Here is a 72089-nt window from a genome sequence, read left to right on the forward strand (position 1 = left end):
TTGCTGCCTTTTACGCAAATATAATACGGTGAAATAAGGAAAATAACGAAGCCTAAATCATAGAAAACCGATTAAAATGGGCTCTGATTTGCAACAAAAATCAAGGTTTCACGGGACGGACATCCTGTATGCACTCCCCTTGGTCCAAGCCATTTCGCTCACTCGTTCGCACCTGCATCACGCGTCCCAATAGAGCGGCAGTGAGAAGACCGGAATCACGGTGAAATGGACCCTTCATTGCCTCGCGCAACTTCGTGGACAGCACTCTATGGGAAGATTTTTAGCTTTATTCTCGTTAAATTTTTATCTCGCGAGCGGAATTTTATTCTCATAGAATCTCTTGGAGCCCGTTGGCGTCGCAGCCGTTCCGCAGTTGTCACCGAGTCACGCGTGCGATGTCAACCTGAGGACAACGAAGAGCTCGTCGTAAAGGTTCGCTCGGATACAAGTCAGCTTCAGCCGAGAATATATTCCACGCCCTAAACTAAAATATTAATAAGAAGCAAAAGACGATGTTTTTTGTGCTTTATTCCTAGGATTAAACAATTTGGAAACAAATTGAAATATTATTTCATTAAACACTGGTGCCTGCTGACAAACTGTAAAAAGCAAATTAGCAGGAACAAAAAAGGATCTATATTTTGCCTGTTACTGTTCTGTAATGTATTCAGCCTTTTAACATAATATACACAGGTATTTTTCATGAAATTTATAATAGGTATGACATATTCAAATGGTTTCATTTATAAAGGGTTTGTTATGATTGCTATAAAAATTTCTAATTTATATCAATATATCAATAATTTAAACCGTAATAATTTCAAAATATCTACTTAAAAATTGTATTTATGATATGTGACAATAAAAAATTTTCTCATTAGCTCACTGAGAAAAGAGGTTGCCCCAAAGCGTATCAAAGAAAACGAAATTTCTGGGAGAGGAGGCTAACGTGGAGGCTGCAGGAGAGAAGAGAATAGAAAAGGGGAATTATGCCTCACTACACACGCGCCGAAGATATTTACAAAATTCATTCGGACGAGAAAAAAAGCAGAGGATTCATCGGCAAATAAATCCGGCAGAGTTAATTAAAAATTAATGAGAAAAGGCTTTGAAGAAGAATAACCTCTAATAATCCATCTGAGAAATACACTCATCAGGATATATACCACGTGACTTGGAGATAAATACCATTATTTCTTTTCCCAAAGTGAAGAGAGAAGGAAAATGTGAAGATTTTAGTAACATAAACCTGGTGACACGTGTATCGGAGATACAGAGAATAACCATGCAAGTGATAATATCCTGAAGAGCAGAAGATTTCCTGAAAGAGGATCAATTTAGGAGAAACAAGTTCACATGAGAAGCAATATTACGGCGCTAAGTGATTTTATTTCTACTACTTGACTCTATTGGAATAAAGGCAGGGATATTTAATTATCTTACCCATTAGGATACTCAAGGAGAAGAGAAGATTATAAAACCGAATTAAATCCTATTTTTGGACTTACAGAGGACATTTGATAATTTAAATAGAAATTTAATTAAAATAATTCGGAAAAAATCAATATTTCGCAAAAGCCGACGAATTATTAATCAGGATTCAGAAAACACCCAAATAGTTAAGATTTGATTTGAATCAGCAGCAGAAAAGTTAGGGTTTGCTTTATTTGCAATAATTCTCAACGTCTTCGTTGACAAAGACACCAATGAAATGAAAGAAGAAGCGCCAGCAGAGAATATCCACGGTGAAAACGTTTAAATTCTGCAATTTTCAAGTGCCAGCGATAAGAGCAGAGACAGAAACTGGAATACAACTCTGGTAAATATGGAAGGAAAAATAGGTATGTATAGGCTGAAAGTCAACGCGAATAAAATAAAATATTGGTGGACAACAGAAGAGAGGAAGCTAAGACCAATGCCAAAGCAGTAAACCAAAAACTAATCTGTTGCTAGGGTAGCCGCGATACCAGCTACGGACGAAGCAGGAAGGAAATATTCAGAATGGAAAAGGTGAGGAAGAACTTACAATGTTATTGTTAAAAAAAATATGCTGTCAGGTCAATTTAAAGTAAGCTGTGTCAAAAAAATTAAGGAATAATGAATTGAAGAATCCATCCGCACCTAATGTTTAGTATTCTTGAAATTATAAGCCAAAAAATATTTTGAACACAGTGATGGTCTTTCTAAATTTTTTCACAATAAGCAGCTCATTTCAAATACCTGAAGCCTGACAAGTTTCAACTAATTCATACTTGATTAAATAAATGCACGAATTAATTTCTCCTTTGAAGACACAGCAAGCATTAGCCATCGATGCTGAAAATGACTACCTCGAAAACTTGGAAATAGCGACAAAAAAACGGATTCGTATATTTATAGACCTATGACCCAGAAAAACTTCCACTTCTCCCTAAAAAACTTCAAAATTACCGTTCAAATTGATAAATACCTCACAATATCACCGATATTAATTTTTTATTCCACGCTGATGATTCCGTTACCAAGTCTACCCTTGAACCTGGTCTATTCCCGAGCCAATGATTCTTTAAAAGTCAGCCTTTAAATATGCCAGGTACCTGCCTTAAACATTTTTTAATTGAACTAAAAAAAATATTCTCTACGACCTACTTTCCACCTACTTCCCATATCATGGCCCCTATCTCCAATTTTCTCTTTTTCAGAATATTCAAAAGTTTCCCCAGTGCTTGCTCCACATTTTCCTTCTTGTATGCTATCAGTTAAGGGCGCACGGCAGGAGAAGCAGATATGGGTATCGGGCACTCAAAAAAATATAAAGGCGAGTCGTCGAAGATTTTCTGTCGGCGATGCAGCGTCTCCACCTAATGAGGGAACGAGTCTTGCAGTTGAGATTGCCGCGAATGTCATCATACTGATGTGATACTATTACTTCATTCATTTCATAATTTCTAATAACTTAATTACTGTATTCAATTCATGATTGCTCTAATTTCATATTATAAAAATTCCTACAGTCACTTTTATTGAATAAAACATTCAAAAGGGAAAAAAGCAATGAAATTCAAAAATTAACAGTATATCATGCGAACAAATATTTCACTTCTCTTAAGTCTTGCGATAAACGAGGCAAGTTGATTACCCTTTACAGAGTTTCTATGGAGAATAAAAATAGAAATTTGGATATATAAAGATGAAATAAGCATCGTTCCTAGAGCTTTCTTCAACTTAGATTGACTCAAAGTAATAATATCGCATCGGAGCATAACACAGACCATAAAAAATTTCCCTTTTTGGTTCTGAGCTACTGAATACCTCTAAAACACTCAACAAAACCACACCAACGACATCTTTTCCTAAAATTGCCCTTCATCACACATGTACTCAAACTAGCAGTTACGTTTCCAAGCACTTTTCTTATGCATGCCATCAATGCTTTCAAAAAACTCCCTAATTCTTGCCTTCTCCCATTGCTAACTTGATACCCGCTTCTATCTATTGGCCCAAGTGTAACCTTGAAACAGACCTCCTTTCTCAAATATTTAGGGTTTAAAGTTGGAATAAATCAATTACGAAGCTGGAGTACACAAAATTTTGAAAAATTTTAGAAAATTTGGAAACTATTGTAAAATTTGAGCGTGTCTTGATAAACAACTGTAATTCTATCAATATATCCGTGAAAAATCATTTAAACTTACATTTTCGAATCCAACTTAAGTTAACCTTAATATTAATATACTACTTGGTGTTTACGTTTGAAATTTGATATTAAAAATAGGTCATTTGATTTGACGTTTGACCATGAATACCTCAAAATACCTCTGTCGACTTTAAATGTATATTTTGCTAGTACCTATTTCTATGCACTCAGAAAAAAATCAGGAGTTTAAGTACGACACAAATGAAATGAAATCCGTTAATCTACAGATAGACCAGCTCCAGTTTCATGAAGTTTTCTGACTTGGGTGGTGTCCAATAACTTTCTCATTAAAGCTTATATTTTTATCCCAAACAATAAATTGCTATTTTGCACTAATGAAAATTCCCACAAAAGTAAAAACATGTAAATAAATGGAAGAAGTTCGGATTGGCTGGCATGTTGAATTCACGTAACATGATCATGCATTTGAAGTTCCGAGGCATATTTTTATGCTTAGATCACGGCACTGGGGAAATTTTATAATGAAAAATGTTTTGCTAATGAACAAGAATTGTTTATGGGACAAAAGAAAAATTTAAATGCTTAGTCATTAAGAAGACTAAAACCTAGTATTAAATAAAAACAAGCTCAGAATAGACTAAGTATCTTCAGAATTAAGAGAATCGATGCACAAGCGGTAGACATTATTTGAAGCTATTACCGTTGCATGCATCAATCAATCAATCAATTCTATTTAACTCTTCTCTACGAGATTTTTCAAAACTGAATTTGAAGATATCAGGGAAAAACTTTGCTAGAAAATGGCTTTCCCTAAAAACAGTACAAGAAAAAATATATCTGAATGATATAATGTTTTGTGTAAAAAGTTTTTTATCTCTGATATTACATTGAAGTTTCGCCATATTTTCATGATTACATTTATAAATAAAAGTTATATAGACCAAGTATAAACGTGTAAAATTAAACTCTTGAAAATTATAACTTAACCTACTTGCTTAAGTTTTACCACCAAGGCGTTCGATCCTATTACTGACGCTCTAACGAAATGCATTCGGATGCCGCAGTTTGATTGGAGGAGCGCGCAGAGCTGCAAGCCAAATGAACTGGCAGAGTTGATCGCTAATGACGGCCATAAAATTGAACCCTCGGGGGAAATTTGCATCCCCTAATTGAATACTACGGGCCAAAGATGAATCTGTGTGATCGAGGACGCGCTTCAATTGCGGCAATAAAACGGACCCAAACTAAAATTTTGATAGCAGACACGAGGAGAGGATGAGCCAAGTGCTGGAGAGACATAATCTGCAATCGCAGGACGAGGAGGAGGATAAATAAGAATAAGACTCTCAAAGGAATGAAAATTTTACGAAAGTAATGCGTTTTTCTCAGTCGTGAGCTCAGCGAAATTACGCCATTCCAACCATTCGTGCCATTCATTTCTTAAACCAAAGGGCTCGTCTACAATAGGGAAATTAGTAGGCTTCAGCCGTAAGACATGAGAGACATGCCGTAAGGGATTGCTTATCTCCAGCCGGAGACGTAAGCTCGTAGGAATTAAATAAAATTCAAGGCGCAAATGGAAACAGTTGAGTTCCGATATCAAATGTAAGGCACTCACGAAAACACCTCGCAAGATTCACGAAAAAAAATAGGCGAACTGTCGTTGATTTCTTATTTTTGGAAAATCATTTTAATTTAACGTTCATAACATTCTCCACATCCATAACATAAAGTCCTCCACATATTATTTCCCTAAAAATTTTTATGTGACCGTTACTTCAGGTCCTGGCAGCGAAGAGTTGCTATCAATAAGAATGATTAACTAGGTTAAACAGTGAAGCACTGTGAAAACGGCTATCCATTTAAATAATTCAAATAGCACAATTTTCTCATACAAATCCATATGCCATGGTTAGAGATACGTGAAAATCGCACTTACATTTTTATTTTATCGCACTTTCAATAACAGTTTATCGCATTTTGTAGCGTTTATTTTTTATTTTCATAATGAGGTAGATGACGGTAAAATGTTGTTAAACACATTGTATGACAAAATACAGAATATTTTAAATAATTATGTTGTAGAACAATAATAAATTAAGTAATAAGACATATAGTGACGGAGGTGTAGCTTGCCCGCGACCACGTTGTGTCCCAGCCAACTAGCAGCTGGCCAGTCGCTCACATGCTTTAAGAGGTGAGTGTCGGCGGAGCATTTAAACTGCGCTCGGCACAAAATGTACGAATTTTGCCGTCGAAAAGACAAATTTGGGTAAAAATATCATAAAAGTCCAGTCATCGTATCTATGTCGCATTTATTTGCGCACATCGCATCTATATCGCATTTATCGCATTTGCGATTTTCACGCATCTCTAACCATTGTATAATCGGGTCGACCCGGGAATCGAAATCCATCTCTTTCGATAAACCACCAAATGAGACCTAAATGACTCGCAAATTTTGACATTTTTTTCTTTCGGTAGGCTCTACCGTAAAGTACCGAGGGGGAAAGGTAAGGCGAGCCTAGTAAAAGGGTGAAGGAAGGAGGCACTACGCTTGCCGGCAGCAGGGACAGGCATAAGGATGGGGGGTTGGTGGATGCGTGCGTGCGAATTGTTGTCCATTCTCTCATCGGGACATTCCGCTCCCTCTCAGCGCGGCTGCCTCTCGTCTTATCGACGCCCTGAATAAGTGATGATAAGGACTGACGCGCCCTCTCTCGGCACTCCTCGAGGACTCCGCACAAATGTACGCTGCTCTCTTTAAATAATAGAGTGCATTTTGGAGGAGAAGGGGGGATAAGGGATGAGGGAAGGGAAAAACCACCCCCTGGCGCCCACCCCACAAATACGCACCCCTCTCAAACGTCCCGACAAACCGGCGCGATTGTGAACCCTTGCCGCAAAACAATGCTTGGCGGGAAGTGAAGCATGGTCATTTTAATATTTAAAATAAGAATGAAAAGCTAATAATAATAAATAAAATAAATAATGAAATGATAATAATTCATAAGCATATAAACAAATGCTTATAATTTATTACAACATAAAGTCTGTCAGCATTGAATCAGACTAACCCTGTCCACTTAAAAAAAAAATTCCAATTAAATTTTCAACACCGATTGGGTTTTAAACAGTCACCTAGTAAAAGCTCAGCCAACCCGTATTTAAAAATGGATAAAAATGCATTAAATAAAAATGATACCAAAATTTCTCACCCTTATTACAAGGCTATAATCATGATTGGTATTGATAAATTTTAGCCAATTTCCGTAAATTTAGGTGATGGTAACATTTTGAGACATTTCCTCTCATTTGCTCATTCGTTCGATACTTCGAAGTCATATTTAATGTAAGTACAGCAACATTGGAATTATTCATAAATGTGAGTCAAATAGCATGCGTAATTGATAAATATAAAGCCCGTTTCTGTTCTCAAAGCTATTTTCATGGACTAAATATGGTAAAGGTTCACACCATTTTGCGATTTTGAATTTGTTGCGATATTTATCTCATGATTTCAATTCAACATAGGACAATTGTCTTTAAAAAAAAAGTAGAGAAATATTTTACCAGTGATGCTGCTTCTTTCTTATTTCAAACTTATGGTAAAAAGAGCGATTACTAAATATTTATTTTCGTCGTATCATATCTATTCCCTCCATGTACAATTCTCTTAGCGAATGCAATTCGGGGTGGACGGAGTGACCCCAATGGAATACTTTGACCCAGAGAGTGCAACTGATTCCTTTCGATTACTTCAAACCACTTTTTTTTGGAGGAGAAGTTGAAGCGATGAAGACCGCTTCCATTCAGCAATAGAATCGAGTGACGAAGAGCCAATCAGCAAACGAATGAAGTGACCACAGCTGCGCTCAAAGCAGACGCAAAAAACAGACGGCAGCCGTGTTGGCGCCAATACCTCTCCCGCGCAACTCGGACGCTTGCCTTAGTGATGACGCGATGCCGGTCGAAGACGTTTCCAAGGGAGACAGTGAGCATTCGCATATTTTTGGGAAGAAACATGAAAAAAATCTGTGCATTCCAAAATTTCGGAAATTGAAATTTTTGAGAATTTCCGTAATTTTTTAATGAAAAATCTTACCAATTATACATACAAATATTATTTGGATAAACAATTGAAATATTCCACGATTATAAAATATAATGACAGTATACAACGGTTTTAAAATCGTGAAAAACTGATTAAGTGTATATTTCAATATTGGTAAATTCTACTCCACCACGCTTGTATCCTCGTCTTTCACTTCGGATTTTATCCCTACGATTAAAATCGTATGAATTGCAGTCGCGCTTAAAAACGGTTGACTGCCATATTCTGTAGCTCCGACGTCATTTACTATCATAGTAAGCGTCGCCCTATTCGCGTTTACCCCATTCTAAGCGTCGCGTCGTCTGCGTCCATACTTAGCTCGTTTTTTGGGGCTAATGTGTTTGGATTGCGTCAATTTTGAGCAGAAATTCTTGCAGCATGAAAGGTTGCATATGCACCCAGTTAAGCTAATGGACCTTTTTTGTTCCTCTTCGTAGGAATACGGTGGTGGTGGTTTATTTTTGCTGCTAGTAGGGATCTGGTGACGTAGCCTCTATCACCTCCATCAATATCATGCAGACGTTCCGATAATTTTCATTTAATGATGCGTAATATTCGCGAAGAAGTACTGTCGCTTCATACAATTAATTCATGTACCTTCAGGCGCGTTAGATCATGCCTCTGGGACGTCCATCGATTGTGATCCTGAAATCACCACAAGCATTATTAACCTTGAATTTCAAAGACGGGTCACTCGATAGTAATCGGGAATCATATGCCTCCAGTTTTGCTTGAACTAAATCCGGGTATGATTCGCAAAATATCGTAGACGTAATATAAGCACATTTCATCCAGGAATTTCGCCTCTCCTACACTTAGTATAATCCTGATTATATATAATCTCGATAATTAATAGATAGATAGATAATAATTGTCCGTTATCCTGTATGACCTCACAACTTTTCTTCTGCAAAACCAAACAGCGATATTATTGTCCTGGTGTTACTAACAATAACGACTTGCTAGTGGAAATTTAAAATAAGTATTTTCACCGACCATGGCGTAAGTTGTAGATCTCCATTTCTCTCAACGACAAGATCAATTGTGAATATATAGCAGAGAAATTTGATTACTAAATGGCTAACACGTAAACGGATCACTGAACTCTATGCGGTAGTATACTAAATATAATAGACAATATGTTTGTCATCACATTATCAGTGAGAGTAACGAATAAAAATTTCAATGACGGAAAATTATGCGGTGGCTCACCTATAAATATTACCTATTATATTATCTCTACATTATAAATATATTATCTCTTATATTATATATTACGCATAATATCCCAATATATTTCAGTTCCTATATTTCAGCATAATCTCTACTCGGCCATGTAAGCACGTCGATTAGTCGGAGCATTCACTAACGGATGAATATTAAAAGAGAAATGTTTGAAAGTTTATTTACTCTTTATGCCCAACGATGAGATCCTACGGTAGAGGGAAAAAAGTAGATTATTTTCTCGTTCGCAGCATTTTCACTGGGCACAGGCAGACGCAAGCAGAAGGTTAGAGTTAATGACGTCGCATACCCAGGAGCTAATGGGTCTGCGTTTTAGCCTTCATGATGTCGCTGCGATAACAATGCACGTTAAATTTCAATTATTGAATAACCAGAGCTGTACTTAGAGATGTAAACTGAGGTTTATATTTCTCGTGGCATAACCTACCAAACCCATAAGTTTTCGTAGCCATACCTCGCCAGGGCACATATGTACTCTATATCGGGCTTGTGTGGCGTTTTTCTTTTGTTTTTCTCATTTTCATTCTCTCTCTTCTACCCTATTTTCCCCCACCACCTAACATATATATATACCTATATATGTAGAGAAAGACGACTTCTTTATTTCCCCTATATTTCGGATCCTCCGCTGCAAGATGGAGGGCGCGCACACTCGGCCTTGTTGCAGTGACAGCCGAATAACGGCGAGCGCGCGAGAGAGAGAGAAAGAGGGGAGAGAGGGGTCGCAGCTGCGAATCCTCCGCCGTGCCGTATTTATTTGTTGCCTTGTGTCTCTGTATGTGGGGGGATAGGGGGAGTGGGATAGGTAGGGGGGGGGGAGGGAGAGAGGAAGATACGTGGAGGAGAGGAGGTGGGGGCGTCGCTATGACGACGACCCACTCTTCTGCAAAATTCTCTCCATTACGCGCACAAAAAGAAGTCATTACAGTGGAACTTGGATAATCAGAATTTTTATCATTCGGAATCATATTTACTTCGATTTTTTCCAGTTCCCTATCGTTTTCCAATCCAAGAACGGTGATATTTCAGAGATATCTTTTCTTATTTTTGATTAAGTAGTTAAATAAACCTAGCTAAGCTTGCATTCACCGAATAACTTTTATACTCGCTTATAAAAATCAAAGTAATTGTCAGATTGAATTTTCAATTTTCTAATTTAAAATTTTCTAAGTGGGGAGGTAAAAATAATTTTTTTCTGGTAAAATAGGGTGCCTGGTGTGGATTACATGTTAGAGAGAAGAGGGTTGAGGGGTTCGAAAGATACTTACAGGGAGATGCGGGCGTACCCATGACGACGCCCAACACTTCTACAAAACTATCCCCATCACGAGAGGAACTACGACAATCGGAATTATGATGACCCCATTTATATTTACTTCGACTTCTTTCTAATTTTGCATCATTATTCTATCTAAGAAATTTACAAAAAAATATATTTCATCGTAAGAGTTTCTCATTTTTGACAAATTTGTTCAAAAAAGTTATTATGTACACTTAAAATGAATGAAATCAAGCCTGATGGTAAATTTGATAAACAGACGAAGAATGATTCCCCATTACTAAAAATTTTCAGCAGTATGAGGCAATTTTCAGATGTAATTTGCATTTACGTATAAGCTCGAAATACCTATTTATGTTCCATTGAATGCACTAAATTAAAAAATAGAAATTCCCATGCTATTGACATATTAACATACTCTTTTCAAAAGCGTCGTAATCTTGGTACTTATTTCTTTGAGGAAAATCATCCAATACCATTTTTACTGCCGCAAGAATCTAAAAAAAGATCCATGAATGTGAAGTGGAATTGTATGGGAACATACAACGTATCAAGATGTGTTGCATGAAGAGTAATTAATTTCATTTCCCTATTTTTAGAGACCTCTATTTCTGTTATCATTGAAACTACTTTTTGCGACTATATTCATTCTTAAATACCGTTACTCAAGCTGTACTGTACCAATTTATTGCCCTAGACCCAACAAAAATATTACTTCGTTAAAAATTTAACTTCCAGAGACAAGCTTCCAGCTAACGTGTAGATACTAAACTTGCGAAAAAAGATGGTCAGAAGTTCTTGCTCATGAATTCTAATTCTCGATAGTTTATTACGGGAAAGAACAACTTTTTGGTATCCTTTTCTATCGTGTTATGATACGACATAAATTCAGAGTCATAAGGGTAACACAAACTTAAAAAAAAACCTCGCCATGTACGTACTGTGAATCCTTAAAAGCAGAACGAAATCACAGACTTGGGATCCCTTGCAGTGGGGAAACCGTAAAATGAACTGAAAATGTATCGTCCGGAGAGCCATGCTATGTGCTATTAATCAAGAAAAGCATTCGGTAACTGTTCACGCGGCCGCAAGCGGGAAATTTTTCGCGAATGGCTCGCTAAAACCCAGTAGTCGTGATCACGTAATAGCAATGTAGGATTCTTCAGTCGGCCATGAGATGCGTTGTCGCCAACCGTGCATTTAAACGGATTAATAAAAGTAGCGTCGCTGATGCTAGAGCGACCCGAATTCCATGGGAATATACGCTATGGTTATGGGTGCTAAAAGAAATTTATATTTGCGGTGATAATATTTATTTAATTCAAAACTAAATTTTCATTTCTATCCCTCAAGACTGAAAAAACTCAATTGCAAATACAGCACACTCCCGATTATCCGGGCTAATGATGGGGAGAGACGGCACGAATAATCGGAAAACACGGATAACCCAAACTTTCACTTAAATGTCTTGCAATGCTCGTAATTTACTTAAAACATACAATATATTATTATCTATGCATTTATTCTGTTATTTAAGAGTGCTTCCCGGACTCAATGAGAGCTTTCCTCGCCAGTTCGAGATCTTTTTAGCGGAGCGCGGTCGCGCACTGCGAGGCTTGGAATACAGGAACACGGTGCTCCCGTGAATGCAGCTACCGCGCGATCGCTTCCATTTTACGAAAGGGATTCTAACGGAAATAATAAGCCCGGTTCATCCTAACAGTAATGCAGTAATTCCGATGAATTTGCGTCCGACGTTATTTTTTTATAAAGATCGCGGAAATAATTGAGCGAGAGTAAAAAATCATGCATGGATAATCCGAAACCCGGATAAACCGCAGCCGGATAATCCGGAGCCTGCTGTATTGAGAATAAAGAGATTACTCTCTGAGATCATCGCCGTGGTGCAGAAAATTTTTAAGACTGATTATATGTGCGAATCAAGACATCATATATCCAGCCAGACATGGAGAGCCTATGATTGAAGGAAGGAATCACTCACAAGGATCTAAACTACAATAAACCAGGCGAGGGCCATGCACAGAACCGAGGAGTAAAGGAGAAGCGTTGTGTCGCACGGCAAGAGATAGTGACGCCATCAATTTATCTACGCAATGTTTAAGAATGATTTCAACTTTTTCCCGGAGAGATATTGCGTAATGGCATGTTAATTCATACTCGAAGATATAGCACTGTCGACTTAATTTTTATTTCTCTAAATCTACTACACGTGATTGGCTTGCAATCACCATCAGGTGCTAAGAGTACAGTGGTATCAGTACCTGATGATGAATACATGCCAATCGAAACAGGTGTAATATAGTTTGTGAAATTAAAATGAAGTGGACAGGACCATTTCTTTCTGTAAAAATCTCGCGGTAAAACACAAAAAGTGCGGGAATCAGACGGCCGCGGCGGATGGAAAAATGGAAACATATCGGTCTCTTTATTTTTTAAAAACTCAGTCGCATCCGACAATAACAAAAAAAATGTGAAAGAAACCATTTCATCACGGTTAACAGTAAACTTCCCACGACAGGCCGTATTTTACCATGAGTCAAAGTTGTGTTCCGCTCATAATATTGCGAGCGATCGATGCGAGGGTGTTTAAAAGACTCATATCAGAATGAAGCGGTTGGAAGCAATGCAGTGGCGAAGTGGTCGAATGCTTATTTTTATTTCACCCCACTCCGCGCGTGAGCTCTTTATGCTGCGGGCATTCGAGGGAAAATATTACGGAGATGGGGGGGGATGAGAGGGAGAGGTCGTCCATAATACCCGAAAGCCATTTCCATCGGTTATTGAGCGCGTAGCGTGTTGCCCGTCTGGATCACTGGAAACCCGCAATGGACCATTCTTCAACGCATTCCGCGCGGCCCTTGCGGATCGAGCAAGACTCTCTGTTGTGTGTGCATGCACATCGTTTCGACCCCAATTCCATCCGAGGGCGCTGATTCCCAGCAAGTGACTTAAAGGCTCGCTTGCATAATATACGTCCAAAACATAATTATAAATTAGTTGGGTTAAGGTAACTACAGAAAGTGTTCCTCATTGTCTTTTAAAAAAAAATTGGCCAAAAGGAACTTAATACCCATTCGTGCCAATTTTCTACATTACACTCAAAAATTGGCTTCAGCGATTAGTATTATTCATTCATGTGCTTAACCCTTTGAAACCCAATGTTGCTTCTATGCAATATCAAAAATGTTTCAACTTTCAGCTCTATTTAGGGTATATCTAAACTAAATATTATTTTGCAGTATAAATTTTAAAGACGATATATTTAGCTGCTAGTACAATTATCATTGAATGTAAAATTTTCAAGTTTTCAAAACGAAAAATCTTGAAATTTGATTTCTCCCAGAAACAGCTGTGGGTTAGAAAGGGCTAAGAAGATTCCCTGGCCGTTTCTTTTCACGTCTGAACGAGTGAGTTACTCGTTTTTACGATCGCAAAAGCTAGTGAAGTACCGTCATATGATTTACAGAGTGACGCTAATTTGATCATGTCAACACCTAAAAAAAGATGCAAATAACGATAAACTTGATAGTTAAAATTAAATTTCCATAGGAAGTTCACACAATTAGTTAGAAGTTTCACTCTTTTTAAGATACCAAACAGAATTCACTACAAGCGAAAATGAATCAGGGTAAATTGGGAGAACAGAAAAAATATCAATGGCCCATACTGTAGGTTGGATGGTTAATGTATGCTGGGAGAAAAATGTACTGGTGATTGGTGCTGCAGGTTGGAGAAATGGAGACAGGAGTGGAAAACACGACGCGTGTTGCCGAGTGTAACTCTGCGTGGTGCGGATACGTTGTTTACCTTTCTGAAAGAAAGAGGATGAGAGAATAGGGCAGTTTCCTTCATTAAAGAAAACGAAAGGCATTGATTGCTATTCGTTACCCACCATTAGGGTTTTCATGATATACAAATTCTTTTGGTTTTAGAAATCCCAGTTTAAGCGAATGGAAATGGTCAATTTTAACATCATTTGAAAAAAGCCAGATTGGCGCCCATGCGATGCCACCCCACGTGACGTCACAGGGACCTAGTTTCTATACGAGTAGATAGGAGTTTTACATCGCCTGTGATTACCAATGTATGTATGAGGCACAGAGCTCAGGGAAACATGTCTTGATAATCACCTATTAAAACTGCCTAAGGTCGGAAAAGTTCCTTCGTTTGATAAGGTAGCAATAATCCATATTTAAGCCAAGCGCTACCTGCTAGCAGTCTGCGTCGTATCAGCGCTCAAGCATCGCCTCAAGGTCACATCACAGGGCGGCAGCGGGAACCAGAAATACGTCACACGGACTTTTCCCATCATTCCTACTTAGCCGTCGCGTTTTCGCGCGCTTGTAAATTTTCGCTTTTCGTTTAATCGCGAAAAATAGATATCGTCATTCGAAAATCTAAGAGCGTGAAATGCGTATAATTATCTTTCGATTTAGGTTATAAAAAAATAATAGGAAACCACCCTATAGGAAACAGGTGGTCAATGCGTGAGGAGAGAACGGGGGATAGAGGCAGGAGGAAGTGATGGGGAGGGTTGAGCGGGACATTGCACGGAAGTCAGATGAGGCACGATGAGGATGGAGCACAGGTGAGATTATCAGAAGAGCAACTATTCTTCAATCTATAGGGTCATATTCGGTATACTACTTAAACCGACGCCACTGCGAACTGCGCCAGTTCATAACTGGCGCAGTACGCAGTGTCTCATATATCTTTGACAAGATTTCAAGGACAACGTCCTCATAAGCGCAGTTCTCTCTCGACTGGAAATGTTGAAATATAGATCACAGTTTTTGTAAAAGAGAGGGATCGTCTTTTGCCCAAAAAATCTTTTAAAAACACATTTTTAGGGCTACTTGTCTGGCGGTAAACCCTGTAATATCTCATATCACGTTCTCCCCAATGGTCTTGATATGGCGATTCCCACTTTACCGTTTCGGTACTTCATAATCAAATGGTCATCACTTAGATATAAGTCCAAACCTTCTTATGACCCCGAATGGGAATGTGGTATAGAGGTCAATACTTCCGCATTGAATGCCGGAATTGTTAAGTCGAGTGAATCCCATCTTTACAGTGCTTAAAGTCTGGACTCAAAATCAAGTATTTCATTTATTTATCATGAAGCAATCCACAGAGTAACACCAGAAACGGTGCCTTCTTTTAGTTTAATTTGCCATTTTTTTGGAGGAAAGGAAATTATTTTTAAAATTGCTTTCTTATTTATAAACGTGAGGAAAGAAAAGCAATACGACTCTCACATATATTGCTTGTGAAATTAAAAATAAATATTTCTATTAATTTTAACACCTGAAAATGAGAATATTTTTTTAATAAAATAAATGTAAAAATGTTAAATTTACTAAGTTATGGATTTTCAAAACTAACTTGAAAATAAGGAAAATAATTTTCCTGATAGAACGATAAAGAGGAGTTTAAGTCGTGGAGGGGCTTAGTCCCATAATCACTCTTCTAAATAGGGCAGGTATGCCTTCCACTAACACGGAGTTTGAAAGCAAACTATAAGTGAGAGAACGCGTCATCGAATGATATCCGAGCGTGAGAGAGGAAGTATGGGAGGGAAGGGTACTTGGAAATATCAGACCAAGTGTAATTATGTAAAGAAAGAATTGCTTTATTTTACACTCAATGAAACGAAATAACGCGATGCATTTCAGGACTTAATGTCCTGACAATAATAGATAATGAATAACCACCACATATAAAGGAACTTTGGGGACGTGTTGTGAAGGTGAAGTGGACGGAGAGGAGGAGGAACGACGAAGTGCTGGGCATGGTGAGTGGGGAGAGGAAGTTCCTAGGTGAGATACGGAGGAGGCAGAAGGCATGGATGGAGCAAGTACTGAGCGTAGATGGGATGTTGAAAACAGTGTTAGAGGGAAGAATGTTGTGTAAGCGACGGAAGGGGTGGGGGAAGAATAGGATTTTAAGATAGAATGAAAGGGAGTAGGCATTTTTGCGAATTGAAGAGGACGGTCCATGAAAAAAGGGGAGACTGCTAGAGTACTTCTTAAATTTTCCGTGGAAACCGAACTTAATCGATAGAATACTTAAACAATAATTGATCCTCACTATAATTACGGCAATTATTCTACAATAGCAGAAGCGGGGATATCCATCGGCTTAATACCATGCACAGAAATATGAATGAAAAGCAGCGACTGAGTAAATCCACATGAGTATACATATTTCAATCGATCCTAATTTCGTCATTGTAATACATCTTAGGGTACGGACCCAGCTGCTACGGGGGAATAGTAGCAATTTAAACAAGACGAATCGTTTTTTTTTTCTCTTCTTTTCATCTTACCATCTGCTGAAGACGTACACGCAGCTTGTCTGCCAGAGTGCAAGAGAGATTAGGTGAGAAGCACGCAGAAAAGAGAGGGGGATTTAGGAAATTTTTGGGTAATTTTTCGCAACAGAGTTTTAAAAAAGGGTTTCAAAGGCATTAACTAATGATTTAACAATAAGCGACCACTCATGCGACCATCGCAAATTGTGAACTTGATACAAGCAAGCTGCGAGTATTCCGTCTTCACATTGTGCGCTGAAAAGAGGAAAATGGTACGGCGTGTTTGAATTTCCCACAGCGGAATACGCAGGCTTTCGCAAATAAATAGTGAAGTCAGCATGGTGCCCTCTGCGAACCACACAAGAAACTCTGGGCAAGGCTTGATCCTAATATCATTCAAATTGACTTTCACATATCGATGGCTAAGTGCTAACAATACATCTCAAATTTAGCTACTTTTCATGGGACAAAAAAAAACGATTAATTATTTACAAATTTACGCTAAAATTTGAAACCAAAAATTCATAAAACCGAAAAAGAAGCACATATTTGCCAGCAAAGAGTTGTTTTTTGCTTGAATTTTATTTTTTTGATGTTATTACATTTTGTTTAAGATACTTGTGTCAAACCAGCCAAATTTTGAGATAAGTGTTGTGAGAACTTAGCCATCGATGTATTCCTTACGTAATTTACTCCCTTAATTACTCAGGTATTGTAATGCTCCCCCTCTTCCACGCTTGCCACCCGACCAAACGATACCATATCGTTCGCCTTTTCCCAATTGACGGTCATCGGCGGTAACGAAACCCTGCCGGCCCTGCGGGGGAAGTGGCAATCGCCGCCCACCCCTGGCTGCTCTTTTATTCAAAGCGGCCCGCGGGGCGAGGAAGCAATCGGAAAGGGGGGGTGAAGGGGGGGACGGGGGAAACGGATATGAGGGTGGAACGGAGTGCATGGGAGTGGTAAATGGAATGGCGAAAAAGGCCTTAGGTTGCCCCACAGCAGCAAACAAAGCAAAACACGAGGAGCGGAAAGCGAAAGTGGGACTGAATGCATATGTGCAGAAGCGCGCAGTAACCAAAAGCGGAGGTCAAACTCCAGAGCTGCAATGTTTCCAGGGGTAATCGAATAAAGTAAGTTTTGTCATATAATTACATGTCTTAAGCTTAGGTTACCATTTCGACTGTAGAGAGTGCGTTTAAAAGAACCTCGTCAGAATTCCTTAATTTTTTATTTGATCCTAAACATGAAAACAAAGCATACGATGGGAAAGGTTGGTGTACTACACCCTTCCATCTATCCCAACCTACTTCTTTTACCTTTCCGAAGCTAATCTTCCTCGTATCCTTCTTGATCCGTCCTAGCCTTCTATCCCTTGGTCATCCACTGGAGTTTTCCACCAATTTTTCTTCCATCATGTTTCCCACGAACTATTTCCCACGTCATTGCGTGGCCAAACCACCATGTTCTTCTTTAGCGTTCATAGATCTATAGCATCCTATCTTCTCCTATTTATCTATTCACTCCCTCGTTTTCCAACCATTCCGGTTGTGTTATCTTTAGCACCCTCCTCCATCCCCAGGTCTTGAAGGCTTATAACATTTTCTCATCACTTTTTCCCAGCTTCTGAACTACATTAAATCTCTGCCTACACGTTTTTTTTACGTTTCATGAAGAATTTTCGTCTGAAGACTTTCACAGCTTCTTTTATCTATGTTGCTGGTGGTTTTCGGGTATTGCTGTGTAGAAAACATTTTAACTCGACGTTTCACTCCTCCTACTGGGAGCGTTATCAAGAGAATGGAAGGAATTTATACTCGTCCCGAGCTTATTTATGTTTTTTTCGCTACTCATTGTTGTGCCGGATTTGAATTTTAGCCGATAGCCGTTGGCCATTATATTGTGCTAGGAACCCTCTCCATATACGGCTGAGGTTATACCCATCCTCCCTATTAAAGTTATTAGGTCTTTTCGCAATCTCGATGGATTCACGTATAAGACGCGGATGGTATTCTTCCGTCTTCGCTAACACCCGTGTAGCGTGGGACAGAGCAAGCGTTCAATCTCCCAAAGGCTTAAGGAGCACGAAAGGGCGTTAAAATTACATCAGTGGGACGCATCAGCTGTTGCTGAACATTTTGCCTCCAGCCCTGGACATAGAATAATGTTTGACGCTACACGGGTGTTAGCGAAGACGGAAGAATACCATCCGCGTCTTATACGTGAATCCATCGAGATTGCGAAAAGACCTAATAACTTTAATAGGGAGGATGGGTATAACCTCAGCCGTATATGGAGAGGGTTCCTAGCACAATATAATGGCCAACGGCTATCGGCTAAAATTCAAATCCGGCACAACAATGGGTAGCGAAAAAAACATAAATAAGCTCGGGACGAGTATAAATTCCTTCCATTCTCTTGATAACGCTCCCAGTAGGAGGAGTGAAACGTCGAGTTAAAATGTTTTCTTTCATGAAGAATATCACAAAATATTTTTTCCGAGGCAAAGTATCAATTTACAAAATATACACGCTAATATTCACATAGGTGATTGTAATGATACCTGAAAACTTGCAAGTTTGAAACTTGTAGGTAATATATCAGAACTGTCTTATCAAACTCCGTGGCCAGAAGAAAAGGCATAATACGAACGCCTTGCAGCAGAACAGAGGACACCCACACAAATATCAAACTAGCTAAACAAAAGCTTGAAGAGGAGAAAATGCTTTGCTTTTTAGGAGACCGAGTAGCCCGGAATGGAAAAAGTAAGATAGAAATAGCCAATAGAATAGCACAAACGATGAGGGCGTTTGACACGAAGAAAAATCTACCCATAGCTGAGATTATTAGCATGAGAATAAGGAGGAAATTCATCACATGCTACATATGAGAAATATTCTTTGTAGCAGCGAGGCATGAAAATTCACGGCAATAGAAAAGACAAAGAGTGGAAGATTTCTAAATGCGGTGCAATGAAAGAATAATGAGGGTAAAAGCCGAGTGAATCATCGGGAAGTTCTTGCAATAGTGCGGGAAAAGAGAAGCCTTCCAAAAACCCTCGCATGAAGGCAAGATATCTTAATCGTCTACAACATGAATATATATGATGGAGAATAAATACGCATCCATGAAAACGTTAACAGATAGGAAAGCGGAGTTGAGAGCTATGTCATATCAACCTCAGTTTTGTAAACGTGTGACGCTGATTCTTACGGTGTTTTGAATAAGTGGATTGCAGAACCCAAGAGATGAGTTCTCCGATACGAGCAGCTTGGGTAAGGGATTTAATTATTGCTAATAATGTATGAAGTAAGGATAGTAAAACTTTAGGTGAATAAAATCTTAACTTCATGAGAGCGTAGACAGCAAAATAATTAAATACCTACACTTCAAAATTGTCACGTAAATGTTCCTACAAAATAATTTAGGCAGTATAAATCTATCGTACTTTGAAGGAACAAGTGATTGGCCATCGCGTTACAATGCTCTTATACGTAAGGTACATAATTAATACGTCGAAAGACTAATGAATGTGTAGAAATGCGAAGGAATGCCCTAAATGAGTTATGTGCTTCAGGTTATTAAGAAATATCGTGGGAAAAAATCATGAAACGGATATTAAATATGAGAGCAGAGTAGATAGATATATCAAGCCATTCTTTGAATTGCTGACCTGTTATCAGAGCCTATATAATTGGCGTTGTCAAGGAGTTGAACATGTACATGGAGTTGAATGTCACGCAGCATAGCGGAAGGGGGTGCATGGAGCGGGGGGGAGGGGGTGAGCGGACGTGGTTGGAAGTGTGGTGAACCACGGAGATAGAAGCGGATGAGGTCGAATGCCCCGAGGTGCAAAAAGAGTGATCGGAAAGAACACACCGCATAGAGTTGTACCAACGAGGACTGCATTATTCCCAATAAATAAAAAAAAGATCCCTCGAAAAATGAATGAAGAGTCTTTTTTCATTTGTTTTCCCCTTCAGAACGCAACGCGGGCGTGATGGAATCGTGGATGCTGAGGACGGAGAACGAGAAATAAGAATGGAGGTGTTCGCAATTTTGGTGTGAAGGGGAACGGAGAAGATTTCTTGAACAGATGGGAAGAGGAACTGCAAAGTACTTGACAAGATGGGAGAAGGAAACTTATGGAGGAGACACGGAGGAGAATATTAGTGGATCAGAATGAATCGCGCTGCTTTCCTTTGTATTTTATTGAGTTTACGGATTAAGAATTTCTCCGCTGAATCCCATATGATCGCTGCATATTCAAGGTGTGACCGGACGAAAGCGAAATATCACCACTGTTTTACCTTTTCGGCCGTAAATCTTCCCTCAACACATTCGATGAATCTTAGTTTCTTCAGGGCTATACCACAGATATTCCTTGTATTTTTTTCCCATGACAAGTTCGATTTAATCGTGACTCCCACATACTTCATTGCACTTCGACTTTATTCAGAACTTTTATTCGACCACTCTGGGAACTTTAATTTTCTCTCCGGTTTCGCATTACCCTCTAAGTAGTGGTGGAAAGATCTGAAGGAACGCACGGCAGGACGCTTCTTGAGCAGTTCTGACGTCCTGCTATCCCCATGCATATGTTGTGGATATTATTAGCATTAAGGCGTCAGAAGAAGTGCAATATCGGGTAGTTACAATACATAAAACACATTTAAACTATTTTTGGAAGAGCCCTGAAGAAGCTATGATTCATCAAGAGTATTGTGGGAAGGTGTTTGGATGAACAAATGAACTAGAAAAGCTCCTTCGCAAGTCTCCTATGCCTTGAATACACGACTAGGAAATGGATTAGCAAAGAATGGGTTCATACAATATTTCTAAACATTTTAAAATTTAGTGCCCACCTATACAAAGAACCTGTTTTAGTGTACCAACAAGTTTTAGATGCATTGATGATATCGTTAAGGATGCTTTATTATACATAATATGCTTTCTTTAACATGAAACTTGACTCTGGAAACAGAATATATAAAAAAAGTCTCCATGAAAATAACCATAGTACAGCTACGTTCAAAAGTTTTACAAAATATCTCCTCTTTCATTTCGTTAGGTAGTTTATTATAAAGTTTAGAACCCATGAGAAAAAAGGATCTTTTAAAAACGTGTGGCACACTTAAGACATCCGGATATAATAGCCTCTGGGATGATTATACATAGCATGTTTATCTATTCCTTTTAGGCACATTGCCGCTTCTTAAATTAAATATTTTTAGCACCTTATAGCAGTACATATTTCTAAGAGGAATGTCTCTCAGTGTACTGAAAACTTTCAAAAAATTTTCAGACTACGGTACCTTATCTTTTCTTTTAGTTTCCTAATTTCGGGGGTGGGGGGACCTGCCCCCCCACACTACTGTAGTCGCAAGAGAGTACGTATCCAGACCCAACGAAGGAGAGCAGAGGCGCATTTCGTGAGGAATATTGGGGGGGGGGGTGGAGAGAGGTAGATACAGTGTTACGGTTCCCACGGGAACGGATGGGAAAGGCCGGAGTTGGGGGCGCTGCTACCTTACTCACTTCGCTGAACCGAAAGTAGGAGAGACTCCGACGGCTCTGTTTGTTACGTCATTTCCTTCCCCTATTTATCTAGATATAGAGGCCATTTTCTTCGGCGGAAGACATTACTCTTCTTCCGAAAATCTTCCCATCCGGTAAGAAACTCGCGGAATTGAGGTTCCTCGCATTTGCTCAGGTGGAAGATTGAATCGGAAGGTAAAATGAAAACAATCGACAAACGGAGAGGCTATTAATCATTTCCTCCGCTTCGACTTTATTCAGAACTCTTACTCGGCTACTCTGAGAACCTTAATTTTCTCTCCGGTTTCGTATTATCCTTCTCAGTTGTGGTGTAAAGAAACAAATGCCAGCCATCACAAAGCACGGAACAAGGAATTACGAACTTGTAATCACCCATATCAATAACGCGACAGCGATGAATTTCGACCCATTAAGGTTTTTTTTACAAAGCTACAAACATACGTTCTAAGCTGGGTGAAGCAATCAATACCCTGAAAAAGAAAAAAAATAGTGTTTGATATGTCGCGACGGGTTTCTGCCTTTCATCGCTTTAATCCGGTGAAAACGAAGGGGTTACATACAGCAGGGTCGAGTACGTCCATTAGAAGCTTCATTCATTCTGCCACAATGCACGCTTTTTAATTGGGTTAAAAAAAGATATCCACGGCGCGGCGATGACCTCAGTGCGATCCCAATTATTTTCGCAATATATCACTTTTAGCGATGAGAGATACTTTTTAAAGTTATAAATTCGCTAGATTATATTATTACGAATATAAATTTATCCAACTAACTCATATTTCTCTCAAAAGTTCAAATCACTTTGCCGTTGGTGACTCGAGTACAGATATTTTTAAAGCAGCTTTATGCGCGGTGAGTTTTAGCACATCTAATGGGTGAAACAAAATCTAATATATAAATGATGAATCACAACAACAATACCTAATTATAAAATGTCGTGTAAATTTTCTTAATTTTTTTATATTTTAAATGCTTTGGAAACAATATTATATTTTTAATTTTTTTACCAACTTTTTTATATTTATTGTACATCCCATTTTTTCAAATAATAAGCCTTGAGAATGGAAAATATATTTCCGAAACATCGGTGTATATGTTTTTGATAATTGACCTAAACCTCAAAAATTCATATCTAAATATCAACAGGAGGTAGGGAACAAAATAGAAACAGCAAATAATGTGATATTCATGGGTGGGAAACTATAAATCTTCCCCTACGTTCCTCCAAGCACTTCTACCAGCAGCGTTACTCAAGATTTCTTTTCGTAATTTCTCATGCAGATAAAACCATGTGAACTATGGATAATGGCTACTGTACGCCATCCAAATGAAGAGCTGACCGACATACAAGCAGTCATGATTGCGAAAGGTTAAAGCGTAGCCAAAACCAAGGCGAGTAAAGGCCGGCTGAAAGAAGCATATAGAATTACAATATTGATTGGAAGCACATAGCATTCCAGCATCTGGTCTGTCAACGGCGAAATTTCATAGAAAATAATAACGCGGACCCGATGAAAACAGCTTGTGTATCAGCGTGAAGTTTGGTTGTCTTCTAATCAACAAAAAATTAAGCTTGAAATTTCACGAACACGTAGTGCCGTAGTCATTTGTTTAAGAGTTTCAATCGCTTTCTACCCCATTAATTAATATTAACTTTGATTGCCAACCAGAAATCATGGAATAAAACACCTGGGGTTGAAAAATAACATGGATGCAACACACAATGGAGATTTAGTATCTGAAAAAGAAAATCATTTGGCTTAGCCGGGGCCAAATGATTTTTTCAAGTTGATTTTCATCCTAGGTGTAAATAACTCTGAGCCCTCGAGCGTGACCACGTACAATGTTACTTATTCAAAGCAATGCTTCCGAAAAAAACGCCGAGGTAGCTAAGAAACCACCATGTGCTCTCATTTTCAATACAATGGTTTGATTAATTATTCAGGATAAAGATAGATAGCGCCCAGTCCGCGCCAATTCATGTATTCTATGAGCGCTATGAATACTGGAGCTATGAAACTATTTTTTTTGGCTAATCCTTATTTACATCCATCGCTAATTTCTTTTCTGTTAACCGACATTTAAAGGCGAAGAACGGAAGGGATTTTCATCCCTCGCCGCATTGCTGTGGTTAGCATCGAAGCGGACTCCGCACCTGCGCTCCCATTCAATTGGCCGGCCGGCCCTTGCAAATTCCGCCGCTGGCCACAGGCCGGCCCTTCGCTCGGACACAACTCTTCCACACCCACACCACCCAACTTCCCCGGGCGCGGCGGCGCCGCCCAATCACTGCCTCCATTTCCCCGGAGCAGCGGCGGCCAAATTGGCTGCGGCCGCCGGACGCGCATGGCTTCGACGCACCTGCTCCCTGGCGGAGGCCGCGCGAAACGTGTGAGGGCGCTGCAGTCGAAAGCCAAAAGCATTGCGAGTGAATAGAGTGGCCTTGCCACGATTGAAGCGGGAGTTCATGAGGTTGGGCCAAAAAGCTGTTGCATCGCTTAACAACGGCTGTGCCTGGACGCCGTGCCGACGTCATCACCACCGGACAAGCGAGAGCAAATTTCGAGAGGCGTGCGCAACTAGTCTCCTGTTTCCTATCATCCCTAGTCCACGTCTTCGAAGGGTGCTTTCCATTCACCGACTCAAGTCGACTCGTGTTGTCGATGATGTCGAGCCAGTGTTCGAGTTTTTTTCTGTCTAGCATTGCATCTGTGTCGCAAAAGGGTAGGATACAAGTCGACAACGCGGAGACATACAGGAGTACCTACTAGCTCTCTAGCTGCCTTACAGGCGGGTGGCGTGTTAGGACCTCAGCCGGTCACAAGATAAGGTGGGTTTCAGAGTGTCGCGGTGAATTTTTCCAACCTATGAGTAATGGATTGTTAATTATCCCGCTTACGTATGACACGCGACGCCACCATCTTTCCATCTCCGACGTTATGCCATGCTTAAACTTTGGAATGTAACACCTTTTAAAATACGAAATGCTAAAAAAATAGAGAGATTGATTTCTGACGACATTCTTAGATGCTAAGGATGTTGCTCAAAACGAATGCCTCCCTGAAGACTTCAAATTGAAGCAGGCTTACAAGATTCATCCGTGTGCTACCTCGCAAGTCGTTTCTATGGGAGAATAGTAGCAGTTGTCGGGATGGTAACCGCTTACGAGAAAGAAAAAGGTGTACTTTGGAGTGTACGAGTTCCAACTGGCATGGATTTTCACTAATATTCCTATATGCTCAGAGGGAAATAAATTCCAAAATATACGTAGAGCGAACAAAGACCTTCCCAGGATATAATCCGAAATCCTTTCAATAAGTAGACAATCGCCCTGCAGCCGCTACTGCCTACCTCGACCGAAGCTTAACCGGTGGTTAACTTCAGCATAAATTTAAGTACCCTCTTTTTTCACTGTGGCTAATTACTATGTATGAAATCGTTGGAAGGGATGATTAAATAAGAAAAGAGATGATGATACAATCGCCACTACTACTTTCTAAAAGATGTCCATTAGTGCTATAGATGCCCATAGCGCATTTCAAAGGGTTTTACTGAAGTCGCCACTCGCAAAGCAGGCGGTAGAGTGATCCTTATTTCACGCAGAAATGAGAAACATGAGGGTTTCTAACGGAACCTTGCATTTGAAATTATAAAAAAACTATTAAATTAATAACTTTTACATGCTTCTTCTTTTGTCGCCATTGGAAATAGTCAATTGAACACATTAGAAATATGTGGATCTCTTTTCATTCATCGCGCGCCACGGACATTTTTGGAAATCGAAAAAATAACGCGAAAAATGGTGGCACGAATCAATTTTCTGAGGGATGGACTGGTCTCTCCTTCATTGGTCTGGACGCTCTTCTTCTGGAGAGTGGGTTTCATGAATTTTTATTTATATTTTTAATGAAAGAATTCATGCAATACCGTGCATAGAAGGAAAGCCTTGTAGCTCACAATTTACTCTCAGATGGTATGCGAATGCGTTTGGTTTCTTATCCTAATGCTGCTGCACTGATTTTGACCTATTTCCAAAAACCGTTTGAACCGTTGAAATGAAATTCGGTACTTACATTCCTAAAAAATTATCTCAAGGCGGTGACTCCGAATTACTCCAATCTCACCTGAAAATGGATAAAAAATGTATTTTATTATGTTCCTTTTTTGTATGCATACCATACGTCAATATTTTCACCCAAAACGCACCAAGCTGCATGATATAGGGCTTAAGGAGCTGTAACGATATATGTGCCAGTAGACACGTATTACAATGCAGATGTACCATTCATTCTGAATATAAGAGCTATAATCAGAGCGAAAAGCATTGCTCACTCATTGATTTGAAAAAAATGTGCATGCACGCAACTGAGCAAATTATCACGTACTAATGTGGAAATAAGTCAGCTACTGCAAGATAAAAGAGAAGTTTTTCAATGTCGCTGACTTCTATTGAACCTTTCAACTTTTACGAGAAAATTGACATTCGAAAAAATCCCGTCAACAATTCCCTAACAGTATCAACGTCAATGATTAAATATCAATCGTTACAATCAAGAGTTAATTGGAGACAAAGAATACAGATGGCAATGGAAACCAGAGTAATGATAAAAGTGTCATGAGAGATAGAAATGGAAGCTCAGTGACGTGAATGTGTGTGTGCATCAATACACTTTGTTATTACAGCTTCCAAGTTATTTGTCACATTGTAAATATGAGAATAAACCTAAATGGTAACCTTCCACACAATTTTATTTACTAAATTACCGACCCAGTTTCGACACGTAGTCTCATTATCAAGGTGTCGTTGTGTCATTGATAATGACACTACGTGTCAAAACCGGGTTGTTGTGTGGAAGGTTACCATTTTAGCTTATTCTCATGGAGATATAACATTTCCACCAGATATCGCCGGACACTGTGAATTACATTGTAAATAATTTTGCTCACTAGTAATCGGGAGTGCACGATGAAATCCAACCACTTCTCCTCCCTATGTCTTCTTCCCGCATTCCCCCCGCGTGTAATCGACACGTGGGCTTCAAGGCAAATTGCCTGCTGAACTGCTAGCGATCGGAAGCCGAACAGAGTGTGTTACGAACTGCCATTTCTATGCATGAGACTCCGCGACAACTCTCTCACTCTCAACGGGGAAGCTTACGACCGGGAGTCATCGAACGCAAAACGGACGAATATATTCAGGCGGGTCCTCTCATCATCGCACCAAAAGCCACGAGAGGAGTCCAGAGAGCGAAGATGCAGCAAACAGCTCATTTCCTGTGCGCCGCCATCCAAAGCAACGGGAGTACATATAAGAGGAGGCCCCGGTCCGTCTCGCGGAAGCTCGATGCATGTTTCCAACGGGGTCGTTTACTCAACCCCGAATCAGCATTAATTAACCCTTTCTAACCCAGAGCTGCTTCTGGTAGAAATCAAATTTCAACATTTTTCACCATGAAAACTTCAAAATTTTGCTCTCAATCACCATCATCGTGGCAGCTAAATATCTCGCCATTGCAGATTATATAACAAAATAATGCGTAGTTTAGATATTTCCTAAACAGCAGATAATTTACACATTTTTGATGTTGCTTAGAAGCAACATACGGCTATAAAGGGTTAATTAAAAGAATTCGGTGCATGGAAGGGAACGATAAAGCTACGATGAAAATAAAATCTTCCTTTATCAGGAATATTCTCGCATGTTAGTGAGAAAATGCCCCCATACAGCATTTAATGGCTTTTGACCATTTAATAGTCGCATGGGATAAGTTACGTAACTACTCGCGTCGGATCATACTGACCCAGAATTTAAACCTTCAAAGTGACAACGGTCACATTGCTGGAAACAAATGTGCGTTTTAGTAATAAGAAATTGAAACTATTTACAGCATTTTATGCTGTTTTTCCCAAAAATTAATTTAAAGAGCCCAAGTGCATAGTATTACAGATAATCTGCAGGTACTATCATCGTAAATCAAATTCAAACCCAAACCACTGGCAACGAGTGGTAGAGGGGTATTTTTCAAGAAGATAAAATGTGATAAATAATGCATGTATCCGGAAACAAAAATGGCAAGGAAAGGTAGTGAGAAGTACATTATGAGATTACATGGAACGCAAACTCCTAAAATATTTAAAATAGTAAAAAACTGAATGTAGGCGTATTTCATGAAGAAAAACATTTATCAAAAACGTCATATTGATCCAACGCGACTACTCACGGATTATTTTTCACTAGGATATAATTAATAAGGAATGGAGAAGTATTACTATAGCGGAGTAATACAATAGAAGTAATAATATAGGGAACTTATAAAAATAATATCATTAACGGATATAACAAAAGGAAATGACACTAAGGCAGCTAATGAGTAAATAAATTGAGAATCATAGCATATGGTAATTTGAATGAATGAACAATGGCTTAATTAGAACCTGGTCCAAATGACTCCGGTTCAAAAATTTATGCAATAAAAAACACACTGAAGTACTCCAGATTCAATTCCTTGTGCAGTATGAAGTTCTCTCTCCCATACAGTAAACTTTTGGTTAAACAAATTACATGAAAAAGGTAAAGGAAAAAAGCACAGCGACGCATAATTTAACGTGTTCAGGGCGATGGATGGGACGCGGCAACAGTGACCTACATTCCTTTTCACCTGCCTCTACCGTACCCACCACCACCTTGGGTATTTCCCAGCCAAAAAGCTTTTGTCTCGAGCAATTTTTTCATAATAGACTGGTTTCCTATAATTTTTTTAACGCCTAAATCGAAAGATTATTACTACTCGAGTACGTATTTCACGCATTCAGATTTTTAAATGACGATATCTATTTTTCGCGATTAAATGAAAAGTGAAAAATTTCAAGCGCACGAAAACGCGACGGCTAAGTATGAATGCCGGGAAAACTCCGTGTGAAGTCGTTCTGGTTCCCGCTGCCGCAAGTGAGGTGACCTTGGGGCGAGGCTCTGAACGCTGATACGACGCAGGATGCTAGCAGGTAGCAGAGTACCCTGCTAGCAGATAGCGCTTGCCTTGAATAAGGATTATTAATACCCTATCAAACAAAGGAAACTTTCCGACCATAGGCAGTTTTAATAGGTGATTATCAAGACATGTTTCCCTGAGCTCTGTGCCTCATGCATGCATTGGTAATCTCAGACGATGTAAAACTCCTATCTGCTCGTATAGAAACTAGGTCCCTGTGACGTCACGTGGAGTGGCATCGCATGGGCGCCAATGTGGCCTTTTTCAAATGAGGATAAAAATTGACCATTGCCATTCGTCTAAACTGTGATTTATAAAACCAAATAATTTGTATATTATGAATACACTAATGGTGGGTAACGAATCGCAATCAATGCCTTTCGTTTTCTTTGATGAAGGAAACTACCCTATTATTCTTCAATGATTACAAACTGGTAAATTAACTGAATTAATAATACAAATAATGGTTTTGCACAAATAAACCTCTCATACAGCTGAGATATTATTCATTCAGCGGGTGGTTGGTTGGCCGAGGCGACAAATTCATTAATCTCTCATCTTCTGACACAACTGTACCAACTCCTACCCCCAGGTTACAATTTCCACAACAATTGAATTTAACGAATATCGATATTTGCAATTTTTTCATCAATAATGTTAACTTGCAAACATGTAAAATCATTGTAATTGATATACTTAGACACATACTTTATTTCTGAAAAAATAATCGTAAGCATAGGCATTTGATGTCAATAGGTACAGTGTTGCAACGCATTGCTGCCCGAACCGCGAAGGAATGCCAATGCGCTGTAGATCTGTGACAGGAAATACATTGCTATTCTATTAGTACACGGTTTTAACTTGCTGTTAGCTCTTCACAAGAACCATGAATTGCGGATCCAGTGCGCGTCAACTTTTTTTTATAGTCGCCCCAGATCCCTGACGCTAATTCAGTCGTTAATTGATTTTTCGCGAATTTTTCAATCAACTGGCCACTCCGCAGGAGAGGAAGCATAACGCCAACGGCTGGGTTTACCTTCCGCACGGCTTCCCCGGTGTTTATTAGGGACGGACCTACCAGGGCGGGCGGGCGACCGGGAATCTCTGTCAGGGCCCCAGGGCCTATACCTGGGCAATGTATTTAATCTGACCGTCCCGTGAGCCCACAAGTCTCGTGAGCGTATGTTCTAAAATCAAGATACTAACATCCACAGCTCTTTGCTCCGAAAAATTTTGAGTCCTTCGTTTTTAGAAATGTTGAAAAAATACTTGATTTTCAAGAAGACAAAAATAAAATGGACATTTTTTCCTAGATACCATTACTATAAATTTTAATTCTAACTATATCGTTCAAGATATTAAAAAATGCTTACATAAATGCTTTATCTCATATCCGTATGCAAAGGTTTGCCTCCTAGGTCCCTTGGACCGTGCCGCCACTGGGGGCCCTGGTATTTACGGTGAGTGATAAAAGTTGCTAAGTATTGTATACAGTTTATATAAAAACCTAGTTATAATCTCGACCTAACTACGAGCAAACAATAATAAAGAAACGAGTGAGACAGGAGAGTGCACTGTTCCCGGTCACTTATGAAACAGCCAATCCAAACTAAGCAAAAGTCCAACGAAAAAAGCAGCCAATGAGATCAAAGAGAAGGCTCAAGGTGCCAATATCCACGGATAGGGAAATAGAATGCTGTGGTTCGCTGATGATCATAGTAGAGAGAGAGAATGGCTTGAAGAAAATTTTGATAAATAAGGAAAGGATAATGGACAGATATTTGCTCACAATCTACAAAAAGAGTCATTAATTTGCAGCAAAAAAGAGGAGTCTGGAAAAATTATTAAACTTAGACAATAAAATCTTGAAGAGGTGAAAGAGTTTTGCTACTTAGGCAGCCGATTGACCAAAGACGGGCGAAGTAATTAAGAAATCACAAGTAAAATAGAACAGGCAAAGAGAGCATACTATAAAAAGAATAATCTACTTACAGCTTAAAATACAAGCAAAAAAATAAGAGAATAATTGATCAGATGCCTCACGTGAAGCATGTTTCTCTATGGCTGCGAAGCTAGAATGCAGAAATCAGCACAGTGGTCAAGAGCGGAAATATTCGAAAAGTGGTGCCATCGAAGAATGATGAAGATAAAATGGATCAACCGAGAAAATGATGAGGAAGTACTAGGAAGAGCGGTAGAAGAGACAAGTATTCTAAAAGCCTTAAGGAGAATAAGGGACAACTTAGTCGGCCTCATCATGAGACATGATGTTCTGATGAAGACAGGTAGCAGGGAATAATGGCAAGAGAAGTCCCCGAATGAGGTACATAGGACAGATAATTAAGGTTTTAGAAGGGAAGAAATACGTCACAATGGAAAAGGTAGCAGATAGGAGAACGTAATGAAAAGCTACATTGAACCAATCTCACGATTGTTGACTTAAAATGGCGATGAATTAAAGAGAAGATGAAAGAAGGCAAAGGATGATGGCTGGTTGGATGCGGAAGCGGCCACCGCCTTTTCGCCGCTGCGATAATCCGCAGCACCCGGGTGCGGCGGTAGCGATTAATATAAAAAGCAGATTCGAGGCCGACTGTTGGGCGAGTGATAGCGTCCAAACTAATTTCCAGCAGAGAAAGACGTAAGCCGTGACTTGAGAGCGGAACTCAATTTCCCAAATCCCCAATTTTCGGCATTCCTGGCAGAGTGCTAATTCCCCAACCCCTCCCCTCTCTCCGTCTCTTTGCTCCCCCCCCCCCCCTTCCTCTCCACCCCCAAATATCCGCCATAACTGCATCGGCGATAATCAAGCGATTGCGACGACACCCGCGCCTACTGCCCACTCCAATTCGAACTCCCTTTCGGCTATCAAAACTACTCCTCTGCCAGCATGAAAACTACCGTTGTTCAGTGGTTGCTACCAACTAGAAGAGTACATACATCCAAAAGCAACAATAAAAGTTTCTTTCGTTAGCATAAGAAAGGCGAAAGGGACTAATTTTCAACCTCTTTCGGTTTCCGCGTCTCAACTTTCCTGATTTATAACGATCGCAGAGATTGCCGAATTTTCATCAAATTCAGTATAACTATTTATCCATAAGTAAATTTATTGTTTTACTAACTTGTAATTTTATCCAGAAAGACGCTGGATGGGTCTTTGTTTGCTCTTTTTCCTTTAAACTGCTAAAAAATTGCAAAAAATTGGTATCTATCGTTTTGCGTTGGTGACGTCATTAAAGTTGAGGTTCATTACCTTTTTCAAGGAGAACCGTAAATGGAGGGAGGGAATGGGATTTTTAAAAAGCACCGCAGCGCTCGATGCGGATCGAGGGAGAAGCAGGAAAGTGTTAACCCGCTCACAGGAGTTCGTGACGTCATCATGCGAAATACATGCGAAACGGTCGAGGGCGTCACCGCGTATTGCTCGAGATTTGATGACGGATCACAAAAGCAGAACTACGGAATAATTCCTCTTTTTTAAATTCTGTTCCAATCGAAAAAAAATTAAAATTATGAACAAGCCCATTATTATAAACATGAGACTAAAAGACCGATATAATTTTGACTTTGATTGACAGCCTAAACAGTTGGAATATTTTATTTTTAAAGAGGAGCCTAATCACATAAAAAGGGAGGTACGTAAAACCAAAAGGGATTAAAATTTTTCTTTTTGCTGTCAGCGGTTTGCTCACAATCATCACCGAAATAACACACACACAAAAGATTGTAATGAAATACCGCGGCGGGGCAGAGGAGTGAATTGAATGATCAGAGCGCCACTGATAGGAGGGTGGGCGGATTCCGAACGATATGATCTGGTGGTATTGTGAGCCCCACCAAGTAGTGGTTCGTTAGTCCCACCAGGCCGCAAAATCCAGAATTAAAATTGTTTTGTCCAAATCGTAAATTCTATAGAAAGGTTGTCATCGTTCAATGCACATCCGAAAACGAGCCGGGCCGTAACTCAGCGTGATGCGGTGTAGGGGAGGTTGGGAGGTGGGAGGGTGGAAGGGGAGAGAGGGAGGGAGGGGGTGGAGAATGGAGACCCAAATCAAATGGATGTCAGTCGCACGCCTGTGAATATATTTCTGGGCTGACGTCGTCCCTCGGGCGACTCCGAGCCGAGATGCCCCAGAATTAAGGGGAAATGATTAACATGGGGGTGGAGGGTAATTTTCGGGGAGGGGGCTGGTGGGGGAAGAGGCTCGAAGCGACGACGAATAGGAGGCTGTAAATGTCAGCGCCAGCTCCACTTTCTCCCTGATCAAATCACGAGAGAGCGGAGATTAAGGATTCAGCTGCTAAAAAAAAAGAAAATTAAAGCCAATGACGAAAGAATGAGAATAATTTGGCATGATTAAAATCCGAGGTAAAAAAAGAGCATAAAATATGAATTCAACTTTGTATGATACTCTTAACTCTATGATGGCAGATAAAATAATTTTGAACAAATTAGAAACACTTTCTTCGCAAATGAATTAGGAGGATAAATTACGTTATCCTTTTTACTGAGAGCCTGAAGAGCAAGATGTTCTTAATAAAGAGGCATCGAAGCTGGGGTTTAATTTTCTGATATCTTTCGTTATATAGGCCGTTCCCGGGATAAATATGATTTACTTTCACAATGTCCCATTTCAGGGGCCCTTAAGATAGAGCTTGATAGAACTTCTAAAAGCCAATACAGATGTACATCCCTAAAAAATACCATGCAGCCACCGTTTTAATTAATGTTCCATCAATTTTGTGTCTTCTACATCAAGTTTAATCCCTTTTGGCAATGAAAATTAAGAAGATCCCTGTTGCATACGAATGCGGGTCCAAAGATGAACTAAATACAAATAATAGGATTGTTTTCAATATTTACTTTATCCTTGAACATGTTTTTTCAATTTGAATACCGCATTCAAACATGTATCCAATTCTCATTTAATTTCAGAAGACCCTGGAATATAGGATTGTGAGAGAGCTGTTATCTATCTTTTGAGCAAGTGAGGCAGATTTAATCACATGATTTAGATTGACTCAATGTTTAATTTTAAGTATTTCCTATGATGCAATACCATGCTAGCCAATCGAAACAGGATATAAAACACTCGCGCCCGAATTTTCAGCTAATTTAAACAGATATCCATGATAACTTCTGCCATTACTTTGATCTAAAACTACAATCTTGTCGCGTAGGAAAGGGTTGAGCGTTCCAATGACAGCTGGAGCTGCACTTTCAGAGGTATTCTCATATACTCCAGGAAAAGGCAACAATGGCAGGTTGGTTGAAGTGTAGGAGTCCGACGAAAAGTAGTATATGTGATGATGCCACAGAGTTGCATTGGGCGCGGGGGACTATACACACTACCTCTTCCCTAAATGCATGGATTACAATCAAATCCCCGAAAAAAATCAATGGGAACCATCCCTTTATGTCCTTAGTGTAGACTTATCAGCTTCATCATTCTAGGAAAGAACACAAAAATATGGAAGGTAGTGGGTAGTAAGGAATGCAGAAACATGGAATGTTAGGACATTGAAGAGGATGGGTAAACAATAACATATAAAAATGGAGACAGTATAATAGATATTAGAAAACATTAGGATGTGAGATGGCGGGATGAACTCATTTTGTCTCCATGAATTTAGGGTAATTGGAGGGGAGGAAGGCTTTGATACTGAACGAAAAGCTGAGTAGGGGACTAAATATCTTCAATTATTTGCGAGTAAATTAAAATCTTTATTCGGTACAACCTTGACCAGTTTCAACATTCCCGTAGCATTATCAAAACGATAAACTCTTCATAAAGACACGGAAATACTACCAATAGGAGTATTTCCCCTGGTATTAAAAGAGTAGTATTAAATTCGGTCGAGACTGTATCGAATCAAGCTGAGTTGAATTGAAAAGGTCTTCAATACATTCATTCATCCAAGATAGCGGTAGGTATAGAGCACGCGAACGGTAGGATTCTGGGGGTAGAAATAGAAACTTCTTGAAAAGAGTCAGTAGCCAGTATGAAACTTGGAAAAACACAGATTTGTTGATAAAAATAAATTAAAAAATAAGTGTCTACTTCACGAACAAGGCTCACGAAGGAACGACATTCATCCCATATAGGGCAGGGCATTTGCGACGTCGTCTCCGAACCTGCGTGAGTCTCATCTTTTCGAAGCGAGGAGGGTCTTTACTTTTACAGTGAGAGTAGTTTCAAATGCCAACTAGGAAATAAATAAATATGACAGCCAATTAGAAAAAGACATCCAACCTTCGCAAGCGATACTTCGGCTCACTGTATCACCCATTCACTTTTGCGAAAAGGTGAACATTTTAAAGAAATTTCAGAGCAAGAACAGCACTTACCTCCTATTTGATAGCTGCCACAGTCAGCCGAAATAAAAATTTCGTAGCTTTTGCTTCCTTTACGTACTGACTACAGTCACTGATTTCTTCATTCATTAAGATTCTTCCGTCACTATGCAGTGAAACTGGTAACTACAGATGCATTTGTGAAGAAAGATTTAATGTGATACATGTTTTTCCCCGAAAAAATAGATCTCCTAGATCTTCAACTTTCCATTACCTGGCAACAAGGAAGAGAGTAGATACATTTCGTCCAACACTTTCTTGAAAAACTTGCTGAGGTAGTGTGAAGCAGCCACGCATATTTCTCTTCCGTCTACGTGACGCGAATGACAAACAAGGTGCACGGAGAAACGGCATCCATCCTGCAGAGGGCAGGGTATTCACAATGTGGTTTCTGGGATGCGGGGACATTACCTGCGGGCGGCCATATCTTCGAGAAGTATCCTTACTCTATTAGAGAGTAGACCAGTGCAGGCACGTAGCCAGGGGAGGAAGGTTGCTTTCGGGGGATTCAACTCCCTCCCCCAGATATTTTTCTCTTGCAAAGACTTGCCGAGATATATCCGATGAGGAGAACACCAGACCAGTGACACCTATCCGCAGGCATCCCATTTTCTACCCTATTACATTTTATTATGTCTGACAATAACTAGCTAGATAAGATAAGGCTTTGGGTGGGGCAGATGAGCTATCTGTGTACTGAGACTAAGTGATCTATTTAGGTAGTCAACAATCAATGATCAGCCATAGAGACGAATTATCGCGCTAAAGACCAGCGGGTCCTCAATGGGTATACCTATCTCTAAGCCCGAGGTCGCACTGCAGGTGGCTAGCCTCACAGGCGTGGAAGAGCAGGAAATCGCAGCAGTTTTCAAGCGGAATTTTGAGTCAAATACAAGCTGAGAAAATGGATATTCACAGCAAATATTAAGGGTCAACTGGATCTTTTAATGGATATTTTTATTAGGCATTACTTTATTTATAAACCTGCAAACTTTAAAATTAGTAAGCAAGTATGAAACTACATCACACGCCACGGAAAGAATTCTGGCAAAAACCAAGCTTAGATTTCTTATGATTAGAGCAAGAAAATTTAGAAAAATATTTATCGAATCAGGATAACCTTTTTTGTTTCTGGTTAATTTATATGCAATATTGTATAGAACCACTGTTACTAATAAAACGGGGATTAATTCGTCCCAATAAAAACGACTTAGCCTGCAACGACGAAAGGTGTTTTCGAACGAGTGGTTTCTGTTGCTCAGAAGTCAGATGTACAGAACCGGCAACAAGGTTATAATCTGCATCAAAATGTTTTTTGCATTTGGCTTTCTCCAGTATTCTATAGAATAATGTATTTACTCCTTTCCTCAATTTTCTGATCATGGAGGAAAAGCATAAGCTGAAATAGGTGAAATATCCACCTAATAGAAACTTTTATTTTAGATAGATCTTTCACCTTTTTCGGGTTACGCTTTACTGCACTACACAACAAAAGCGTCTTTCCTACAAACAGAAATTCCATTTATACGTATCTTTACACGCTAAAATAAAAAAGTGTGCTTTAATTTTTCCTATTCTAGTAAAGTTTTAAAATGTGATATTCACATTAAACTGAGCAGCATGCGGACAAAACTGAAGGAAACAGCATAAAAAATCCGACTGACACCCGAATTTGAGAATCTCTATCGTCCACACTAAGTCACCGATTCCAATACAACAAAAGCATGGGAGAGACGGTTTTTATACATTGGATCTAATACTAGAAAAAAAACTTTGCTCTCTTGAATTTCTATTCTTAATTTTTTCTCTAAAGCTCTTAGATATTTTTATAGCGTAAAATCACGTAGCATGACTCTGAGCGTTGGGTATTTCCATACTTATAGTTCCCAATACTTGCAGCTTGCATACAAATAATCACTAACTATTTCTGCTCGCAGATATCAAAATTTCTTATGCCAATAAAATTAAAGATGTTATAAGCAACCCAAACCTCTGATACGCACGGCATTCGATGCAGGCCAGGAGAACTTCCTTTCGCGGTTGAAGCGCTACCCCGGCAACCCGCAGGTTTATTTATTGAAAAATCCTGTATTCATCTTCCTACTACTTTTAAGATGAATATTTTTACGTTGTGCTGCTACGATAGTTCTACTGTTATGCATATTTTAACGACAATACACTTTCAGCTCAGGTGTATCATAATTTTTCCAATTGTTTTAGAACTAAATACAGACATTTTCCATAAAAAATTATCATTCTATTAAAAAAGACTAAACCCCGAAAAAAATTGATTTAAATAAGACGACTATGACGCTATCCGTCGCTAAACCCAGATTTTTATCTTCATATTAAAAAACGGAGATCTTTCTTCAGCTTTAGAACAGACACATTATCTTAGATTGCCATAAGTATTAACATCAATACTGAAAAGTATTATAAAATAACATTTTAATTTAAGCAAATTTTTTATTCGTGACACAACTTTTTACAGAGACTCTTTCAAGCACTCGCTACTTCAATTATGAAATGGATCAGCAAGATACACTGTAACTACATGCACCGCGCTCTGGCCAAGGCTATGGCCAGGTATAGCAACTCTATAAATAAATGCTCTTTACTAAAAAGCGGTGGTGAATACAACATTGAAACATTCTCACATTCGGGAAGACTTCTTTCCGTGAGTGCCCCGTCAATGCGCAAATTTATTTATTTAAAAATCTAGTATTTATCATCCCTATATTTATCATTCATACTTATATAAACAAATGACTCGGAGGCACTACGCACATTTTTCCCATAGTACGAAATTTGTCCACACAATGATAATTCTACCTCCCAGAAAACGGATTTCCCGACGCACAGGCGTAATAAATTGTTAAAAACATTTCCACGAACAATTACTGGATATTAATAAACATATTTGTCACGAGAAAGCTCAGTTGCAAGTTTACTCAAAATTAATTAAGCCTCTTGGCGTGTAAACAAGGTAGATATTACAGTTTAATTTTTTTCTTTGACGAATGTAATGACATGGGGCTTTCAGTTACCTTTTTAAAATAAAATTTCTGGTATTTCGTGTAAATGAGGTAAGAGTTTGTCAATATAACAAGTTATACTTTCCGATTTATGAAATTCACTTGTTCACGATATTTTATCAACACACTACCCTCCAGCCTACCCACTATTCAAGTACCCGCCCTTATTGTGGCCAGGTTATGAAGAAAGATTTTGCGCTTTCCCAGCGATTTGACAGCGTGAGGAGTTCTCGAAATCGCCGCCAGATTAGTGAGGACGAGGACGTTGGCCGAGTCGGACATCGAAACGTCGGCATAATGCAGTTCCTGACCCGGTGGCGATCCCTAGAACTCCTCACGTGGCCAGGTTATACCCACGCGCACCCTATAGGCCTGTACATTTCCCACCCACCATCCCTTTACCCAAGCGCCAAGCCATTGGTTCATCATATCGTGACGTTATCTTGCATTCAAAATTTGCGATAAGTTAAAATATAGTCGTTGCGTTTAAATTATCTCCACGGCATCGCAAATGCGATGATCGTGTCCACAACCCCGTCGATCGGCAATCATCCTCTTTCTTCTCAATATGAGGTTGATATTCATTTTCACGACAACCTTTCTTTGGGCAGACATACTCGCGCGACGTGGTCGATTAAATTGTCCCGTCTTACACCCAAAAAAATTCAGGGTTCCCACTCTAACTAAATTATAAAATTCACGGTTTTTTCCAGGTTTTCACGGTCTAAATGTCGTTAAATTCACGGGCTGTTGATAAGCCGTTTTATGCAGAAATATTGAAGACGCAACAATCATCGGCCGCGCGTTAACTAAATATTTATCAAACGCGACAGACGTAGTGAATGCAAACGCAGCAATGAAAGTACTCTCTCTCATGACGTAACCTATTGATATCAAAATTCAGGGCCGGCTAGAGGTTGCGAGTGGGAAAATGGAAGGAGCAGGGTGGTAGGGATGAGAATAAGTGTCTGATTTTTCGCCAGAGTAAATGAACGCTTAGTGTACCGGTCTTCCAATTACAGGCTCCAGATCAATGTGTCGTCATGGCACACGGACCAATAATTGCGCTTCGAATATACGTGTACAGATAGATTCGTGGACAGTGTCTGCGAGTGACTGACCTTGAAACATGATCGACTTATCGATTTTTCTTTTGATCCGTCAATTGTAGTTCTACAATCGAGTTTGAGAGATTTTTAAGGTTTTACGACGAAATTCACGGCTTTTTCCAGGGTTTTAAGGTTTTCACGGTTGTGTGGGTACCCTGAAATTCTGTGTATGTTTAATACTTCGAGGTCTGTCGTGTGAACGGCGGTGAAATTTAAATGAATTTTTACGAGAATAAAATCACCTGGACCGGAAATCGAACCTCAGAAGTCGGAAAGCCAAATGTCCGTGGTTGGACTCATGGTCTGAGGTAAATTAAACTCATAGCAATGGATTGATTGTGTAAGTAGGTAACGAGGAAGTGATAGGAAGTGCTAAGAAGAGTGGGAGAAAAGAGAAGCCTCCTAAAAACCTTAAGCAGAAGACCGGACAACTTAGTTGGCCACATTTTGAGGCATGATGGCCTGATGAAAACAATCGTAGAAGGACAGGTGGAAGGGAAGAAGGGCAAGGATCGGTCACGAATGAGTTACGTAGGACAATGGTTTATAAAGGATGTAAAAGAGAATAAATATGTAGCTATGAAAAGGTTAGCGGATACGATAGAGGAATGGAGAGCTGCGTCAAACCAATCATAGCATTGTTGACAAATATGATGATGAGCAATTCTGTGCAAATGCAGTAATGACAACAAAACATGAGTATAGGCAATCCGCATACCACCCAAGCATCCCGCATCCATAGAAGTAGATTTCTGGTCCGCGTGGCTCCTGACCGAGAGAGGGGGGCAGGTGCGCGTGTCCCCCTCCTCCCCCGGATCATCCCCTCCCCCCCTCCTCTTGCCCCCGTGGACACAGGGGGATGAGGAGGAGCAGGGGGGGGAGGCGGAGGTGGCGCGCGGAGGGCTTAGCGGCGCGCGTGATTGCGTCTGAATAATGTACGGAGAGGCACCTCACTTCTCGTCTTACACCCTAGCGAGCAAATCCCCTCTCTCCATCTCACCAAATCCCCATTCCATTCCGCCTAATCCCCCCTCTCTCTCCTCCTCCTTCCACCCTATTAGAAGTGTTTCGCCCACGCCACGAGCCTTTTCGCTTTCTCCTCAACCAGAGTGGACTAGTTTTCGCGCCTCTGAACATGGAAGCATCATCTTATCTGTGCTTCTGAACCTGTGCGTTTTCTCCAGAGCTTATCTCTTAATATGTGTTTATTTGCCATGAAAATACGCTTCATATTCTTTTTTCTTAATCAGGAACACCATTAAAACAGTATTTTTTTATTGACAAGGTATGAGATTTTTATGTAATATCTGCTTATTTGCCATGAAAATACATTTCATATTCTTTTTTCTTAATCCGTAACACCATTAAAACAGTATTTTTTTATTGACAAGGTAAAAGATTTTTATGAAATATCTGTTTATTTGCCATGAAAATACATTTCATATTCTATTTTCTTAATCCAAAACACCATTAAAACAGTAGTTTTTTTATTGATAATTTATGAGATTTTTATGTAATATCTGTTTAATTGCCATGAAAATACATTTCATATTCTTTTTTCTTAATCCGGAACACTATTAAAACAGTATTTTTTTATTGATAATTTATGAGATTTTTATGTAATATCTGTTTAATTGCCATGAAAATACATTTCATATTCTTTTTTCTTAATCCGGAACACTATTAAAACAGTATTTTTTTATTGACAAGGTATGAGATTTTTATGTAATATCTGTTCATTTGCCATGAAAATACATTTCATATTCTTTTTTCTTAATCCGGAACACCATTAAAACAGTATTTATTTATTGACAAGGTATGAGATTTTTATGTAAGGTTCGTGTTCAGAAAATGAAACTTAGGGTAAGAATTTTTTCAAATTCATGTTCTAGTAATTTTTTTAAATTTATGGTCACTACAGCACAAAACCCTCCCGCAATTAATTTGGGGTATTTAAACGATTCTTTGCCACAAAGGTGACGAAATTAGGAGCAGAACTTTTTGAAAGCTTCTTCAATTAATTAATTATTCTCAGCTATAAATGTAACTACAATCAATGCTCTGTTATCTGTGGTTTTAAACAAAATTGAATTTTTACATGAGAACAACTCGGTTAGTGGAAAAAAAGGCGTTATTGCCATATCTAATACGGAATAAAAAAATCAAGTCACGTCCAAATCGCCTCGATTGCTATCAGAACATTCAAATAATGCAACCTAAGCTTTCATCCAACACAGAAAATCTCCCTTTTTTTCCAAACTACTTTTTTGCTCATTTTAATCATCTTTTTTTTCATCCCTTACCACTTGTTTTATGCCAAACATCCTTCTTTCAGTACCACTCACTTTTTCTGAGTAATAATGTGCGAACAATCATTTTGCTTCCATTCATATTTGGAGTTTTCATTCCATATTTTAATCCTTTAAATTATCGTAGATTTAAATTCAAATTTCCTTTTTAGAAAGCAAACCTCATCGCCGTATTAATGAAAACTCAACCAAATACGCAATATATATGCAGTGAAACGTATTCGGGCAAGCCTCAAACTTGTGACGAGATATGCTTCACTGGTGGTTTTTTTTCAATGAATGTTATCTTCATAACTTCTGATGTAAAAATAATGCTATTTCGTCACACTTTCACTTTATTCGCAGATTAAAAAATCTCTTTCTGCATTTCATGAAGTCACTATTAAATTTACAACAATTGCTCGCTTTAGCGAATAACTCCAATCCTAAAACGCAGGTCTAAGAAAATATGAATAAAAGAGAATAGTTACGCCTGTCCTTCATCTTTTACTATCCTTCCAATCTTATTGTTATTTGTTCGAATTCAATCTAAAATTAAAATATATCTATATTCATTAGATATATGTAAATTTTAAAACCAACCAATCTTCTTGCCGAAGTTCTGAAAATGTAAATTTTTGCATCTACAGAGCTGTTTGCAACTGGATTTAAGCATTTTAACAAAAAAAAGCCATTATCACCAAACTAAAACCGTAAAAAAATTAATCAAAACACAATTACCCGCAAAATTTTGGCAACAGTTAAAAAAATAATTGTTAAATTTATTGAATTCAGGATGATTGTAAAAATAGGAAGATTAAAATAGGGTAAGTACTGCGACTAATTCCATACTGGTAGCATATTTCACATGAAGAATCGTACATAATTTTTTCCTCCTTAGGCCGAATAATGAATTTTCGTGGGATAGATGAGCAACTTGAAAATAGCCCACGCTCACCGCATGGGGGGAGGGGGTCAGAGGGGAGGGGAGCAGTCGCCCCTGGAGAGGTCTATTGCGTCCACTCCATTCTCATGCCCCCTCTGTCTTCGCGTGCATATATTCAACAGCCTCTCTCTTTCCACCGGAATACGTGACTGCCCCCACTCCATTACCCCGAAGCGAAGCACGTGCTCACGCAAAATGAGAGGAAGATGAGGAGAGAGAAGCGAGTGCAGGCGCGCACTCCACTCAAACGCACAAGAGCGAGCGAGGGCACGCTCTGTTAAGTTAAAAAAATAAGTATACATACTCACAATAGAATTTCATTCGTTATTAAGGAGGTGCTTCTTAGTCGAAGTACAACTAGTTCCTAAGTTTGTCTCCGTTCATATTCCTGACAGCTACACATGAAAACCACAATACCAAATTTGCCGTTTGATTTAAAACCCGTCAACGCCCGCGGGTGCCATTTGGCACCCAGTGCAGTGCCGAGCCAATACTCTTCCAATGCATTTAATATGTGAATTTTAGCGTACATTTCGGTGCGCATACTTAGTAGGAGGTTTCCTCTATTATTCAGTCAGTTTGAATTGTGTTAATTGTATTGAGCTCATGTATATCATATTTTTTTAAAGTGAAATATGTGTGAATTTAAAAAAACTTTGGGCGCTGATGGGTTGGGGATGGGTTACGGATGGGATGGGGAAAAGACTCTGAACTCCTAAAATGGAGGAAACAAAAACACCACATTATTACTTGTGCTAAGGAGAGTTTTAGTTCCAGGAAGCCAAATGAGGTAGAAAATATTCAACACTGATGTAATAATCAGCGTACATACGCGAATAGAACTCAAATTTTATCATTTTATAAGAGTATCATAAATATTATGCACCAAGTTTTAAAATTAATTAAATTCTTCCTGGAGTTTCAGCCAGTTAAAATAATAATTTTATTTTCACAACTCCAACGTTTCCGTGAATTTGTTCACCTTCATCAGGGAATTGTATAGAAATCTTAGGGTGCATTATGTATGGTAAGTATGGTAACATAAGGCTATAAAGGTAACTGTATATGTAATTGTTAAATTTTTAAATGTAAAATTACATAATACAACTTAGTATTCCGGAAATGAAAAGAATAAGTAACTTTTTATCGTTGGAAAATTCAGGTAAGAAAGTTGTAGTAATTTTTATGTCTTGGGTGCGTTGATACCATATAATTTTGTGATTGACTGTGATAATAAGGAAGTTCGCATCAACGTGCGTTCTTGTTTTTGTTCTTACACAAGCAACTCCTGACGAGCCTGTGACTAATGAAGACAGCCTGCATTAATTAACTTTTTCTATTTGTAGATTTTATTTTATCAACTAATTTAATTAGAGACAAAAAATCATTTAATTATTGATTGATTGATTTGTATTTTCTATGAAATTATAGAATAAACTGGCATTAAATACATTTAAAAATTAATAGTTTTCCACAATTTCGTTGAGAGCCAATTTTAAAAAGTGTAAACGAACAACGCGTCGAAGATAAACTCGATGGACCCAATTTTTACAAGTAATGAAAATGATTATCTCTCTGATGAACAGGAAGTGTGCTTATTATTAACACCATAGAGACCAAAAAATTAAAATAAATGACACGTTCATCCGGCACATTTAAAATATTCGATCGAACGCTTGTTCAAAATTAGGCTTTCATTTGCCAAAATTTTTCAGTATAGGAATAAATATTAATGACGGGATCAAGGATAAAGGTAATGATGTGAACAAATAATGAACAATTGAATATCACTAACAATGCCGTAAACAAATTCCATAGGTACCAAAGAGAATAACTCATAGCCTTCGTATTGTGTTGTGTGAATGATATCATTATCTACAGAATAGATGAATGAATTTATATTAAAAGTTTAAAGCATTCATGAAAAATGAAGTTTATTAGGAGTGAATTATTTAATGTTAACAAAATGATAACGGCAGTAAGAAGAGTATATGATGAAAACTACGCCCGTCACGCATGAAAACGTTTCATTTATGCCAATTTCATCCAGTCTGCTAGGTGTAATTGCATTTTGGTGTCCTATAAAGTTTTGAACATGCAGAAAAATACCTAGTTTTGAATCTAGTGAATTTTTTAATATACTGAAAATACCATTAGCAAAGCTTATGCTTTATGCATATTAAGGCTAAATTTTTCATTCGCTTGGTGAACATGGCTTGATCCAGGCCAGAATTTAATAGAACCTTAATCGTCCTACGTGAACCTTTTATAAAATAGGACTGCTGAAATGGGTTCTTCATTAATTACTAATAACTGATCCGCAAAAATATTTCGCTGCTAAAGAGATAGGATACAGCCTCCATCCAGATACTACCTTTGCGAGGGGAGGAATTCACGGAGTACTTTAGAATAGTTTTCATCGCATAGAGAATTACGAAAGAATAAACTAACTTTCTTTTATAAAAATATTATGTTGCAATTTAAAAGTATTGATAACGAAAATTATAGTCATAGCATGTTTACAGTTTACTTTCAGAATAATTAGGATTTAATTTCTGATGGAACTGAAAAAAATGCACAAAACGATGTTGATTCCTCATACATCTATTTCTACTGACTAAATAAATCACACAAAACGAGACCGCCTCCAAAAAAATTCCTATCGCTGGTGTGTATCATACATGGTGCAGCTTATGTATTTGGGCTGTGTTACTTGTTTGCATTCGTGGTATAAGTCTTCTGGTATCCAGCAGTATAACAGCTGTAAAAACATTGTAGGACGCCAAAGATAAGAGAGGAAACATAGTATGATTAATTCCTTTCATGTCCGGTTTGTGGATTCATCATGTCTTTGGAGTTGAATGAAAAAGCAAATGAATTCTCCTCTCTCACTGCGGTACATGGATGTAGTTTTAGGAAATTACACCGCCTCTTCCGCGAATACGGTCGGGCAGGTGATCCTTTTAGACCTCGTAGCGGTCGGGAAAAAACAACGATGCAAAGCTAGTTCTTTTTTTTAAGAACGCAAAACATCGATTTCACGCATGGGTCCAGACAGAGGAGAGCGGTTTTGGATCCTCAAAAACAAAAGAGCAACGAGGGACGGCGGCAAATCATCCTTCCGCGAAAATAAACACGCAGCGGAGACCGTCCTCTCTAAAGCAGACAAGCAAACGCGATGTTCTTCACAGGAGCAGAAGCAAGGGGACAGCATAAAAGAGCATGGCCCAATCGCCCCGCAAAAGCATCATCAATGCCGCTTCATACCCACATTAATCGGTTTTCATATATATCCACAGCGTGGCGAAGAGGGCAGACCAATCCTTTTACTATCAATATTTGCAATATAGCATGTGATGCCTTATAAATAAATCATTAATGATTTTTTTGATTAATTAAATAAGGCCAAATTTTACACAAATCTAGTGAATGGGTTGATTAAAGCCAGAATATAAAAATATCTTTATAGTCATGTTAAATGAAATCTTCACAAAATTACACTTCTTAAATCGGTTCCTCAGTTATTGGTGGTCACTTACCCGCATAAAAATGTTGTCTCAACGAAATTAATCTCAATTTTATCCATAATTGCCACTAGGAATAGCATTAAGAATAATTATTAATTCGATAGAATATATCATGACGATACAAATTTCGGTTCACAGTCATATTTAGTTTATTCGTAAAATTCGGATCGCTGAAGCAGCAGCATAGCGAGTGGCGACTTTTGTAAACCCGTTTAAAATACTCGGTGGGAGACAAAAAAATCTAGATAACGTCAGAATCCTCTGTCGTAAAAGTACTGGGTCAATGCATTGGCTGCCCTCCATTTGCATGCATGAGTGCTACACATATGAGTTTTGCTGTTCTAGTAGTTACGCTGTTGCTAGATTAGGAATCTTTACTATTTAGATCCTTCTTTGCATTTTTGCAGATAAGACCTTCGCTGTCAGCTCACAGTTAAGAAAGACACAACTAGCATTGGAACATCTGCTGGGAGAGGGATTACTTTGTCCTCATTCGCTTCTCATTGCAACATGTAATGAGCAGTGACTGATCCCCTATCAAGTCATAATAGGATTTTTGCGCGTACTATTATATACCTTCACATTACATTATATACCGTCTTATCCCACTGCCAAGCACCCATTATATGTTTTGCTGTATACCAGGAAGTTTAAGCTTGGGCTCGAACATTTACCACTTAATGATATCACGCTAGTGTATCTTTTGCCCCAAACATTAGATGGTACATATCCTATGATGAAAACCGAGTAATAAATCTATCAAATTAAACGAATTTATGGAGATTTTTAGTGACGAAAGGAAAGTTTCTTCGTAATCGCCACTGGATCATTCGCTGGCAAAATTCCGTATATTCTGGAGTCGATTCTTGACATGTAGAGCGGTCTCCGCGACTACAAGCGATTGTGTTTCAAGAAGAGTTTTCTCCTTACAGCAACCATTGATAAAATAGAGAATATATTAGATAACTAATTATTTACCATTGACAAGTACTTGGGGTCAGTCGTATGGGTAGGTAAGTAAAGTGACATTTATAACAACGAAGAGGTAATGAATTATATAGCAAAAAATGCGTTTTCTATGTCATAGAAGAAATCGTTTTACTTTTTCATTGCCGCTTAGTACCTAATATATTGTAATATATATGAGCAGAGAAGCTTTTTTGCCGGGTTGCCATCATAATATACCATTCCAATCCCTCTTTTTCTCTCAGGCATCATCTTTCAGCCGCCTACACTGCTTACACTAGCATTCACTAACCCAGCTTAAAGACTCTTTAAATACGGCTGATTCCTCTTCTGATTGGATAAACTTTTTAATTTTCTGATTGGCCGCGATAGACCTGTTCATTTCGGCGCTTGAAGAACAGAGAGGAAGGGGGAAGGATAAGAGACGTGGAGCAGGTGTGATTTCTCATTTCAGATAAGAGTAGGGGAGGGGGAGAGGGGGTGATATTCCACCTCATGATCCGCCCTCCATCCCTCCCTCCGTCCGCACAATGAAGGAGGAAGCATATACGCACACTCATTTAAATATTTTTACGCCTTTCGTCCCATTAGGCCTTCCAAAATTAGGTGAAATGAATACAAAAACGTTTCAGTATTTCGAGGAAAATTGGATAAAATTTGCTCTTAAGCAATGTTTCTTCATGATTAAAAACCGCATTATGTTAGCAAGGTAATTTAAATCTAGAGAGTGTTTCCAGGCTTTTACAGGTATAACTCTTATCCCGGTGGACCATTTTATATCTTTATATCCAATTAGATCTTCCCGAATGAATTTTAATGTGTAGCCATATTAAAACGTTGAAGTCTATCAAGAACAAAATTATGAAATTTGATGCTTAAAATCATTGCGAATAATAGTGCAAATATAATCCTATTATATCAATGAGTTACTTAATTCAGATAAAAAGAAAGGGGCCATTAATTTTCTACACGAAGTGCTATAATTGTTATAATAACTTGAAGGTCATTTGCGTAGCCACGAAACAGAGTTCAAATAGTACCTTCCCCCCTCCACGACCCCCTCCCGTAATTTAGGTTCAACTATCTTCAAGAGTATCTATGCTTCAAGTGTACCTCAAAATTTTATTTTATTAAAATCCCAACCCGGTCCGTTCCTTCATAAACGTACGCGTAAAAGCTATACATTTCCTCAAACATAGCTATATCTAAAATAAATAGAGAACAGCGAATGCTGGCAAGATTCATGTTAATTTGTTAATATAAAAATTAAAATATGATGCGTCAGCTGGGAATTTTTATACAAAAAAAAGTAAACTATTGGTTATATCTTCTCAGCATATCCAAGCAAGTGTTATTTTCTGATTGTGCGAAAAATATCCCTCGATTGCCATCGTTTTAATGCACCAAGAGAAGAAAATAAAGAAAATAGACTGAATAAAAGAGTGATTTAAAAAACTCATTTTTTCATCGTACGTATGTCTATCAGGGGTAAAAACTAGCAATGGCAGGAGTCACAAAGGAGGTCTGATAGTATTTTTCACTTAAGTATTACAATTTATGTTTTTTCTTCTAGCTGCATTTTCATTGTATTTTTAATATCTCATTCGATCAAAAATTAGCAATTTGAGCTTTATTTCTCTTTAATAAACCCTTTGCTTAATTCTACTGTAGCATGAATATATTTGTATTTATTAATAATCATAAGGAAATTTTAGCCTTCTATGCAACTGTTATTGATGTTTAATTACGTCGTGTGCTTTGTAGGAAGTAACACCTCATATATGAATGCGAGTAATATTTTCCCAAGCATTATAAATTAAGTATTTTCCCAAGTATGTACGTAAATTAAGTTCCAAAACTTTTAATTAATAACAACTAACGCATAAAAACGATCTAAGAACTCTTAACTCCCGATACATAAAATAAATCTGGTTAGTCTTCATCCAAAGGCAAGTTAAGGTCTAATATTTTTTTCAAATATTGCTATTCGGTATCAAGCGTTTACGGTGCTGTCACCCTATTTCAAACTTCCACTACCTCCCTTCCTTTTCTCCCCTTTTCCTCCTTTAATAAACCATTTCACGAGGGGCCATCCCATCTGTGCCAACGAGCGATCCCATCAGCTAGTGTCACTTACTCGCAAGTTGGTAGTAAAGATTGAAATGAACACCCTCGGAGCGAGGAAATGCCTCATCACCCTCAACCCTTCTGTTCACACCCTTAACCTTCTCACTTTCACACCTCTACCCATCGCTTCCCCCCCAAATTTTCACCCCCTCCAAAATTGCTCCTCTACTTTCACCCTTTCGGCGAGGGCGTGAAACGGGGTGAGAAGAACTGCTAGAGGCAGGGATAGGCGATACATCGATACACAGCTTCCCAATAAATATCAGGGTATATCATCCTCTATAATAATGTCATATCCCGATGAATTTATCTTTGAGAAAAAAAATTAAAGAAGGATTCAAATATTTGTAGGGAATATATTTCTCATTATCCGCACACTGACAAGTTGAATTCTATCTGATGGCAGTTCTTATATCCCGTGAAATTTCCAAATATCTGAAAAAAAATGAGATATAAGCGGCAATTATTGCTAAATATTCGGATTGCTGACACCATTGACTAAATTAAAGATGTTTAAACCATATATTTACTCCGATTATCGACGGAAAATGACAATAAATTTTATTTGCCGCCATCGTGGGTATTTCTCTCCGGGTTAAAAATTCGATTTCATGTTAGGATAATTCGTATGCAGTGACAGAAGTACCGATATGAACCACCTCGTACTAGCTTTTAATATGAAATGCCCGTTGCATCAAGTTTTTTTCCAAAATCTTCCTGAGACTACTTCCAGGGTCTTTTACCAGCAAGTTGGTACCGTAGATGGGACATCCTCGCTGTGAGAAAATGCCTAATAGTTGCCCCTACTCCTCTTCACACCCCCAAACTTCTTCATTTCTAATTTCTCTACTTCCAATACTCCATCACCCCTATATTCACTCAAACCAACATTCCCATTAGATTTTCAACCCTACGCCGAGGTCCTGAAACGGAGATAAGAGACACTGTTCCAGTTTACCTGGAAGATGTATCGATACCTTATGAAATAAAACGAAATTTACATGCTTAGGGAATCCGATATTAATTTTTACTCATTGGTGAATAATGCTTTTCTGGCATATCGGGCCCGAAACTCTGATAGGCTCTTGTTAAAACTGTCCAAATAAATCCTAAGATAGATAGACCTTTGGATAAAATATCACGATGAGTTTTCAGATCAAAGTCGCCTGGCATATAAATATCTCCAATAATCGTCTGATGAAAGTATAGGGGCCCAATAAACAATTTGATCGAATTTTTTTCATCGCGCCGGATTTTTTATCCGGTCTGATTTTTTAAAGTCTGATTTTTTTGACGGATTCAATGTATCTATTGGGCCCGATATTAGCCAGAGTCACTCCAATTATCGATTGGAAAATAATCGTAATTCGATATTGAATTTTTAACATCGCCCAGCATCGCATAGCAGCAGGTACTCCCTCATTCCTCTTTTTCATGGCCCCTAAACAATTAACTCCCCCGCCTCCCCCTACGCCTCCTCTTAACCAACCACTCGGACATAACACCAACGCCTCAACTTCCGACCGCGCAGCCAATTCTCCCTCTGATTAAAACGCCCTTCTTGACAGGAACTGCCAACAGAATCTCGTCTCTCGCCTCCCACTTTTACGACCCCGTACAGAAGAATGCGTACGCCTACGTATGCCGAGAACGTAATTTTTTCAAAATAATTCTCTGCCTCATAGACTCCGTCTTGTTGACGACAAGTTAAATTTTCAACATCTCACTCTACGCAAGTTATCCTAAAAAGAGAATTTCAACAATTCGAAACTTGTTTTGTTATCATTGTAAACGTGGTTTTTGAGAGCGTTCAAGGAGGCGAATAGAAAATTAGAAGGAAATACATTATCACGCCAAAGAAGAACACGCTGGGCTAGCCGCGTAATGAGTCTCAGCAGTTACCTGGGAAACTTATTAGAGGGAAAAATTGATGCAAAATACTCAGATAATGACTATGGGACAAGTACCTAGATCAAGGAGGATACGGGTAAGAAAGAGGAGCCTTATATATGTCAAACAACTAGCCTAGGATAAATGATGGGAAAAATGGTGGACTCAAGTATTGTAAGTAAGGATTGCATTACTATGTTCGCATCCAAGCAGACAAAAGCCCGGAAAAACTAATTCTAAAATAACCGAGTTGAACACTTGTGGATAAATGCATTAATGTAGACCAGCGTTTCCCAACCAGTGGGTCGCAGGCGGAATTTAAGTGGGTCGCGGCGTGGCTCGTGAAAATGTACCAAATTTAACTGTTTATTTACATTACCCATATCCTTAAGTTTTTATACTTAGTATGTTTCCATTTCATAAGATTGACCGAATGTATATAAATACTAATTAAGCGTACAATATGCATACATACGTATTTGTATGTGTGTGTATAATCCTGGGTGGGGTAGGGGTGGGTCGCGAAAATGGAATAAATTAAAAGGTGGGTCGCTAGACATAAAGGGTTGGGAACCACTGATGGTGACGATAAAAATATGGCTGATGAATCCTGGATGATGTTCAAAGTCTTAAGGTACGCCTGAGGCTTGTGTATCACATCAATTTTCCGCATAAAGATATCTCCTAAAACTATTTCAACAGTATTCCCCAAAAAAATTAGTAGCTAATAAATTCAATTCTCACGGCAAGGGGACTGTTACAAATATCATGTTACTTATTATCCTGAACTCTGGTCCCACGATCTTATGATAAATTTGAATTTTTTTTATTCTATCAATGAGAAGGCTGTAGCTCATGAATTACGTCCGGCTGTAGCTCTAGGACTGCTCTACATGTCCAGAAGTGACTTCAAAACGCAGGAAATTTTGTAGATGAACAACGCTACGGCAACTCAGGAGAATCTTTCTCCATTTATTGCTAAAAATTTTAGCAGCAGTCGAGAGAACAACATTGCTGGATTTTCATCAAAGGAGAAATACCACAAAATATTTTAGATATTTCCATGATGTCGATGATGTCTATTATGAAAAGGTGGAGATACATTTTCATCCACACGAATTGAATTAAAATTGACTAATGAAGGGGAGACTAATGAAGACGGGACGTTGTAACTTCGAATAGGATACAAGATAACCTCAGTGGAATGAGGGAGAGGAGAAAGCGAGGTTTTGGAATGAGACCCATATTACAGAACCGACCAGATTGCTCGCCCGAAACTTCGAAATGAAAGAGATGAAGCATTGAAAAGGGAAAGCGCTATCCTCGAATTCGTCCTGGGAGCTACATTACTTTCGAAACTCAAATTAAGAGAAGGACAGAATTTTGGACACAAAATTGATACAGCCATGAGGTAAGTAAACACACCAGCCATGAATTATACAAAAATCATTATCTTTACCTGGACCATCCGAATACGAAAGTCTTGTTTCAATACGGATAGTAAATAAAATTAGATCTCAAGTGCTATTCGAACTGGTTCACATTTTCTTATTCGCTGAAAAACGAGACAAAAGGGAAACAATAATAGAAGCATTCGAATTGTTGTACCACAAAAGACAGAAAATGATCAAATGGATTCACAGAATGATCAATGAGGAAGTCTTACGACGAGTAGGATACAAGTGGGTCCTTACAAAATTTTGCGAAGAAGGCGGAACCTAAGCCTCTTACAAACCTTAAGAAGAATACGGGAAGCCTTAATCTGCCATATATTGAGGCACAATAGCCTGATTAAAACAAAAGTCGAGGAAAAAGTGGATATGGCAAGAACGTAGAATGAAGATACCGGATAAAATATATGGGAAAAGTAATAAAGGATGTGAAAGAGAAGAAGTAATTAGGTGTGAAAAGATTAGCTCAAAGGATAATATAGCGGACAGCAAAGTCAAATTAGTATTCAGATAGCGATGAAGAAAAATAATAGGTTAAACCGAAATAAATGCTTATTACCAATGTGATTAAAATCTCGTGTTTCCGTAAATAGAATCAGTCATCATTAAGAAACGAACACAATAATTGCAACTGGTAAGAATGAGCCCTGAAAGCAAGGATTATTTCTCGCAAAACAAAACCTCGCTCAGATTACAAAGCTTAGCGAAATTTTGTACTCAAGTGAATACAGGCGTTGAAAGGATGAAAGAACATTGACCTCCTCCTGGAAACTATGTTCTATATGACACAAGGTCAGCAGAAGAGTAGAAAATAAAGAGATATTTCTAATGAAATTGATACAGGACAAGGACATACCAGGTTGCGAACAAAGTCTAAAGTTAAATCCATGAATTCCCGATCAGCTTCTATGCATCGAGAAAATGTTTTAGAAAAATCAATTTTTCCCAGCAATGCCGGAGTAACCATAGCCATAATTTGGAATCTTTCCCGATAAGATATGTTGCTTTGAGTAATATACATTTTTTTAATGTAATCAAATTACCAGCTCCAATAGCTAAAAGAAATATAAATGAAAACAGTTCATTTCAAATTCCTGCTCAGCTAACTCGAACCGTTGTGGAATTCATGGCTTAAATTATCTTCTTGTGACATAGCGTCCGAATTTGAGAGCATGCTAGTAGAATTCTTGGACGTGAATTGAGAATTGTATTTACAATTCGCATATCTTTAATGATTAATATTCGATAATGAAATGCAATGGAAAAACCGGCGTAGGTAATAAAAATACAATAATGATAAAATAGCCTTAAAAAAGAGAAGATTTTTCAATGTCCACTTAGACTTTTTTAATGAGTAAAACTGGTTTCAACGCTACTGCGTCGTCATCAGGTACACTAAATCAAAATCAGGTGCAAAACCTTTTTTTTTTAATTAATTCTAGCAACATGTTCCACAACATCTCGTCTGACACCGTTGAATCTGTAAAATAGCATATACCAGAGATAAAAAAATCGAGCGATGTAATTTCAACGGAGAAGGCTTAGAATTGAAAGCGAGGATTCCTTCTGAGCGAGCCTGTTCGTCCGAAACTTCGGACTCGAGTGGAGAGGAGCGCTGGGAGGGGCGCACTCCTTGAATGCCTCCTGGGAGACCCCCTGCTTCACTTTCACTACAGCCGACCAAGAGGCGCACTTCCCTTCCACAATTATCGGCCTTTGATGCCCTTGTTCCACGCCCCCCAAAACTCAAAGACCGCCTCCACCACTCGAGCACAACTATCGCAATCTCCCGCCAGAGGCGCGCATACCCCACAGCACACCCCGATAAACCGCCACAACCCCCTTTTTCACAGAGGCGGTCCTGTTAACCCACTCCCTCCGAGGCAGGCAGCAACACGGTGGCATAAAAGGGCCGGGAGCGTTGGGAAATGGCCCGCGGGCCCTCGGAGGTCCCGGGGCCCGTGCCGAGAGACAGGGCCGGCGGCAGCGGATCGATAGGGCCGCTACCCACACTCCTATTCCCATCAAAATGCTCCCTCTCCGCTAGGAGAAATATATTAAGAGTTTTTCCATAACGACGATTATGTAATTTACTAAACGATTATGTGATTCCTAATAATGATTTTTAACTCTTTTTCATAGGACGTACGTAAACTTTTCAATTTTTACCTTACTATTTATTCCAATCTCAGATTTGTATATAATCATACTATCTAGTCAACATATTTTAACTGAATCGCCTGTATTAACATTTACATGTCCTAAATGATTATCTCTTTATCTATTTATCCATGACAATTCAAATGTGGTGAGTCCCGTGGTGCCGACTATACGGAGGCTGCCTCAATTACATCGGTGGATGAAAGGAGTCACTCCACACGGTAGCACCCTCCTGACTTCTTCGTACATCCTGGCATCAATATAATGGACTTACGGGCACACGTGCCAATAAAATGCTTATTACAATAACATCTTATGTAAAAGAGCCCAGGCCCAGGGGAAGAGGGGACCGTATTGTGGCCTCAGCTGGGCCCGGTTGAATAAAACATAAGTCAAGTCAAGTCTTGGATGTATGGCAGGGGGTGACCAATCTCCTGCCAGCACACCACACGGATATAATAATACTACGCATAATTACAAAGACTGCGTGCAAATTAATGCATAAACAAAACTTGCCTACGGCTATTGGTTCCTATAGCAAATACATGCGGAGTAAGAACAATGGAAAAATATGAACACGCAATCAGAACTCCCAGCGAGTGACGCCATTAATTTTATTAATGGAAACATCGCTGGGAGGATAGAATGACATTTTTTACCTCTATGTTTTGCCGTGTTGTATTTCGTTTTTTCATTATTGTGATCACATTTATCATACTAGAAGGTAGCGAAATATTATTTTTCACGTTGAGTGTGAAAAACTCTTCTCCGAATTTGCTTACTAAATACCGCCTATGCTTAGCTGTTAAGGGGTGTGCGTAGCTAAGTTTTATAGTCAGTGGTCACTCAACGTAATAGGCCTGATGAAAACTTTCGTCGAAGGATAAGTGGACGGGAGCAAGGGCAAGAGACGGCCCGGGATGAGTTACCCAGAACAGGTTATTAGTGATATTAAAGACAAAAATTAAGTAAAAAATGGAAAAGGCCACATGATAGGAGACATGCGTTAAAAAATCTTTATATTTTTGAATCATGATGATGGTTGGTCACATAATCTTTTAAACTGCCTGTAAACTACAGATCCGCTTAAAAAAAAACTTGCAATCAGTTGGAAAAAATTCAATGCACATTACCGCAGTATAAATTGTCTGCACACGTGCCCTGGTCTAACCACGCAAATACCATTGCCCCATTCCCCCACGGCCATTGCCTATGCTTAATGCCCGGTATTAAGCGTATGACCCGAATTTCTAGCAGCCCGGCCTCCGACCTCGTTGTCCGGGGCAACGCGCGGTATGGCTAGGATATTAGCCCTATTTTTTATAATGCAGCTTTTTTGAGTGCATCAGTCCCTGCTCACCTTTCGCCTCGCCGGCTTAAATTCACGTTGGAAATGCGTTCAGGCGAATTCAGAGTTAAGACTCGCTAATCATACGCACACGCTGTTTGCCAGAGAAGAATAAAGAAAGAGTCGGCATGAGAGCTCATTCGGGACATTCAGAGGAATTTCTGAGCTGTAAAAACTCGTATCGCACAGAATTATACTCTGTGAAGTTGCTCCATGATTCAGAAAGAATTCGATGCTAGAGAATTACTCGATGATCGAAACAGACGATACTTTTTAGATCTCCGGGGAGGGGATGTTGAAAATGGTGTTAGAGGGTAGAAAGTTAGGGAAACGAGGGAGGGGAAGGAAAAGAATAGGATTTTTAGATAGATTGAAAGGGAGGAGGCCTTACAGTGAATTAAAGAAGGCAGCGCTGGAACGAAAGGGAGGCTCCCAGATCACTTCTTGAAAACTCCATGGAAACCTACCTTAATCGGTAGAACACTGTAATAATGATAATAAAAATTATTACAGTAAAAGGAATATAAATATAACTGTCGGAGAATCTGAATACATACGCAAAATCAACCTGAGTGTAATACATAGAGGTGGAAGTTGTTTTTTATGAACACTACTGTGGCACTCGAAGGATCAGACTATTGGACTATCGGAGAAAGCTGACCAGAAAAAAACTTTAAGCTTTCGAGACCGTTCTGACCACGGGTTCCCAAGATCAATCAATTGGACGGATAGGGCGAGCGACGAATAGGTGTACGGAAGAAAGGGAGTTGAAAGAGAAGAGTGAAGCACCATGCTTCATTACCCCATAGAAGGACCCGTTGGCGTATAAGTCATGTCACAAGATAGAACAATCACCTGAGAAATAAAATGGATGGAAGAGCAAATGGAACAGACCCCACATGAAGACTTGCTGTCCTTGCAAAACGTAGAGTTTGAAGACTTGCATATAGAAAGCTAATAAAACTACTGCAATGAAACAAGCTGCAAATGAAACGACACTTAATTATGCGTTTCTTCAATACGGTCGACAATTTATAATCGTATTAGCAATTTTAAAACCACTTGAATGAAAAATGTCACTCTTTTTGAAGCTCGGAAAACGCAAGCTCCACTGTGTACGCCAATAGAGGAAAGTAATTGAGGCAGAGAAAGAAGGACGCAAGGAAGAATAGCAACAGGGTATTGAAGGGAAATTACTTGGGCAAGGGGAGAGAAATGGAGGTCTCTGGCATTCCAATATTAGGATTGAATGGATTCAAAGAGAGACGAATATGACACCCAAAAGATATGATGGGGTGACAATTGAGGAGAGGGTTGGGAGGAGGGGAAGCGGGGGTTGTTTAGGGAGGGTGTGGGCGAGAGATATCGATTTGGACCGGGTTCGGGGCTGAAGGTGCGCTGTTGGTTTGGGAAGCGCCTGGAGATATGAAAATGGAGATACCTGCAGTGAGTGAGCGGGTTTCCAGCATGGAGAAGATAATGGATCCAACAGAAGCATTTGGGGGAGTGTTTGCAAGGGGTGAGACGGCGCGCGTGAAAAATAAAACCGAGAGAGCCAAAAGAACCGCGGTTTGATTGGGAGATCATGTTGGCACTGCGAGCACAACGGATATAATACTACCCCACCGGCCACCCCATAATGCGTGGATTAGCGAGGGGATATACCCAAAGAGTTTTAGCCCAAGTTATAAACGCTAGGCTCAAAAAAATTTTCGGAAGAGAAAAAAGGACGCCCTAGTAAGAGCATGAGGTAAGAGACTAATTAAAATATTTAGAAGACAGAAGTAAATGGCCATATCATGAAGGATGGTTGAGGCAATCGACAGGGAGCTAGTGGATAGTGGGAACGGAAAAGAAGGACCACGGTTGAAATACGTGGAACAGGAAATTAAGGATTTAAACAGCCGAAATACGCAGGTGTAAAAAAAATATACAGATTGAAGATTGGTGCAGGATGCAATGGAAAAGTAATTACTTTCTAAGGGAAAGTCTTGTTAGGGAAAGATAAGGAAGTAATGAGTACGGAAAAATTCTTCATTCCCGCATTCTTTTTGATTTCAAAATTTAAAAAACGCGTCTTTTCGCCTACTTTTCACGAGTTGATGACGTCATCAGGGTTCCGGTTCACTTAATCTTTCAGAGGCCGCTCTATGAGGGAAGGAATCCCTCACAAGAGTTCCAACTGAAAACAACTATAATGGGCTCATATAAGGAAGGTAGGGATAGCTTAAAAAACGGGGAAACTATCGGAGAAGAAAATGAACCCCACAGAAGCATTTGAGGGAATGCATGTATGGGATGAAGACTGCATGCGTGAAAAATGAAACTATCGAAATGACCTCGTGAGGTCATCAAATTATCTGCGAATGGGGAGAAGGCTGTCGCTATATGACCAAAAATACTTCCAGAGGTACAGGTAATGGATCGCAAGACAGAAATATTCTGGTCTCAAGATATTTTTCAATCTCCAATCATAATGAAAAACTTGATAATTAAATGATTAAAGAAATCTCTATCTTTATGAAACGAAAAATCTCCATATTTCTTATGTGAACAGCACGTGGCACAGCTTATTAAATCATAGAGTTATCGGTCAGAGATCTGAGACGAGTCTGATTCGTCACATATATATCGTGCTGAAAAAGGCCTCGGGACGTCCTTGCAGTGTATACATGAGAAAGGCGGATTGTGTAGAGAGGGCGTTGATTGCCATAGGGAAAGTGTGGTCCAGATAGGGATGCTGCGTCGGCGAGAAGAGCAAACGACTCGATCTAGAAGTAGGTCCCAAGGCCTCATTGTCAGATTCTAGGCAAGGAGAAATAACCGTCAAGTTACCATTGACTAGTGGGGTGTATCTATGTGATTCCAAGAAGTGTACGGCAAAAAAACGACTGCATTCAATTTGTTGCAAATATTCTACGGGTTTGCTAAAAATTAAAGATTCTGGAACCGCCTAAAGAACTAAGAACGGATAAAATTTACTGAAAGTTTTGGAATAAAACGGTGAATAAAGGCAATATTCTGACCATAAGATTCTCTTTATATTTTTTATCGTCAATCCGATGATTTATGCCTCGCAAATAGGTAATCCTCTTCGACGCCATCAAAAATAACCAGCTCCAAACTATTTTAAATGACAAAATGCTGAAAATTTTATTAAAAGGAATGGTGAATACTAAGAAAGACTGCTTTGCTAAAAGTTACACACGAAGTTCATAGACTAATTAAGTGTACTAGTTCAATAAGACATTGAAGCATTGACACTGAATTCATTATCGCACGACGCGTTTCACTTATTCAATAACATTTTAAAGTCCATCATGTGCAGTCAAGTTCTTCCTTACGTAGCTGCAACGACAAAACAGGCTGTGCGAAAATAAATTCAGTTGAAATATGTCAATTTCTTATTTAGCTAATAATAATAACTTTCACCTCATCGTGCCAAATATCACACAAGTGACGAGTCTAGTGTGTAACTTACAGAGTTCTGGAAAAGGCTACAGGACGTCGGCTTTTCGTCGCGAAAAGCCGAAGAAGTAGGCAGCGGATCAAAAAACCTTAAAAATACGTGTGCATTTATTCTTCAAGCTCTAGCACAAGAAACTAAAATTTAAAAAAAATCCTTGAAACAGCCAACCCATAGAAAAAGTAGAGATCCATCAAATAAAAAATTAATTTGGGTGAAGCACTGCAGCTTAAGTATCTTGTAGATGGCGTTAGGATCCGGGAAGGGTCTGGTACGTCATCTATAGTGAGCTGAAAAAGACCTTGGGAAGGTCTTGTAGTACATGAAAGAGGTGGAAGAAATGGAGGGAACGTCGATTGCCATGGAGATGGAGAGAGAGAGAGAGAGAGCGGTCCAGAGAGGAGGGATGCTGCGGTGGCGTGGAGAGCAAGCGACCCACTCGATCTGCAAGTAAGCCTTGAGGGAAGTGGGATTGGGGGGGTGGTGGGGTAAGGATGATCACGGCCCTTCGGCGATGGAGAGAGCAGCGACCGGCGGCGGTCCGTCCACTTCCCCCCCGCCCAGCGAAGGGGGAGCGGCCGGCATCCCATTATAATCCCCCGCCGAATTCGGACGCTGCTGCGGGCTCGCAAACGGATTACGGGACGGAGTTTAAAACCGCAGGACAGGAGCGAGGGGGTGGAGGAGGGAGGGGGAGGGCGATCGCTTCCATTAGCCAATCGGCCCATCCCTCCTCGCTCGGGCACCTGCCACGCCCCCCTCCGGTAGATGAGGCAAGAAAAAGATCCATTCGTCGGAATCGCGTGGACGGAAGGGGTTTATTATCGCCGGAATTCAGTTTCCGAGCGGATACCTCCCACAGTCGCGGTAATACGCACTGAATGGAATGCACGAATGAGTTGACGAGTACAGCAGAGTATTCAGTAGAATGATCACTGAAAGCGGCTCTGCGAAATATAACACTCGACCTGAATTCAAGTGGAAAATGTGTAAGTGAAAATAAAGAATAAATCCTTTCACCGCCAGAGATTGTCTCATACTGTTTGGAGGTGAGCAAAAGGAATAGGCTATTTTATTTTTTTTTCATAAAGTATGTTGAAAGTAACCCGTTTTCATAAAACAGGATGCAACTGCCAAAAATATGATTTGTACTATTTATTATAGCTAAGAAATGACGACGTATCTACATTTGTAAATGGATGACGACTGTCTCCTTTTGAATGTACGCAGTAAATTTGATATATCCATGGTTTCTTGTCCTGTTCCTGGTAAAAAAATAAATAAAATAAATCGTCTTTCTATTTTCAGTGCGTTCCCCGACAACGCCCACGGTTGCCATATGGTACCCAGTGCAGTGCCGAGCCAATACTGCTGCAATGCAAATAATATGTGAATTTCAGCGTACGTTTCGGTGCACATACTTAGTAGAAGGTTTCCTCATTAATTCAGACAGTTTTAATTGTGTTTATTCCGTTGAAATCATATGTACCATATTTTATAAAAATGAAATATGTTTGATTTAAAAAAAATCTTTGGGCACTGACGGGTTAATGCACTTTTCCAGAAAGTTTATAACGCAACTAAGACTGGCATTTAGAAACTTAAAAAAACTCTTATTGTAATCCTAAAGAACGGTTTTAGCGCTTCTAACGGCAGTCTAAAATAAGGAAAACTCTCACCGCCCATATTTAATCATCTCTTTAAACAGAAAGTTTAAACCAATTCGTCCTTTCTAGCGCCTCCTGCACTCTCAATGAGAACATATCTTTGAGATCGGATAACCCCATCTTGGAACCTTCCTATGTTTCGGGGTCCCATTGAAACTATAAGATAAAAGAAATAATTTGACCAACGGATAAATAGGTGTAAAAATTCGTTTTCCCCGCACAATTAAGGACTTTAATAAATGCTAAGTGGGACTCAATAGCCATATCATTCCAGAGTGAGCCATCGGTAAATGGCTTGTTTCCCAGCACCCCCAGCCCCCACACTACACACTTACTAAGGCGGCTTGTAGGGTAGTATGTCGACGTATATAAATTCTACCCGCTCAAAATATATGGTCGAAGACATGGGAGCAGTCACTTAGTTTCAGCAGGACAAGGACTAGTGGAATTGCCCCTGAAATTGGCCTTTTTGGCACAATTCTTTGTGAAAGAATTTGGTAGGGATACACGATGAATACGAAGGTGTCCTACCCTTCTGAAGGGGTCATATGAACGCATGATACACCAGGGGTTGATGATGAAAACACCAGTTGAAAACAAATTTCTCAAACTAATAATATCGATCTCATCTTCTTATTGATAAATAGATCCTTCTATCAATAGATCTGAAACATGTTTCCCTTGACGTCACCTCAAAATAGTGTTAGTGTTCGGCTTGGAGTTTAACAAACACTTCTAAACGTTACTCTTTATTCATTCTTATTAAAGATAATAAAAGGGAGGGTAGCATATTGAGCTGAACTCGCGTAATTAGAGCATCCATAATAGTACTTGTGTAATTAGAAACATTCCTATCTGTATGTAACTGCTGTTTGCTAATAATATCTCCAAGCCAGCAAATATTTTTGTCTGGAATTTTTGCATAAATGACCTTCTCTTCCACCAAAATGGAGTTATATTTTTGAAAATAATAAGCCCAAAGGCTGGTGGTTACAACTACTATAGCAGAAGTAGCGGAATGCACACTTATTAAAATAACTCTTTGAGGAGACGTTTCAGATCAATAAGAATAACTTGGGGGTGTTGACTTTAAGGGAAAAAACAAAACTGTTGCCGTGAGGATAGAGATAAACTCAAGAACGAAAAAGCGACCTACTTTCGAATAAAGAGTAAGATATGGAGTATAAATAATGTGAATATGAGCTTGTAATATCGTGTTAGGGAGAGAGTGAGAGAAGGGAATTTTCAAAGATAAAAAATGGGATTTTTATAAGCTCTGCAAAGACCCCGAAATCGCAGACGAATCATTTGGCAACCGTCCACAAAAAGGAGTTGAAACAAATGACAGTGAAAAAAATAACCTGAAATGAACCATAATTTAGAAACAGGGTTATTTTTAAAATCCTCTGAAATTTATTTCGGACCTAAGTAGGTTAGTACTTCAATTTGTTCCTGAGAAAGCACAATAATAAATTTTACGCAGAAAATATATACACATGTATGTACATTGTCAAAATGTTATTTTATTATCGTTATTGCATTTGCTATTCTTTTGCTCATAGGTTTTACCTAGATAAATATTCATCATTCATACTAGGAACGAAAAGGCAAATTAATGATCCATAAACATGATTTTACTACTAAAAAATAATTGGTGATTAAATTGAGACCCTAGAACTTCACAAAAAGGAGGGAATTGTGTTAGGAAAGGAGGCTTTCTTGAACAGGAAAGTAAGAGGATTTTTATGCATGAGTTTGAAGGAAAGGGTAGTGTAGAGAGGACTCAATCGGGAGTGCAGCGCCTTACGCTGCAGACACGTGGATACAATGGAAGGATCAGAAAAGATTGGAGGCGATCGAGATGAGGGCATCGAGGAGGATGGATAAGGTGAAGTGGGCGGAGAGGACTGGAATCCATTTAGGGAGGGGAGGAAACTAGATGAGATACGAAAGAAACAGAGGGTTAAGTAGTGAGCGGGGAGGGGATATTGCAGATAGTATTCGAGGGAAGAATGTTAGGTAAGGTAAGCAATAGGGTAAGAAAGGGAATTGGATGTATTTATTTATTTATTAAATTATTCAAGCATAGCCAAAATGGCCTTTACGTTGATTGCAAAACATAAATTCTGCAGCTTTAACAAATATAAACTATTAAAGAAACTATAAAAAGGACATAAAAAAGAAAAAAAAGGGATTCAGTAGATGGTTTTTCGAAGCTGTCTCTTGAATAATCTGATGGGCATTGAAAGATCCAGGGAAGGGTGAGTACTCGAAATGGCATTGAAGGAGGTAGGGAGTCTGTAAAAAAGTGATCTCTGAAAGAGAGAAAGACGAAATTTAGGTTGGTGTAGTAGGTGGTTATTACGGAAGGAGCGGGTGGGAATGTGGAGTGAAAAGAAAGGCAGCATATCTGAGGATCGGAACTTGCCATTTAAGGTATTGTAAATGAAAGAAATATCATGGAAATTCCTACGGGAGGAAAGTGGGACCACTGATAGGGCAGATATTACTTCAGAGCGAGAAGAATTATGGAGGTGAGGAACACGGTGTCGGACTACTGAAATAAATAAATTAACTGGGCGTTCAATAATTTTAAGGTTGGAGGGACTGGCAGTGGAGTAAATAACGGAGCAGTACTCGAGGATTGGGAGAACGCAACCCGTGAAAATAGCTCTCATGGCGATTGGATATATATACATAAAAAAAGGGAGCATGGCTAATTGTGAATTGAAGAGAGAACCCAAAGTAAGAAGGGGAGCTCTAGGTTTATTTCCAAAATGCTCAATAGAAACCTAACGTAACCGGTGGAATACTTAAATAATAACAATATAAAATTCAAATTTGTTATAAAGGCTTAAATTCCCTCGGTTTGAGAAAGAAGGGATGGAGTTCCTTGTCCTCCAGGGGGTCTTTTGCGCTCAAACATGGACCAAATATGGAATACTTTCCAATAAAATATCTTGATTTCACGTCTCGAAGTGCTAAAACGATTGACCCGGTAGCCTGTCTAGAAAGTAACAGCTAATGAAATTAACAATATTAGGCTCTACTTTGTAGAAACATTTTATATCCGATTGGATTGTAAAATATTTTTCATGGATGGATTGAAACCAATCGAAATTATCGGAACATCCGTGTGATGAGCATCTCTTTGCGCACACCTCTTCACAAGTCCCTTATAACATCAAAATTAGCAATGATTGAACCTTCTCAAACAAACAACACTTGATTAAATACTATAATAACTAATTCTTACCCAATCAATTGTCCACCAATTTTATTAAGATAATATTGATATTTTCAAATTCAAAATCAATTTTTCTTTTCTCTCCCTTTGTTCGTTTTTGAATTTTTTTAAACAAAAAAGTTAAAGAAAAACTTTATTTAATCTATGCATCTGACAACAGTGGCAATAAATCGCAAAAAAACACCACCTCTGCAGCCATAAATAGGTAAAACGCGTTCTGCATTTAAAAGTAAATAAAAGTGCAAAGTAACACTGCTAACACTTAACTACGCAAGGGTAGTAACGAGTGAAATTCCTCCATAGCAATTCTATCTCTAGACAAGTCAGACCGATTCGTTGAAAACATGTGTATTAGAAGTACTCCTCGAAAAGAAAGACGTGCCCTGTCACGGTCAGGGCTTAAATTTATTCTCGGCAAAATATAAACCAGTACAAAAAAATTACATTGTAAGCTCTAGATAGATGTTCCAAAGTATACATGTTAACATTTTCTATAAATTTGTGGCAGCATTCAGATACATGCATGTCTGTAACGCGATGTTAGATGGATTAATGTTTCCTGGTTGAATTTAAACGCAGAAAAGATACAAAACGGACTCACTTTTGAAGATTTATTCACGAAAATAACTCCGGCTCACCTTAAAACCACCCGTTTTCGGTGGAATTAATCCCCCTCATGCTGTTTCTCTTTTTGCAATTCATTTCAAAAGTGGGTTCTATGGGCAGCGTGTTTTCATGGCGAGGTCAAAGTCCGAAAGGCGGGCCAAATGCTTCTGCCCTTTGATGTGAAGAGAGGAGAGAGGGGGGGCGTGGGAGTGGTATGGGGTGGTCGCACACGCGCACGCACGCTTGCTTGGGCAGCGGTGCGTGCCAGTGCAGAGGGGAAGTTAGCGCATGGAGCGGTACGGAGAGAGATGATGTTAGTGAGGGCAGCGACCCGCTTCCCGGCCCTTGTGACCCCACTAGTGCACATCCAGAGATATATCGTGACTCTTCTGCTACCGCCACTGGAGGGATTATTCTGCAGGCACGGATGGAGCGCTTCGATCACGCGAAAAGGTTGATACTACAACATTTACGAAAAGACTGCATCACTCGACACTTCATCTACCGTGGGATGTTATCCTCCACTCCTGAATTCGGGCTAAAATTCTGGTGACGTCCCGTTTTTATCCGAATAAGGGTCAAAGAGTAAGTAGAGGGGGGTAGCTAGTACCCTCTTCGATAAACGCGTATAACAATCATATGTATCACCTACACATCAATGAGCCCGGGAAAGAAAATTTGGTACATATCAAAATAATATATGATTCATTAATTTTAGTGACCAATGAAAGATTGAACTTCCCTTGAATGATGTTTCTTGGTAAGTACTCAAGTACAATGCAATTGTTTATCATTTCGCTAATCGCATGAAAGTCACGAGAGTCAATAGCACGTTGCCATTTAGACACTCGAGGATTGTCGGGACCAAATAATTGAGGTCACCAGCCCTTCACTAATCTTTACTCTCATTGTCAGATAGGTACGGCCTTTGTTTGACAACTCAACTTTCGACCACTTCCAAATTAACTAGACCGATGAAAATTTTGAGGATAGCTCAGAAATGGATAAAAATACAAACTTCTTTAACTTTGACCATGATCGGAACAGTATCTCGAGAAATATTCACACAAATTGTCATAAATAAAAACTTAAATATGGAGATTAGTTAAAGACAATTGCCACTAAAATCCAATGGAGGCGCTGCAATCATTACTGATCCAATAAAGATTCTTCGGATTAAGGTTATATTCGCTTCGGTAAGAGATAAAAATGATATCTTTTACCTACAAGTTCTAATTTTATGGTCCTACACCACCAGGTTTATCATTTTTTGTAACTGAGACGTTCTTCTAAAACTTACAGTAACTTTCCCATCGGAACATACTTGAAATTTTCAATAATTTTAGGGGCCATAAGCCATTATCATCCCTAATAAATATGATTTTCTTATAAAAATGATATTTTCCTACTACTAAAATATAATTTTTTAAATCTATCACAAGCGATAGTTGGCTAAAATTGAAGAACGGCCATAAGAGTGGGAAAATTAATTTTGCCGGCCATCTTTCCTCATAATATCAGTCGGTATTCTTTGAAACCCTCCTCTTTTTTCCGCTGTGCGGCTGGTACACGCGCGACCCCCCGGCCGTAGGCCACAGAATTAGCAACGTGCGTTTTCATCGCTTTACGTCTGGTCGGTGGAAGCGTGGAGAAAATGTTGTTAAGTCCTGAGCGCACGCCGCCGAAGGCACAGAAGTTGGGGATGCATCCCGTGCGTTGCCTTGGCAACGGTGAGAGGGCGCTCATTAGGTAGCCAGGGTGCGAAGGGAACTCGACTCTTGAGACCTCGTAGCAGCAAGTGGCGCTTGGCGGAGATCCCCGGCGCCATCGCGCACACCATGCCATGTGAGCCGTGGTCCAATAACGCTCGAGGGGCACTCTGGCGGAAAAAAAGCCGCGCTTGCGGAAGTGCTAATTCTGAGACGGACGAATCAAGTTGAGCTACTGATTGGCTTGAGTGCTGCAATATGCCCCGAGGACAGGTAATCCTAATAAGATTTGAAGGAGTGTGAATTCTCTGAAACCGATTTTAGATTGACTTATACAACCATGTAAAAGAGGAAAAGAACAGGTTTTAACATGCCAAGGGCTACACTAAATATTATTAAAATGAGGCATTGCAATATTTCCACTTATAGTTTTATTGTTACGCAACGCGTTACGAAACGCGTTGTGTAAAAATAAAACTATACGTGGAAATATTGCGATGTCTCATTTTAATAATATTACGATCTTCCACCACATCGTGCCTAACATCATAAAAGGCTACACTAAAGTTTTTTTTTTAATGTAGAAGCACCTACCTTATTTAACAGTGGACTCATCTTTAATAGGTGCCCATAATATTTCTCTAATTTAAAATGGGGTCCTAATGACCACTATAACGGTATTCCAATGGAGATATTTGATAGCTCGCATCATCGCGTATTTAAATTTAGGGATACGCCCCTAATTATACCATATTTTATCCGTGAAACTCGGATCACTTTGTCCGTCAGCGACGCGAGTGGCGACTTTTGCAAACCCATTAGAATGAGCGGTGGGTGACAACACATTTAGAAGCCGACTTGAAGATCCCCTATTGTAATATTCGTGGATTTAGGGGTGAAGAAAAAGTGAAGTTTTGAAAAAAAGTCTCTTTAAATCTAGGAAGAGACGATGACCAATTTAAACGTCAAAATTGATATGAATTAAATTTATTTCAAAAGGTAAAAGGGTCTCGAGAAATGCGAGAAAAACTAATATTTAAAAACAAGAACTCGTTTATTCGTTCGTTCACTCAGACACGAATTCATTTAAATAAATCAGTCGATGGAAGGGAGACATGAGCTACGACGAAAAAATCCTCCTAACTCGACCTTTCTACCGTAATTTTAAAACAAGCACTCGCGCAATTTTCCACCCCTTTTCTCGAGTTGGGGGCGACATCAAAGTTATGGTTAATTCTCTCTCCCGCGGAGAACTTTTTAGCGGAGGAAGGAGTCTCTCACGAGAGTGTAAACAGCAGCGAACCAGTCATGACCAACAGATAAGTGAGCAACGGTTACCAGCTCGGTATGAGCTCGTGGTCTAATCCTTTTTTCCGCGAGTGAAGGCAGTAACCGCAATCCTTTCAATTTTTTTCCTCGAATAGCTCCGAGATCGCGAAGGATCTTACAACGTAAAAAAATACATGTGTATTAATTATACTATCCATCATAATCGGCAGTATATTAAAAGTTCTCTAACGAGCTCATTTTAGTTAGCAATAATTTACCAACGCATAGCTACATAGGAAATTTTTACGATTTAAGGAGCTAATAGTGAAAATTTAACTTGAGTCTTTAATTTATCCTAATGTAGTTTTTAGAAATATTTTGTAGACATGGGCCTAAAAAAAAGGGAGATTTATTTAATTATTTTCTCCAACACGGAAAATAAAACAGCGGTTCCCAAAGGCAAAAGGTATTAAACCACATTTTCTGGCGTACCACACCAATAAAACGAATGAAAATTCAAACACAAACATCCATCTCAAACAAACTGTAATCAGCCTGCAGAGTGCGAAAGGGTGGTTGAGAGAGGGGGCGGGGAAGAAGGGGGTTGATGGAGGGAGGGCGGGATATTGCGGGAGGCGAGAGAATTCGTGGAAATGAAACCATAACACGGCACTTGCGCTACTCACATGATAGCCCTCAGAATCCCCGCACAAAGTGACAAGCTTTGCACTTCATTTACCTGGAAAAAGGAGAGAGGAAATGAGCATTCGGTTTGGAAAACATGTGCACAATGAAAACGCCACAGGCGTGGGAAACACTGCGAGAGAGATAAAAACGACAAAAAAAAAGATTCCCGACACATTGCCGAGCAATTTATTTATGGAAACCACACTTTAATCGAGGAATGGTGGAATATTGCGGGTAAAAAACATTTGTTTACGTAATGAGGCGTTTGGCGTGAGAAACAGGGATCAGGGGTGAAGGGGAGGGAGCTATGAAGAGAAGCGAAATCCAACGCTTTGCTGATGAAAATATCGAAATATGAATTTGGCTCCTTCACTTTATCGATCACTTAGAACAATGAAAGTAATGTGTATTAGTGGTAGTAACTATGAAACATTCGTATTAATTAATCAACCGAATTAAGTACTATAAAGCCTCATACGATCTAGTCGATGTACAAGCATTATTATTATTATTATAGTATTCTACCGATTAAGGTAGGTTTCCATGGAGTATTCGAGAAACGATCTGGGAGCCTCCCTTTCCTTCCAGCGCTGCCATCTTTATACGCATTCAAAACTTAGAATATGGATAACCTACCCAGTCGGAATTCAAACCCGAAACCCATGAGTTGGTAAGCGAGGACTCTACCCCCATAATCACTGAGGCCGGAAAAAGGGCAAAAAACCTACACCATTATTTAAATGCATTAAAAATTATAAAATTTCTAAAGACTTAAGTGTATAGTCTTTCTGTGCAGAGAAAAACCGACTGGAATACATTGTTTTTATGAACGTTCTTATGAGGAGGGTCATAAGAAAAGTAATGGCTGGAGTTTATTTTGTTTTTTTTTTAATCGTATCCTTTAGTGGGGTGAGCTAAGAATCCGAGGGTACCATATTCTTAGACAATCACACCTTAATTGAGGAAAAGAGGAATAAGACAGGGAAAAACATTTGATTGCGCGATGACATGATTGGTATGAGGATTGGGGGTAGGAGGTGGAAGAAAAAGGGAAGAATTATCAACATCAAGCCATGCACACGACAATTGGAAAATATGAAATTAGCACCTTCATTACATCGACCCACATTCAACACAACTGGGATTACAATGCTATATAAATTAGCAAAAATGAATTGAAAAAAAAACTTGAATATTTACAATTGTCTCTTCCGTTGAGACTCTTTTGTGTAGAGAAACTTTGAAAACAAAAGCGATGAGAATGTATTTTATTGCAAAAATATCTAATAAGGCAGGTCATAACGATTAAAGAGAAGTTGCTGAGACGGATCCTTGAGGAATGACACCTCATCAAGGAGGAAAAAACGAATCTCCATGCATTATCAAAGAATGTCTTATTCTGTAAATTCTGACGGGCCTTAAAATGTGGCGCGGTTCAAGGACGATGTTCTCCACGCCGCTCGGAATGATATCAATTCTTCACACTAGCAGGATAAGCGTTTGTCTTAACCCCTAAATGACATGGGGGTTAATGGCCAAGGCGTAACTTCAGAGTCTCTAGCGGCTCCCAACCTAATCCGTGAATTTACACCACATGTTTTTTAACGATCTTCGCTCGGTCACACTAGTGTTTGAAAAACATCATTTTTCGTAAAAATAGTATCATTTGCATTTTATTTACTTCGCAGATGGAATTTTTCTGCCGGATCTAATAAATTTGTCTCAATTGTGAATTCGGCCTGGCGTGGGAATATTAGACGGACTAGGGCCTCTCTTTCAACTTTTCGCTCGATGATCTTCACAAAAGCACATGATGAATCCAAGCTTCTTAACAGCTGTGGAACAATTCATACCTACCCATAGCGTATACACATTGATGGATGGATGTCATTAGCAGGAAACTTACTGCCGTCCACTGTCAAGGATCAACTCGAAGCAATCTTTAGGCCCGGAACAAAAATTTTCAATTTCAGAACATTCTCCAATCGCACGATAGCTGAGATTTTCGAAAGCAAATTAACGAATTTAACAAGTAATTGCAGAGATCATTTAAATAAAGTGGGTCGATTATGCTTCCTTGCGGAACACCGAGTGCCACTTTGACTACACCACAGCCCCAAACAAATGCAAAAGGTGTTTGTTTTGATTTATGGAGTCAATAATGGACCTTCTCAATCGCAGTAAGTCGAAGGCTTTGGCCGCACAAACAAAGACAATCCCCGACATTTTGTTCCGAGGCGAGGGTGCAGGGGTGGGAAGGTGGGGGAGTTTAAGAGGGCGCTGCCTGTGCTATATATGTATTGTTGTTGTGCGAGATAAGGCCTCCGGGGCGACATAACGGGGAATTGTTTGGGGAGTCTTTGTTTGTGGGAGGACAGTCCGTTGAAACGGATGCAGAGTGAAGTGGTGGCAGTTCACATGCACGGAAGGCAGAACGCACTTGACAGAGGGAAACAATGGCTGAATTGTAAGCCGTGCAGGTGTAGACGAGTGAACGGGACTTTACTCGGAGTGAGTAACGAGGCGGGAATTCATCATACGCTTACGAGGCATGCGGAAGGGAAACGATTAATGCGCGAAATGAAAGGTGATTTATGAGAAGGATTTGCTTGTTTTGAGAATGTGCAAAGCTCCGGTAGGCCACCAAAAGAGTCAGGTGAAGATCATGTTAGAAAATAAGCTGCGAAATTAAAACAATGTGAAAAAAATTTATACATCTCAAAAGACTAACAATAAGTACCACCGGGAAGGTAAAGAAAGGATATCGCTTTACTAATTCCACAAAATAAAATTAGGCATGTTAAAGCATTAAATCGCTGCTAAACTACCCATAACTTTCAACTTTAAAAAAACTGAGCATTGCTCATTTACCGAAATTTGTAGCTTAACAACGGTAGTACGTGTGGTTCATTTTTGGCCTGAAATAATAAATCTAACCCAATTTATTTTGGTCATTGCTAACCTCCCATTTTATGGTGGGTTTCCAGGATAGTTACCCTTTCTTCTTCCTGCTTGTTCTTATCTTGTCTATCTACTTTAGCATCAAGAATCCGTAACTCCATTCACTACGCAAGAT

The sequence above is a fragment of the Ischnura elegans genome, chromosome 4, assembly GCF_921293095.1.
Source record: "Ischnura elegans chromosome 4, ioIscEleg1.1, whole genome shotgun sequence".
NCBI lineage: Eukaryota > Metazoa > Arthropoda > Insecta > Odonata > Coenagrionidae > Ischnura > Ischnura elegans.